Genomic DNA, 72,089 nt, shown 5'->3' with positions numbered 1-72,089 from the left:
TTCTCGGGTCAGTATTAATTTTTATTTTCTCATACTTTATTTCCTTAATACACGTATACTATATAAAGTAATTTATATTAATCACCTAAAAACCAGTAAAGTGAAGGTCAATTTCGTTGAATGAAATCACATGCATTTCTCTGAGGTCTTTTTTTTTTGAATCCTCAAAAAAAAAAAAAAAAAAAGAAAAAAAAAAAAAAAAAAGAAAGAAAAAAATATGATACCCCAAAATGTTCTTTATATATACTCTGAATCTTCGATTGTATATTTTTCTTAAAAACTTTAAATCTTCACACTTGTAAACTTATTAATGCAAATTCAGAAACACCTGAGCTATTTTCAATATATTAGTACCCATAACAAATTCTCTTCTCAAAGAACATAAGGACATGTTAAGGTGACCTATTGGAAGAAAGGGGGGGGGGGGTCCTTAGAGATGCATTAAATTACGATCAGGAGTCCTATTTCACTAATGAAACATTAGGTTTATTCATCATGCACACCTATTGTGCTTCAATTTAAAGCTGGTGATAGATTTTTAATATATTAAAAAAATACGATTTTAACCTTTTTTTTTGACAATTTCATTACAAAGAAACTACAGTAAATACACTTGTGTTTGGTCTATATTAGACATTATTTTGTAGATAGAGTTAACATAAAACACCCAATATACTCTCTCTTCTTGAATATAATTAGTTATTATCTCTCCAAATTATACAAATTTATACGTGTAGTTAAAAGACTCAACAAAATACATAAATATCTGTTTGATTATTAAAAGTGAGAGGAAACTGAAAAATATGGAGGCATACGTATGCCATTTTTTTTTTCCAGATTTTGCAGGTGAATGAGAGAGTAGAGGACCCTCCCTATTTATTAGATCTATAACAAGTCTCAACCAGTCATCAGAGGAACTTAATTAAATGTCATTATTTAACTTCTTAATGTATTCTGACCACCGAGGACTAATGTCTGTGTTAGATTAAAGTTTTGCAATTTAAGAAATTCAAAACTATCTATAGTTTGAATTTCTTAAACTGCAAAACTTTAATGTAACATTTGAACAATATTGCATATATACGCTTGTCTACTCGCTTTCTTACAAGAAATATTAATCCGAATCGTTTTACTTGGCAGAAAGAATTTTGGTATTTTCATACATGTACACATTAATAACATTTATTTAGTATTTACCATTAATTGAATTTTTATTTCCCCAGCATGTTTCCATCAGTGATTGATCAGCTGACTAATATCTTGAGAACTTATTGTTTGAAAACTTTTATAAACACTTTAATAGTATGCATTTATAAGTATGGTAAGCAAACCAGCCTACTGGTTTACAGGTTAAAAGGTCAGACGGGAGGGTGGGGTGTTTCTTTTTCCATATATATTTCAAATCTCTTAATCTGTTTCGGCACACGATACTGCCGATATTAAGATAAAAATAAAGGGGGGTGGGTGTTGCGTCTCCAATCTTTAGCTACATGCAGCTCACTTGTTCTACCGAAAAACTCTTTCTGTTCCTATTGTGGATGTTGCTTAAGGTTCTGAAGAAGCCCGAAAGGGGAAAAAAAACTGAGACAAGAATACATGTACTTCAGTCTATCATTTTTTTTTTTTTTTTTTTTTTTTTTTTTTTTTACAAATATTCCTGGATCAACCTATGCACGCCACTGCACCCCAAAAACCTCTCTACAGAATCCTTGGTGTTGAAAGATCTTTGTGAGGAGAAACTGAAAGGTTCTATATGGCATACGACAGTAATCAACCATCCAATCCCCCACCCCAACAGGGTTAATCCTTGATTCGACCAAGGTTAATAAGGTTAAAGAGTAAATGTACATTTTGAATTAGATACCTATCAGACCATTATAAATTTATTTTTAGATAACGTTGGAAATACCCATCCAACAAAATTGAAAATTCTCAACAGCAAAATTACAGATAATCGGAGTGAAACAGATTTTTCCCCTTTCAATGTATAAGCTCAACTAATTTACTTGACGAATTACGTTAGGCCTACCATCATGGGCTAATGGCATCCATAGAATCAATGCAACAACCTGAATCGTGCATGTTGAACTGAGCGAACTGACGGGTAATACGACGTTTTTGTTGTAACAGAAAAATAATCATTGAAGGTGAATAAAAAGATAACTGCGGATATTTGGAAAAATTAAGAAGTCGCGGTTACTCACCTTTCTGTGTCTGTTTCGTCGTGACGTCACTGAATTTCAAAGACGTCTCAAGTGATAGAGATTTTCAGCATCACTAATATGTTTTGAATATTTAGAGAGTATGAAGTCCCATTATAAATTTTAATTTCTAACAAGAAAAAGATAAAGACTATACTGTACCAAAGCAGTCACAGTGCTTCCTCTAGGTCTTCAACATTAGGGGAAAAGAAGATCTAGCCTTATTGATATCTTTTAAATTTTTGCACTTCCCTCAGCATGCGCGGATCCAGAATTTTTTTCCGGGGGGGGGGGGTCCTCACCAGAAAAGAAATCTCCGAAACTCTTTGACCCCAAAAAAGTGAACAAGTTGCCCAAACTTGAAAAACCTTGGGGGAGGGGGGGGGGTAAGATAAGTAATTATTTTAAGTCTATTTCATGGCCGTTCCCCCACGTTGCCGATATATAGAATACTTTAGAAAACATAGCTACTGTATGCTTGTGCCCCCTCAATAATAACGTCTGATGACCTTTTTTAATAATGTCTGATGACCTTCTTTTGGTAGTTGATAGTGCCCCCCCCCCAACTGAAAATGTATGGTTGTGCCCCCTCAGTGTGAAATTGCTTCCTATGGGCCTGTATTTTCTGCAGATACATATTCACTTTCCTTACCATTCACCAAGTACACACGGCTGCATACGTCCTGTGCACCAAGCATACCCCTCTCAATTATGGAGGGTAATTGTGTTCAAAAATCCAGACGTGTATATTCACCATTTGTTAGCTTGAAAATCGTACGTACACATTATGTGTAAATAGGTCGTTGGTCTTTGAGCTTCGCAAATTGAAAATTGCACATAGGAACAGAGCAGTTTTATACATGTACAAACAATGATCACATTGACTTTGCCAGCTATCTTAAGTAAATGTATTTTAAGAGAAATCACCAAATAAAGTTTTTTTTTTTTTTTTTAAATTTTAATCTAATAATGTATTTCATTCTTACAAATGGCACATGGAGTTATTCACCTTTAAACCTTCAATTACTTTATGCTATCTACTAGTTTATATTTTATAACATATTCTGGATAAAGCTGATTAAAATCAAAAACACAGTAAATCCGAGGTTTGGACGGATAATCCACAACACAGTCACAAGCATCAGGAGGCTTCCGTAATTCTGGGGAGCCATACCCCATTTTTCCTGCCAGGACCCGAGCCATCAGCATGTATTTCAGTCCGTTGTTTTCCTCCTCTGAACAATAATGGTCAGACAGGGAAGGTTCTGTAGCAAAGTATACCCCTTTCCCATACATGGGGCTGAGATTTTCACCAGCGATTCTGAAGTCAAAATTTTCCTCACATATTTTAAATGCAGTCTCGGACTTGGTCCCATGTAAGAGTCTGACTTCATTTTCGTTTCCTCTTCCATACTTTTTGGTAAACATTTTCTTTTTTCTACAGAAGTAACCAAAATCAATAAAACTGTTAATGGGCAGTATTATAAAACCAAATAGTGATGAAAACTACTGTATTTTAAGCATACAGATATTTTTTCTAACGCAGTAATATCAAACACATATTTTATACACGTACTGCAGCACTACTGCTATTTGCAATATACACACACACAATCGTGGACATCGCGTTTTTATTGAAAAGTAATGCACCCACTGAACTGAAATTTTCAGGAAATGTCCATTAACCATATTTAAGTGCATCTTGATACTTTTAATAAATTAAGGATTTTATTATACTTGAATGTGTACACGGTATGGTCCTACGACGCACGACCAAAAAGTCTGGATTTTTGGCAGGGAATATTCAAGTAATATTTCTAAAAGTATTAAATAGAAAAGGTTGGGGTAAAAATTATCATACTCGTATTTTAATTTCCTATGATATCTATTATGTTATCATTTGGAAAATTTCAAGGAATATGCCTAATTTCTATCGGTTTCCAAGACCTTAAAATGGGGAAACTGGTAAACGCAACAAACAAAAAATGGCGACTTTTGATGACGTTACAGCGCACCGGAAAGCAGTTCAGTTATATGCTGAGTAATGAAGCCTTAAGAGACTTTAAATGATAACAGAATATTAAAAAAAAATATAAAAATATCACTAATACATTAAAATACAAGAGGCCCAAGGGCCTTGAATCGCTCTTCTGATAAATTGTATAACCAGTATCGCTTCTATTTGAAGCCTCTAAGTATCCTGTATATTTAAATAAAGCCTTGAAATTCTAAACGTACATGTAGGTCATCACGATCTACATTTTAGATAAAACACTCTGAGAACCCAAGATGATTCTAAGCCAATTAGTGCCGGAGAGTAGGTCATGGTGACCTACTTATCACTTGTCATTCTCCGCGGACCAAAGATGAATCAATTAAGTTTGATGTTGACCTAGCGCTACTTTTCAGTTGACATACTTCTAGGACCCAAGATGCAACAATTTAATTATTACCATAAAATTTCAAAAGTAGGTCACAGTGACCTTCTTTTCAGTTGACATACTTTGAAGTCCCAAAATGCATTAACTGACAAAATTTGATGATTCTAAGCCAATTAGTACCTGAAAAATATTTGGTCAGGTCACAGTGATCTACTTTACAGTCGACATACTCCAAGCACCCAAGATGCATCAACCAACAAAATTTGATGACTCTAAGCAAATTAGTACCCAAAAATATTTGAATATAGCCAAGTAAGTCGACATTCTCCGAGAAGCAAAGATACATTAACTGACAAAGTTTGATGATTCTAAGCCAATTAGTACCTGATATATTTAAATAAAGCCATAAAATTTCAAAAGTAGGTCAGGGTGACCTACTTTTCAGTCAACTTTCTCTGAGGACCCAAGATGCATCAACTGACAAAGTTTGATGATTCTATGCCAATTAGTACCCGAAATATTTAATTATAGCCATATAAATTGAAAAGTAGGTCACGATGACTAACTTTTCAGTCACTTATTCCCAGGACCCATAGATGCATCAAATGACAAAGTTTGATGATTCTAATCCACATAGTACCCAAAATATTTAAATATAGCTATAAAATTTCAAAAGTAGGTCACAATGACCTAGTTTTCAGTTCACATTTTTCGAGGACCCAAGATGCATCAACTTACAAAGTTTTATGACCATAGGCCAAAGTTCAAAAAGTAGGTCACTGTGACCTACTTTTAAACAAATATGTTTTATGGCCCCAAAATGCATCATCTTACAAGATTTAATTCTAAACCTCTCAGTATTTGAATTAATGACCTTAAATGTTTTGAAAAAGATTAGCCATAAAATTCAAAAAGTAGGTCAAGGTGACCTACTTTTTAGTTGACATACTTTAAGGACCCAAGATGCATCAACTGACAAAGTTTGATGATCATAGGCCTTAAATTGTTCAAAATATGCCTCTAAATCATTTTGAAAAAGAATGACCGCAAAATTTAAAAAGTACGTCACTGTGACCTACTTTTGAGTCAACATGATATGAGGTCCTTAGATGCATCAACTGACAAAGTTCGGTGATCATAGTCCTTAAAGTAAGCAAAATATTAACATTTTAATAAAATGTAATTTTTGGTCAACTTTGAAGTGACATTGAGACTACGCCCTTTTCCCCAGGGTGATGCCTTGAACAATTTTTAATCTTTTACATATCCTCATCCTTTTGTGTAAGTTTGGTGATAATCTGCCCAGTGGTTCTTGAGATTTTTTAGCAACCAGTACTTTTGGTTTTATTTACCTAATTATATCCCCTTGTTTAAGGGTCACAACCCTAGTTTTAGTATAAATGGGAGCCCTTGGGCCAAGGTGACAAATTTGACAATAATTTGCCAAGGGGTTCTTGAGTTATGGCCCATATTCTAAAAAGTTTATGCACACCACACAAATGGCCATAGCATTAGCTCTTTGAGCCTTTGGCTCTGAAGAGCTAACAAGTGGAATGGGGATATTTTTAAATGGGGGCTTTTTGATCGAGTCCACCAGTAGATTAAAACATACAGACAATCAGCTATTGGCAATAATGAAAGACGCTTCGAAAAAAGACTGCCAATTTAGTTCAGTGAAGGTGAGAGTACCTTTCACAATTTACTAATACAAGTTTTCATAAGGTCTCATGTATGTGAGAGATTGATCACTCAACTGTTCATAGAGAAATAAAGGCAAACTCAACTGTGCTTCAGTAAAATTCCTGAAATATAAGTGGGGCTTATCCATTTTTTTTTTTAAGCAAGGATGAAATGTGACGTTGCGTTTGTCATTTTGACCATATCATCCGTGCGAAGTAGGGCAATATACCACACAAAACATTAAATCCCATATTTTGTTAATTTGAGCATATAACTCTTTGAAATTTGCTATGTATATTGATGAAAAATGTACAAAAAAGTAGGGAAAATTTTAGAAAGCAGTGTTGATTATTTTTCACTCTAGACTACATGTACTTGTCCACGATTTTACTGGAAAATTAACCCTCATATATACATGTTTCCACTCACTATTCCTTCTTCACAATCCATTTAAGCTTAAATTAATTTTTTTCTTCCCTGCTCATGTTTAGTCAATACTTTACATCATGCAAAGATAGAAAAAATCCTATTTTTAATTAATGCAGACTAATAAAAAAAAACCCACACAGAGTAAAGCATCCATAAATGTTCATTCTGCACTCTGATGACCTCCTTCACTTCAGCATTAGGAAGTCCATTTACTATGACAGAAGACACACTGGAAAACTCTGCTCTCTCTTCAGATTTTTTGCAATCTAAACTGACCAGATCAAAGCCTTTATTCTCCATACTTGACCAGTGCAGAGGGAGAGAGATCCCCCCTGCTGAGTTAGCTGACCTTTGATGTTTGGCTGCTTTTGATATCCTACAAGTAAAGGGAAATAACTCTTATTATTGAGATTGTTGGACTGAGGCTCCACTCCAAACAGGCATTATCTCAGTCATTTGTCTATACCTCTCAAGAAACAGCTTTGAATGTTGATTGGTGTAATCAAATGGCGTTTTTCCCTGCTTATTTTTTATGTCTAGTTCCGCACCATGTTCAACCAGTAGGCAGGATATTAATATATAGTTGTTTGTCTTGTTTACTTCTGATCCCTGCAGGACAAAGATAAGTATTTTTTTTGCATAAAAAATCAAAATTTTATTTCATGTCTGTCTACATTTACTTTCCAAAAGACCTAAAACACACACACACACACACACACACACACACAATTTCCATACAATCTTATATGATTTATCATAGATGTACATATTTGATACATCAAAAAATATCTGGTCTTCTAATCAGAATTTTTTTAAATACTTATTTACATCTACAAATGTAGCAAGTACATTAAGAAAATATAAGATCTTATGAAGTCGACTCAATCTCATTTAAATATGTTCTTATTTCTCACTATTTAAAAAATTCATGAAAAAACTTTTTATCTTACCTCTGCAGCCTCAAAATTACGATTTTTCATCTGAGCTAAGTGCAATGGACTATTTCCATTTTTGTCTTGAGCATTCACCTTCAAATCTACAATAAAAAATCAATTGATCAATATCAATAATGTATTAAATAGATTTCTGACTTTGTTGTAGTCAAGCAAGTATGCCAAACTTGAAATTTTTGTTCTGGGCCATATAAGCATTTCATCCTTCCTGTTAAAAGCTTTCTTATATTAAATGAAACAGTGAAACAATAATGTACATTATTGTCCAAATTTACTGGTTCAGTCATATTAAAATTAACAAATACATGTATTCCAATCCCTTAGCTTCCTCAAGCCCAAAATCTGGAATCACAAAATTTAAATAAAAACAAAATTAATAATTTATAAATAGGATGAAATGGTGAAAATTTCGAGTCACAAAGATTAAGATACTCCATAATAAAGAAAATGCTTACCAAATTCTACTAGAAATTCTACCATATTCAGATGCCCCTGGTCTGCTGCAAGATGGAGAGGAGTTTGTCCCTTACTATCTACCATGTCTATCTTCATTTCTCCCTGTTTATGAAAATCACTATTCCTTACTTTTACAATTAAAGAGTATCTATAATTTTAACCTTAAATAATTTCTTGTTTACAATATATTTTTTATATGTACATGTATATTATTTATTAATAGGGAAACATGGTATAGCAAAGCTCTGAAATACAATTTTTTTTCACATGGAAATAACATTTGGGTAATATACCTTAGTTATCAGAATATGGGCACAGTCTCTGAAGTTATGGAAGGCTGCTATATGAAGGGCAGTAAACCCATTATTAGACATTCTTCTGTTTACCAGCTCAGGCAGACAGTGGCTACATCTTGCCAGTATCAACTCTACAGCACTGCAACATTCATATGCTTTACAGATTTTTTATATTAAAAATTATAGTGGTACTCCCCTTGCAGGGTGACCACCTACATGCATATGTAGCTTGGTACTGTAAAACGGAAAATTTAAAACCTGTTTACACGAGAGTTTCCTTCAAGAAATATCCATAATCTTCTGTATTGTAGGAATATATCTCTATATACTATTCAGAGTCTGGTGCCAAAATGTTTACAAACATTTACTAAACCGACCAGTATCTGAGTATGACAAGTAACAATGGACATTTAATCCATATCTCAAAATTTTATTTCAATGCTAGATAGATAAAAAATGAAAAAAAGCAGATCCATCTCCATCTTTGCTAGCTATTCACACAATCTTCAGTGAAGAGAATTAAGAGTAAATATCATAACCCTCAGCCAGTGAAGATACTAGTAATCTAACTCACCTTTTAAAGTTATTATAAACAGCCCATTGAAGCATGTCATATCCTGATGTATTCTCTGTATGGAACTTCACCTGGTATGTTCTAAGGACTGCATTCAGAATCTTCTCCTGTCTCGTTCTGATAGCAGCATGAACTGACGTGTCTCCCTGGCTATCCTGTAATAAAAAGTAAACACTTTTCAGAACTAGAAATATGTCCATAGGACATGAATGCCCTGCTGTGGGTATATTAGTACATGTAATGCAACATGAAAATTTGTATTAGTGTATGAAATTTGATGAGAATATCTTGAATAGTTTCTTTAAAATTGAAATTGAAATCTAAAAAGTTGGATATAGATGATAAATTCTCGCCAAATTATGTATTAGTGCATAAATTTACATAAATATATCTTTAATGGTTTCTTTAAAATTAAGCAAAATGCAAATCTAAGAAAAGTGAGGTCAAGGACACAGGAAAGTTCAAGGTCAAATGTTTTTGATGCAGTTGAATACTTCTCACAAATACGTATCAGCATATTTAAGTTTGATAAAAATATTTTGAATGGTTTATTTAAAACTGAGCTAAACACTAATTTAAAATAAATGAAGTTAAGGTCAAAGGAAAGGTCAAAGTCAAAAAATGTTGATGCATTGAAAAGGTTACATCAGTATGTATTAGCATATGAAGTTTGATAAAAATATTATGAATGCTTTCTTTAAAACTGAGTTAAACACAAATTGAGTGAGGTCAAGGTCAAAGGAAAGGTCAAGGTAAAAAAATATTGATGCAGTTGAATAGCTTACATAAGTATGTAGCATATGAAGTTTGACACTAATTTAAGAAAAATTATGTCAAGGTCAAAGGAATGGTCAAGGTCAAAAAATGTTGATGCAGTTGAATACGCAGCTAGGTTAAGGATGCCCATGAAATATATGCCTTTATATATTCAGGGAAAATGAATACAATTTTAATATTTTTTTTAACAGCAGTAGTTTTGATAAATGTGAATTGTGGTGTTTGCATTTGTATATATCGGGTCTCTGCTGAGTTCGGCCAAAGTGACATCGCTTACATCAGCTGTTTGTCACGTGACAGGTTTAAAATTGGACCATATATGTACTACTACAAAGATCGTAAAAGTTCAATGATATACAGGCATCTTTCCGCAATAAAATTTATTTCGTTTTCTTTGAGACAAATTCCTTAACCCGAAAAGTGCTGGGAGCAACTTCTTCATGCTCGAGAATTGTTTAAAATTTAGCCGTCTTTCTATAAACTCCAGACAAAAATGTAATACGCATTGGAATAATGTTAGATTACGGAATAAATAAACAATGTACAACCAGCTCCCAGCGATTTTCAGAATAGTAGGAGTAATAGCTACACGTGTTTAAAAATTCAGAATCTATTGTGAATCGGATATCGTTGAACTTTCGATATTTTCGAGGGGCTGGACCTGTCATTCTAGCATGTTACTGTACAAATGTGCTCCCTACGGCTTTATTTAAAGTCTACAGATTATCAATTTAGTTTGACAATAAAATGTTGATTAATATATTTCAGAATATGTCTCTCTTTTGGTCCAACTACGATGTTTTGTATTTATTTTTATTTTTACAAGCTACAATGAAAGCTTGATCCACGCCTCAAATACAGAGAAACTGCGTGTCAAACTAAGAAATGACGTCATCTCAGTAAGTACAGCGAGATCAAGCTGGCTTTCATTCTGCATATGCTAAGTGCTATTATGGCAAGATAAGTTGCACGATCATTTATCTTTATAACATTTATGAGAAACAAAAGTATTTAGTGTGTTTTAAAAAGAACATACAGTAATTATTCATCGAGATTCATTTGTATTGTTTTAACGTGACGTCATAATAGCTTTCCTGAACCTCTGCATAGGCTGACGTATATATGGGAGTCCTTAACCTAGCTGCGTAGCTCTCATCACTATGTATTAACATATGAAGTTTGATAACACTGTATTGAATGGTATCTTTAAAACTGAGCTAAACACTAATTTAAGAAAAGTGAGGTCAAGGTCAAAGGAAAAGTCAAAGTCAAAAGATATTGATGCAGTTGAAAAGCTCTCATCAGTATGTATCAGCATATGAAGTTTGGTAAAAATATCTTGAATGATTTCATTAAAACTGAGCAAAACATTAATTTAAGAAAAGTGAGGTCAAAGTAATGGTCAAGGTCAAAAAATGTTGATGCATTTTAATAGCTTACATCAGTATGTATCAACATATGAAGTTTGATTACACGATCTTGAATGGTATCTTTAAAACTGAGCTAAACACTAATTTAAGAAAAGTGAGGTCAAAGTCAAATAAAAGGTCAAGGTCAAAAAGTTTGATGCAGTTGAATAGCTTACATCAGTATGTATCAACATATGAAGTTTGATTACACTACCTTGAATGGTATCTTTAAGACTGAGCTAAGCACTAATTTAAGAAAAGTGAGGTCAAGGTCAACTGAAAGGACAAGGTCAAAAAATGTTGATGCAGTTGCATAGCTCTCATCAATATCTACATGTTTCAGCATATGTAGTTTGATAAAAATATCTTGGATAGTTTCTTTGAAACTGAGCTTTGAACAGAGCTAAACGCAAAGTGTGATGGAAAGACAGACAGAAGGACGGAAGACGGAAATGACAAACACTATATGCCCCAGCCATATTCATGGCGGGGCATAAAAATGAATGCAAATTTGCAAATGACAAAAATTTATTTAAAAATATTTTACCATAGTCGCTTCTTAATACCTTAATTAATGTGAGTCAACATAAGGAAACAAAAAGAATATATGACCTTGACCCACTACTAACCTTGACATGTACATCACAGGGGCCAATGACAAGAGCTTTTATACTCTCTATCTGTTGTCTGTCTATAGCCAGATGTAATGCTGTCTGTCCAGCACTGTTCTGTATAGAGGAATCCGCTTTCTGCTCAAGTAACAGTTTTATTACAGCTGTCTTTTGTCTGCACAAAAAAAAAGATATTTATCATAAAGATGCCCAGTACCTACTAGAAATACCAGTACAAAGTACAGCTGAACTTCGGTATCTCAAACACCGATATATCTCATGGGTATGTTGAAGTGATTTGGAAGTCCTAAACACTTATTCTTTAAGTAATTTACCCTTGAAACCTTGAATCCTCAGATATCTCAAAGTTTTTATTGGTCCCATTGTGTTTGAGATAATGAGATTTGACTGTATATGTCAAAATCAATGAGATACATCATATAATTTTCCTATGAAGGAAAAAATAGATTTAATTGAAATATATATACAAACAAACCCATGCACAGCAAAATGGAGAGGTGTGTTTCCTTCTTTGTCCACTTTATTTATATCAGCACCTCTCTCCAGAAGAAATTTGACAACTTTCTCATGGCCATTGTTGCTGGCTACCTGCAAGCCAGTCACTCCATTCTCAATGTTGTCCACCTGTGAAAAGTAAAACAAAATTCAGCGATGATAAATAATACAAATTTATACTACCGGTAGTATATACTTGTAACAGACTCATCAGGCTGGATCAACTGAAATAGAACCCAACATCTCCATTAGTTCCATATCTATATATACACATGCAGTACATTACTATATGTGAATTGTCAAAAGTTAAAAATCGTTGTAGCTTTTCTGATATTTGTTCCTTTTTGTCTGAATAAAAAATTTATAGATTTTTATATAAAAATGTCTAATACCTAGTACAGGTAGTACCAAAACATGAATTGAAAAATCAATGAGATACATGAACATCATATACCCCATATTAGTTTATAAATGAAGCACATCGGCCCTCGGGCTGATATGGGGCCTCTCGGGCTGATGTGACATATGATATGGATTTTAGTACGTAGTATTCTATATATCATACATTTAAAATACTTAATATTTGAGTTCACAAAAAGTCATTGAAGAATGTTTTGTGCCTGTTTATGACCTTTTTCTTTAAAATTTATTTAAATCGAGCCAATTTTAGGTAACTGAAAAAAAATTAAGACTACGATTGTTATTAAAGAATTATTTTACATGAATTTTTAAATAAAATCAAGTAAATTAACTTTTTAACCGTATACAAAAGTTACTTCTGGTTTGATATGGATTTTTGCACGCTGGTCCAATACGTGATATGGATTTTCAGACGGGTCCTTCATATGGCGTATTGTGACATCACCCGTATCGCACAGTGCAGAATCGGTGTATTTACTACTAAGTAAATGATAAATCTACTTATCTTGATATAAACACTTTTCACCTCAATTTTGAAACTTCCAAAATTATGTGGGTGTATCTTGGACGTAGCTTACCTTCCTCTTGTCTGCTTTTAGGATCTGCTTTATAGAATCCAAATTTCCTCTGGCTGCAGCTTTTACAACAGATGTTAACTGTGGCATGGAATCAATTTTGCTAGGTCTTCCTAATTCAAAGTCAAATACTACAAACAAAAATTTGTATGAGAATACAACACAAAAATAGACAAAAAGCTTATCAGTTTTTAAGAGAATAATAACATGCAAATTATTCACATATTATCATGCTTTAATAATTTTGCTTATCTTACAAAACAGAATGAAGCTTGTCATGATCTTACATCTAATGGAGTGGAGATTACTCGGTATAGAGGGCACCTTCTCCCTGGCTGACAGAGAATTTGGATCCACCACATCTAGACACACTGGGCTGTACAGGTGTTGACTGTCCCCAACAGTCACAGACACATCGCCATCATCATCAATATTGACAATCCTACCCAGCCGTCCTAATGTCTGCAAAATTAAAGTTAATTAATTCTTCATATTTACAGTAGTCTCTCTTTCATATGAATACAGTCTTTGATTTATCCAATAAGTAATTGCTGCTAGCCAAGTCAGTGTTATATATTGACATTGCATTACTTAATTTAGCTTTGCAATACACTAGCTGATTGGTCAAACAATATAAATAAACTTCAACCTTAAAGTGACAGTACGGCGCATCTCATCAAAAAACTGACTAGATAAAATTTTCCGACAAGATTTGGAATTTTTTTACTACTCATAAATGTATAAACTTTCAGAAAATTACAACTTTTACAATTAAATAATTTGGATTATTTCATTAAAATTAATAGTTATTTATGGGACGTAAATATATACATCGCAACGTGTTCGGGGTTCCACATTCCATGCTATGCACTGATGCGTAGTTTTCATAAACAAAACAGCATGGTTAGAGAGGGAATCCCGGTAGGCCTGCTACATTGACCAAGTCGACCAAAAAGAAAAAGAAACTGAAAATAGAACTTGAAAAAGCAACTTTCATGACTAAAATTTAGTTTGGGGATTAATAAAATCGCTGGATAAGGAAGAAACGGGAACTCGGCGACACTCACGCAGGGCTCTCGAAGGTTCTATTCGACAGGTTTGTTGATACTTGTTATCATTTCTCATTTTTCCGTCGCTTTCAAAGAAAAAAATAGTGTAAACTCAACATTAAAAATACATCTTTGACTTATAAACATTGTTGTCATTTGAAATGCTAATTTTTTTTAACTGTGCAGAAAAATATTTTGTTTGACGTTTGCCGCGATAACGTATGATTAGTTGGTTTTCCCTTTCTCGGACCCCAATACACGAAACGTAAACATTTGTACTTTTAATTCTGTTAAATTCGCCTGAATGCAGACTAAAATCTTTACGATTATTATTTTAGATTATTTTTTCAGAAAGTTATGATAATTTGTGTTTTTGAAAATTGCTTTCACCTAATATTCATTATAACTGTAAATTCTACAGTGTAGGCACGTGCCGTTTTAGAGTTCACGTGGTACAAATAAACAGATCTAAGATTGCTCCAGTTCGTACGACCCTTGATTTTCCGGCAGATTCTAATTACGTTAATTTTGTTTGAGTAGAGAATATTTCTGTTTCTCAAACTGCTTACATCAACTTTATACCTTATTTCTTAATGACATATTTGGTAAATTTTTCGATGACATAGCACACATTTTGCAGCCTTACTGTCGCTTTTTTGGAAAAAAATTCAAAATTTTGATAGTATCCTGGGCAAAGTATTTGTGTCAGAATTGGATCAGATACATTTGGCTAGGGAAGAAGATGATAAATGAAATCCCCATTTTACAATTATCTCATCCCCTTAATGCTCTATGCATATTTAGCAATATGGTGTAAATTTAAGCAATTAAAATTATTTTTGAACAGCTCCATAAAATTAATAAGAGTCATACTTTTCATTATTTTTCTTTACCAATTTATTGAATTTATGACAAAAGGATGAAGTTTCAATGCATGCAAGCTGTAACGGAATATGAAATGCAGTGCACGTGGAATAATTGTTCTCATCAGTTGGTCCAAGTTATCTAATGAACTGACCAAGTCTTGATTCTTTGACCAGCCACCATGTCCTTGCTGAAGTCGAAATGCTATTGTTTTATCTTTCATTACTCTAACAAGATCTCCCATTTCAAGGCGGTGAACCTAAAGATGAATGAAAAGTATTTTAAGATGGTAAGAAAGATCGACAAGACAGAAAATGCTCACCTGAGTCAACTTGACCCTGCTGTTTGTGAGATTTTCTCCATTTATTCTTCATCAAATTTTGACCTCCTGTTGGAACCTCTGCTATCCCCTGGGATGGGCCATAATTTGAACAAACTAGAATCTTCACTACATGGAGGTTTTTTGTATTCAATTTTACTTACTGTACCATCTGTTCTTGAGAAGGAGATTTTTAATTAATCCAAATCAAATCTTTAAAGCCTCCTCATGTGGCTCCATCCTAGCCGCAGTGGTCATGACTTTAGCAAACTTGAATCTACACTCAGCAAAGGGGCATTTACTTAAGTTTTGTGAGCTGTAAGCTTTTATGATATACTGGTTCTTTAATTCCAGACACTCCTTGATCAGAAAAGCTCAACCGAGTATTTGGTTCAGGTGACCTAATACATGTACCAGTAAATCATTCAAAAGAATCAGTTTCCTTCAGTCCATGATAATCCACAAATAAGACAATACAAATGCTTTCAAAAATATTTCATAAATCAAAATATCTCCAGAAGATAGAACATCTACTAGTACTCACTCTATGAAGGACAAATTTCTGGAAGTTGAATAGCAGTCCATTTTGGTACTGAACCCTGGCTTGACATATAGAAGGAATGTGAATTATAGTCCCAGTGTTGTTTACACACTACAACAAAGATTTACATAAAAGTACATGAATTGTATGAACATATGATTCTTCCTTGTATGGGAAATGCATCAGTTGATTTGAACTCAATTGTGCAGGTAAAAGCTTTACCCATTAATACCTCTACTATTAAAGCTGTTCTACCTTGAAACCTTGGTTTTGGGTTTTAGAGTTAAGAAACATTATCTTTCACTCTCTAGTCATGAATAAACTTCAAGTAAAGGTCTTTCTGTTTCTCCTTGACATAAAGTGTGCTGAACAGATGGGAGCAAATAACCCCCTCCCCCTTTCTTTCAAAAACAAGAAGTCTGTGAGCCAATGCTCACTAGTAATATCCCCACTCTGATGTAAATATACGCTCTCATGTGAATATACGCAAGTTCAGTTAAAAAAATAAAGGAAGTTGACGTCAGATACATACAAAAATGAATCCCACCATATGGCATGCCTAAACAAAGAGTTTGCTAAAATTTCAAGCATCTGCCTTGAGTAGTTGCTGAGAAATCTGTGACAAAAATTTGTTATGGAAATTTGATATGGACAGATGCACAGATAAACAGGAAGTTGACATCGAATTCGTATAAAAATGAATCACACCATATGACATGCCTTAACAAAAAGTGTGTTAAAATTTCAAGCATCTGAGATGAGTAGTTGCTGAGAAAACTGCGAAAAAAATTGTTACGGACAGACAAACACACACAGACAAACAAAGGTAAAACAGTATACCTCCCTCTCCTTCGGAGTGGGAGTATAAAAAATACTGCAAAATAGGTTGTGAGGGTAAACAAATTTATTTATTCAAACATTCAAATGTTCCAAACCTACATAGGTCATCTCCTCTTGCCAGCCAATGTCACTGGATGATTGCAGGACTCTGAGTTCTGAAGCACTGAGATTTATTTGCACTTTGTCTCCAATCTTATGGTCTCCAGCATCCAAGATTTCAAGACCTGTGGTAGAAAATAACAGACATCAACTAGAGGTACTGTGACCACTTGGCTCACAAAATGATACCCCCACTTCCATATGAATATAATGGCAAAGTCTATATTTTAATTGTTATGGGAAACTCCAAATACATGTATCTGTCTGATTAGAATATAGAAGGTCACAATGGCACTATGTTACAGAGATTTTGTGAGTCTCATTTATTCAGGAGGAGTTGTGGATAAGAGAGAGGTTCCACTTATATTATAGAAAGAATGGCAGTGTCCATGTTTTGCTATAGGAAATCCCAAATATGTGTTTGATCAAAACATTAAATATGAGATGCACAATGCCAAAGATTTGGTGAAAGTTTCATTAAATTGCATTCGGTAGTGTATGAGGAGATGTGGATAAAGGATAGCTACCCAAAAGTGATGTATGGACAGGCAGACATCTCCTTCACTATATTCCCCCCACTTTTCAAGCAAGGGGAATAATAACAAAAAGATTCTAAAAGAACTATTGTAAAATTATGCATAAAAAATGACATTTATTTGGATTCAGTCAAAGCACATCTTGAGCTAAAATAACTTGACCTGGCTCCAAGCACATAAAAAAAAAGTAAAAAAAAGAATTGTTTAAAACTTGAGTCAAAGTTTAGAGGAGTGAACAAAAAAATGCTGAGACTGACATACAATGATACATGTACCAACTAAGGAGATGCACTGAACACTAAGACATTAGGTAAATGCCCTTGATACTACAACTGACATATCAATGTTAGGCAGGTGCTCTGAATACTAAGACTGACATACCAAGATAATATGAATATGCTCTAGATACCAAGAATGTCATACCAATGTTAGGCAGATGCAATGGCTTCTAATACTGATATACCATTATTAGAGAGATGCTATGGATACTACAACTGATATACCAACATTACCAAGATGCTACCAATTCTAAAACTGACATACCAACATTGGGAAGATGCTATGGATACTACATCTGAAATACCAACATTAGCAAGATGCTAACGTTTCTAAAACTGACATACCAACATTAAGAAGATGCTAAGGATACAACAACTGACATACCAACATTAAGTAGATGCTATGGATACTACATCTGATATACCAACATTAGCAAGATTCTAAGGTTTCTAAAACTGATTTACCAACATTGATCAAACTGTTACTATAAACAATAACTGATACTGAAAATGATATATTAACATTAGGTATATACCCTGGATTATAAGACTGAGATATCAACAATAAAAAGATACTCTGGATTCCATAACTGACATACCAACAGTAGAAAGATGCTCTTGATACTAGGACTGACATGTACCAGTAATCAGCAAAAGTTGACTTTAAAATTTTAATTTGCTGTAATTTTGTCTCTTGTTACATCATTTTTATGGTCAATATGCAAAACACATGGAATTCTGATGTCGTTTTCGAAGTTATTACGTCATAAAAATTACAAAGTGATGTCACCATATGTGTGTATTTTTCTGATCTTTTCAATGATATCAAACTCAATAATTTCCACTAAATGGTTAATAATTTATCAAATAGTTCTCAGAACTTTTCAAATGTCCCTTGTACTAAGACTGACATACCAACAATAGGTAGATGCTCAATATACTACGACTGACATACCAACAATAGGTAGATGCTCAATATACTACGACTGACATACCAACAATAGGTAGATGCTCTACATACTATGACTGACATACCAACATTAAGCAGAGGCTCTACATACTCAGACTGACATACCAACATTAGGTAAATGCTCTATATTATGACTGATATACCAACATTAGGTAGACGCTCTATATACTAAGACTGACATACCAACATTAGGTAGATGCTCTACATACTCAGACTGACATACCAACAATAGGTAGATGCTCAATATACTATGATTGACATACCAACATTAGGTAGATACTCAATATACTACAACTGACATACCAATAATAGGTAGATGCTCAATATACTATGACTGACATACTAACAATAGGTAGATGCTCAATATATTTTGACTGACATACCAATATTACTTAGACTCTATATACTATGACTGACATACCAACATTAGGTAGAAACTCAATATACCACATCTGACATAACAACAATAGGTTATTGGATAGATGCTCAATATACTATGACTGACATACCAACAATAGGTAGATGCTCTACATACTATGACTGACATACCAACATTAGGCAGATGCTCTACATACTATGACTGACATACAACATTAAGCAGATGCTCTACATACTCAGACTGACATACCAACATTAGGTAAACGCTCTATATACTATGACTGACATGCCAACATTATGTAGACACTCTATATACTAAGACTGACATACCAACATTAGGTAGATGCTCTACATACTCAGACTGACATACCAACAATAGGTAGATGCTCTATATACTAGACTGACATACCAACATTAGGTAAATACTCAATATACTACAACTGACATACCAACAATAGGTAGATGCTCAATATACTATGACAGACATACCAACAATAGGTAGATGCTCAATATACTTCAACTGACATACCAACATTAGGTAGACACTCTATATACTTCGACTGACATACCAACAATAGGTAGATGCTCAATATACTACGACTGACATACCAACAATAGGTAGATGCTCAATATACTTCGACTGACATACCAACATTAGGTAGACGCTCTATATACTATGACTGACATACCAACATTAGGTAGATGTTCAATATACTATGACTGACAAACCAACAATAGGTAGATGCTCAATATATTATGACTGACATACCAACAATAGGTAGATGCTCTACAAACTATGACTGACATACCAACATTAGGTAGATGCTCTGTATACTATGACTGACATACCAACATTAGGTAGACGCTCTATATACTATGACTGACATACCAACATCAGGTAGATGCTCTATATACTACGACTGACATACCAACAATAGGTAAATGCTCTATATACTATGACTGACATACCAACATTAGGCAGATGTTCTGGATAGTAAGCATTTCCCTCAGCAGACTGTACAGCCATGAGATCCACTTCACCATCCCCTCCCACCCTGTAGCGCTCCACCGTGTGGTTCCTGTTCTCCCAGCAAACTCTAACAGCACCACTGTGACCACTGGGGCCCCAGTCACAGATGTTCTGTATCAATCCATGAACCTCCTTTCCACCTAAGAGGTACAATTTGTGACCAACGGTATTCAGAATGTTTATATTAAAGTTTATATTTAGATACTTTATTTTGATACTTTATAGGGGGAAAAGAAGTTAAAAATCCATGGAACAGTGAATAAATTAAATATTTTTAACCTCCTATATAGTAGTGGAAATCCAATTTCTCAACATCACTCCTTGCTTTATTTTTTTCCCATTACCCTCAATAGGCAAATTTATAAATTATTACACCAACAGATAATATCAACTTAGTGAATTTTCTTTTGAAATGAAGATTTATCAGCATACAGTATTTAAAAGCATGCCCTACTTCAATTGTTCTAATGATACAATCAGGAACCACAATCAAATGAATAAAGATAAACAATGATTCTCTGTGCAGAATAAAAATAATTAATTATATATCATAAGTATACCCACATATACAGTATACATGTACCATTGATTTTGAAAACGTAAGTAAGTTCTTGAAAATAAGCTCTTAAAGAATTTACTTTTATAATAGTTGAGAGTAAGCCAATTTGAAATATATCATATAATTATACCTGCAGCAAGTCATATTTGAAAAAAACCCCACTAATTTTCTGTATCCCTGTAGTCTATTTTAGATAGCTTTGAGAATACTTAACCCTCACCATTAGAGTCTCCCCATTTCCAGTGAATTCCCCTCTGTACCTTTGCCTTTGGGAAGAGTCCCCAAGACTTTTTCTTTGTGCTCTTTTTTCTAATACCAACTTTAATTCTGTAATACATGCATATTTAATTTTTAACTTTTCCAAATGACATTTATCATAAAATTAAGCAAAATTTAACATTAGTGTGAATTTACTTGCATTGAAGAATTTGGCATATCAATCCTTCCAAATTCATGGTCAGTTTCATGCTTTCCTGCCATGTAACATGTAGAACACAGGTTAACTTTTTTACACTTGAGGCACACCCATCTCATCCCTGGGATTTCTTTTCTTTTGCACGTAGTACAACTTACATCTTTGTGAATGATTCCTGTAATTAAGACCTGAATATTAAATACATATGGAGAGATATTTTATGTATTCATATGCAATTAATACTGAGGAATCATAATTGTTCATGGAGGTAACCAAAATTTTACTGGTTCATGGACGTAATTTCATGGGTATAAACATGTATAATTTATTTGGATACATAATTCTGCTGTGCTCAATGTATTTGTGCATCAATGTTGGTGGGTATGTAAATTCATGGGTAAGCATTACCCAGGAAATCTACGAACATTGATCCTCCCACGAACGATGAAGGTTCCACAGTAATGCAATGTAAAGACCAGTGCCTGTGGTCATTAATTATTGTATGATGTCAATTTTCTAATTTTGCTGATGTTCAATTTCTCTGACAATTTACTATTGTTTGCAATGTTCTCATTCAAATTTATCAATTCAGCATATTGAATTTAATTAACTTGCCTGCTGGGGAATTATCCAACACCAGTAGATAATATTTTCCCTCTGTATAAGGAAATGTTACTTCTCTACCAATGTCCCATACAACTGTCACTCTCTCCTCATTGTAATCCACCTAATTAACAAATGATTAACAAATTACATCATACTGTAAATCACCAGATTTTCACGCCACCTTATTTTCCCGAGACAGGTATTTGGTAATTTTCTGGTTAATGATGTATATAATCTATAGTAATAAAAATATTCATGAAAATGAAATTTTCGCGAGCAGACAGTCTTGCATAATTACACAAAAAACAAAGTTCTCATGAATAAAAAGTGATTTACAGAAAACTTAACTTGTAGCTACATGTATATTACAAAAATTACTTCAACACAATCATTTCACCTCAAAAAACCATTACAGGTATACCTGAGTTATTGTGCCTACATAGCCTTCACCTCCATCAACATCAGAGGAGCTCCAGTCAGGTCCACGGACAACACGAACCCCTTTCAAGCTCCACATCATTAACAACTGAAGAAAATTCAATTATTTCTAACATTAATATTTCTATATACCATCCTAATAGAGCACAATAAAAATGAACAAAATTATAGTACAAAGCACTAATTACTGGTAATAGACAACTTTCACATTCACAAGAGTTATTTCCCATTGCAGGGTCAATCTAGAGTCAACCAGTGAAAGGTACTGTTTTCCATCTATTAACATTCAAATTTCCCTCTATAATGTTACCAACTTAACGGGGCAGTATCTGATAAATAAAATCTATATGTGTATGTTTATTAATAAATTTACATTAATAAATTTACATTATCTTTGTTTCCCCCCACCCCACTTTGCTATTGGGTGCATGTGGAATAAAATTGTCAAAAGAGGTTAAGATTTAAAATTTCAACAGGAAAGATACAATTTAGCATTATACTGAGAAAAATGGGTGTTATGCCCACATTCATGGTACAGGTATGGTACTTTGGTCTTGGTTTATAAATACATGTATGTATACCTACAGTAACTGAATATTACAAAAAAAGTACTTTTTTTATTCATATTCAATATGTACCACAGGTACTTGGGTCTTGGTTTATAAATATGTATGTACCTTATTGATATGTAAAAAAAGTACTTTTTTTACATATCAATAAGGTACATACATATTTATAAACCAAGATCCAAGTACCTGTGATATGTACATATATATAAACCAAGACCAAAGTACCTGTGGTACCTACCACTACAACAGTAGACATTAAGAAAATCTTTAATTGTATATCTACTCCAGTAAATATGATAGACAATGGGCAATTAATACTGAATACATTGAAAAGTGGTCAGCTGTGGAAGAAGACTAACGGTTTACAAAACGAAAGTAGACAATATCATTACCTGAAATGGCTGAATCATTTTAAAGATAAACAAATTACGCGAAAAAGGAAAAAATGAAACACTTCAAAAAAAAATAAATATGTCACTGGGTAATTGCATGCTACTTCACACCCTTTACAATCTTAGACAATGCAGACTCAGAGTTGTTAACTTACTTTGTTGTTTACATGTTGCGCTGGAATCTCGAGTCCGATCTAATAAGTTATGGAACCTGAAAGGTGGAACAGACTTGAAAGGCTTTTCTAGGTGACGCTTTCCTCCTTTGGTGCAATCATAAATTATGTAAATATTTTTTTCTGCAACATCCCCCCCAAAGGTGGGTGTCGAGTTTTGTAACATTTATCTTCGAAGAGGGGTCAAATCTATTTTTATCATATCCTGATATGATAATTTTGTATTTTAATATGATAATATTGTATTTTCGATCTATTTAGATGTTTAGAAAGGAATCTTCCTAATAGAGCACAATAAAAATGAACAAAATTCGTGAGATGCAAAGTTTTAAACTGCGGCATTATACTTGTGTCAGTTGAGAAAGATCACCAGAGATTTGAAGTCTTCATTCTACAACAAATAATTTTTATTTGTGCATATAAAGCGGTTTAATTCTTGTGGTACAAGGCAAAGTTTTGAGAATACCCGAAGTCAGAAAAAGACAGAGCATTCAATACATCTCAATGTTTCGCAATAGTCTGAGTAAAGTTATGTGTAGATACATGATTTGTATATTGCTCTTTTTGTGAGCATTTTTTTTTATTTTCATAAATAATTTCAGGGAGTTCTACTGTTATCTATTTGTCATGGTGTTCTGCAGGTTTCATGCATTTCGCTCGACCAAGTTAATCAAAATTAAGTCATTTTGTGTCTAAATATATTATTTCAAAAGAAAGTGATGCATGGGCAATGAAATTAAAAAAAAAAAACACTGAAATACGCAATAAGAAGGGGGGGGGGGGGTCTTTTAGCGGATAAACATTTTCATATTATTTTTGACTTATTTGAAGATCTTCTTTATTAATGAATATTTCTGAAGTAATGTATCATTTAGAGTGTTTAAAAATGTTAGACACAAAATGACTTAATTTTGATTAACTGGGTCGAGCGAAATGCATGAAACCTGCAGAACACCATGACAAATAGATAACAGTAGCACACTCTAAAATTATTTATGCACATATAATTTTAAAATGAAGAAATAAAAAAATGCTCCTAAAAAGCGCAATATGCAAATCATGACAAGCCAATGATCTTAAACATGTATCTACACATATCTTTACTCAGGCTATTGCAAATCATTGAGATGTATTGAATGCTCTGTCTTTTTCTGACTTCGGGTATTCTCAAAACTTTGCCTTGTACAACAAGAATTAAACCGCTTTATATGCACAAATTAAAATTATTTGTTGTAGAATTAACACTTCAAATCTCTGGCGATCTTTCTTCGACTGACATAAGTATAATGCCGAAGTTTTAACTTGGCATCTCACGAATTTTACTTGACTTTGCTTTATGCCTATTATAGTCAAACAGCTTTATTTTATTTTACATGTACTTTTTTTTTTTTGCACGTAAAAAATATTAGGAAGTGAAATTTGAAGTTGTTTGTTTAAATGCTGTCCAATTTTCAAAAATTTCACCTCTCAATCCCATATATGGAAAATAAATTTTAAAAATTAATTCAGAACAAAAGTGGAGTCAAAGACAAGATTCCTTTTCCATCTTGTAGCGGCAATGCGCTGCAAGGTATCTAACATTCATGCAAAAGTGTAATGACAGTTACCATTGAAAAATCATTTATCTACATAAGTCTAAGGCGTCGGTAATTATAAGAGCTTTCACGTTTTCTATTGATAGCGGTGAACGGTTACTGGTCACGTGATGACTAGAGCTCAGTCGACAAAACAGTTACTTTTCAAAGACTTCAACAATGACCTTGTATTTAATTCTTCACAGCAGAAAGAAATCGGGAACTTGTTGTCTGTATTTAGTTTTGAACTGCACTAAGCACTGCAATTACTCTCTCACACCTTTGCAATTGTTATATCTTCCTACAAAAATTGCATTCTCAAATATTGTAAAGAAAAAGTTTTATTTTAAAACCCATTTTTATGCAACTAACTCTCTCCCAATTCTGATTTACACAGATAACTCATTTGTATAAATAAAGGAAAGTATCTTAAGATTAAAATATCCGAGGTTTTAGAAAAAATGAATCAATTTGTGAAAGTTGAAATAAGTGCGAGTATGTTGTTGTTGATGCACTTTGGGTACACAGGCTGCATTTGCAGCACTATGCATGCATGTGCACTTGCCGATACATTTGCGTGAATGTGCTTCTTTACCTGGAAGAAGCAGCGAATTTTTGTTAATAACCTTTTATAGATTATCCCACCACCACCCTCCAGAAATCTGGCATTTATACTAATCTTTCAAATGCTTAACTGTTATTTTGTGAAATTTGCATAAGGTAACTCTGGCTGTATTCAAATGATCTCCCTTTGAACGACGTAAGAACAACGATCAAAGAAATGAAGCTAATATTAATGCACAAGCTCACTGATGAAATGACGAGTTTATCTTGCAAAAGAAATACTGTAAACAGATGCAAAAACTACGTTATATTAAACCCTTCATAACAGGTACAGATGAGGTACTTTAATTTTTTCTAAAAAGGAAAATAAAGGAAATCCGCAGATATTTACTGTTAATGCATGTCAGTTTTTACCGATACATTTAGTAGTACATTGTCAGTAAAGAAAAACAATTTTTTTTAAACACTCTTAATGATACATTACTTCAGAAATATTCATTAATGAAGAGGATTCTTGAAATAAGTCAAAAATAATATGAAAATGTTTATCCGCTAAGAGATCCCTCTCCCCCCTTCTTATTGCGTATTTCAGTGATTTTGAATTTCATTGCCCATGCATCACTTTCTTTTGAAATAATATATTTAGACACAAAAGACTTAATTTTGATTAACTGGTCGAGCGAAATGCATGAAACCTGCAGAACACCATGACAAATAGATAACAGTAGCACACTCTAAAATTATTAATGCACATATAATTTTAAAATGAAGAAATACAAAAAATGCTCCTAAAAAGCGCAATATGCAAATCATGACAAGCCAATGATCTTATACATGTATCTACACATAACTTTAATCAGGCTATTGCGAATCATTGAGATGTATTGAATGCTCTGTCTTTTTCTGACTTCGGGTATTCTCAAAACTTTGCCTTGTACAACAAGAATTAAACCGCTTTATATGCACAAATTAAAATTATTTGTTGTAGAATGAACACTTCAAATCTCTGGCGATCTTTCTTCGACTGACATAAGTATAATGCCGAAGTTTTAACTTGGCATCTCACGAATTTTACATGATTTTGCTTTATGCCTATTATAGTCAAACATCTTTATTTTTTTTTTTTTTTTTGCACGTAAAAAATATTAGGAAGTGAAATTTGAAGTGGTTTGTTAAAATGCTGTCCAATTTTCAAAAATTTCACCTCTCAATCCCATATATGGAAAATAAATTTTTAAAAATTAATTCAGAACAAAAGTGGAGTCAAAGACAAGATTCCTTTTCCATCTTGTAGCGGCAATGCGCTGCAAGGTATCTAACATTCATGCAAAAGTGTAATGACAGTTACCATTGAAAAATCATTTATCTACATAAGTCTAAGGCGTCGGTAATTATAAGAGCTTTCACGTTTTCTATTGATAGCGGTGAACGGTTACTGGTCACGTGATGACTAGAGCTCAGTCGACAAAACAGTTACTTTTCAAAGACTTCAACAATGACCTTGTATTTAATTCTTCACAGCAGAAAGAAATCGGGAACTTGTTGTCTGTATTTAGTTTTGAACTGCACTAAGCACTGCAATTACTCTCTCACACCTTTGCAATTGTTATATCTTCCTACAAAAATTGCATTCTCAAATATTGTAAAGAAAAAGTTTTATTTTAAAACCCATTTTTATGCAACTAACTCTCTCCCAATTCTGATTTACACAGATAACTCATTTGTATAAATAAAGGAAAGTATCTTAAGATTAAAATATCCGAGGTTTTAGAAAAAATGAATCAATTTGTGAAAGTTGAAATAAGTGCGAGTATGTTGTTGTTGATGCACTTTGGGTACACAGGCTGCATTTGCAGCACTATGCATGCATGTGCACTTGCCGATACATTTGCGTGAATGTGCTTCTTTACCTGGAAGAAGCAGCGAATTTTTGTTAATAACCTTTTATAGATTATCCCACCACCACCCTCCAGAAATCTGGCATTTATACTAATCTTTCAAATGCTTAACTGTTATTTTGTGAAATTTGCATAAGGTAACTCTGGCTGTATTCAAATGATCTCCCTTTGAACGACGTAAGAACAACGATCAAAGAAATGAAGCTAATATTAATGCACAAGCTCACTGATGAAATGACGAGTTTATCTTGCAAAAGAAATACTGTAAACAGATGCAAAAACTACGTTATATTAAACCCTTCATAACAGGTACAGATGAGGTACTTTAATTTTTTCTAAAAAGGAAAATAAAGGAAATCCGCAGATATTTACTGTTAATGCATGTCAGTTTTTACCGATACATTTAGTAGTACATTGTCAGTAAAGAAAAACAATTTTTTTAAACACTCTTAATGATACATTACTTCAGAAATATTCATTAATGAAGAGGATTCTTGAAATAAGTCAAAAATAATATGAAAATGTTTATCCGCTAAGAGATCCCTCTCCCCCCTTCTTATTGCGTATTTCAGTGATTTTGAATTTCATTGCCCATGCATCACTTTCTTTTGAAATAATATATTTAGACACAAAATGACTTAATTTTGATTAACTGGTCGAGCGAAATGCATGAAACCTGCAGAACACCATGACAAATAGATAACAGTAGCACACTCTAAAATTATTTATGCACATATAATTTTAAAATGAAGAAATACAAAAAATGCTCCTAAAAAGCGCAATATGCAAATCATGACAAGCCAATGATCTTATACATGTATCTACACATAACTTTAATCAGGCTATTGCGAATCATTGAGATGTATTGAATGCTCTGTCTTTTTCGGACTTCGGGTATTCTCAAAACTTTGCCTTGTACAACAAGAATTAAACCGCTTTATATGCACAAATTAAAATTATTTGTTGTAGAATGAACACTTCAAATCTCTGGCGATCTTTCTTCGACTGACATAAGTATAATGCCGAAGTTTTAACTTGGCATCTCACGAATTTTACATGATTTTGCTTTATGCCTATTATAGTCAAACATCTTTATTTTATTTTGTTTTATTTTTTTTTTTTTTTTTTTTTGCACGTAAAAAATATTAGGAAGTGAAATTTGAAGTGGTTTGTTAAAATGCTGTCCAATTTTCAAAAATTTCACCTCTCAATCCCATATATGGAAAATAAATTTTTAAAAATTAATTCAGAACAAAAGTGGAGTCAAAGACAAGATTCCTTTTCCATCTTGTAGCGGCAATGCGCTGCAAGGTATCTAGCATTCATGCAAAAGTGTAATGACAGTTACCATTGAAAAATCATTTATCTACATAAGTCTAAGGCGTCGGTAATTATAAGAGCTTTCACGTTTTCTATTGATAGCGGTGAACGGTTACTGGTCACGTGATGACTAGAGCTCAGTCGACAAAACAGTTACTTTTCAAAGACTTCAACAATGACCTTGTATTTAATTCTTCACAGCAGAAAGAAATCAGGAACTTGTTGTCTGTATTTAGTTTTGAACTGCACTAAGCACTGCAATTACTCTCTCACACCTTTGCAATTGTTATATCTTCCTACAAAAATTGCATTCTCAAATATTGTAAAGAAAAAGTTTTATTTTAAAACCCATTTTTATGCAACTAACTCTCTCCCAATTCTGATTTACACAGATAACTCATTTGTATAAATAAAGGAAAGTATCTTAAGATTAAAATATCCGAGGTTTTAGAAAAAATGAATCAATTTGTGAAAGTTGAAATAAGTGCGAGTATGTTGTTGTTGATGCACTTTGGGTACACAGGCTGCATTTGCAGCACTATGCATGCATGTGCACTTGCCGATACATTTGCGTGAATGTGCTTCTTTACCTGGAAGAAGCAGCGAATTTTTGTTAATAACCTTTTATAGATTATCCCACCACCACCCTCCAGAAATCTGGCATTTATACTAATCTTTCAAATGCTTAACTGTTATTTTGTGAAATTTGCATAAGGTAACTCTGGCTGTATTCAAATGATCTCCCTTTGAACGACGTAAGAACAACGATCAAAGAAATGAAGCTAATATTAATGCACAAGCTCACTGATGAAATGACGAGTTTATCTTGCAAAAGAAATACTGTAAACAGATGCAAAAACTACGTTATATTAAACCCTTCATAACAGGTACAGATGAGGTACTTTAATTTTTTCTAAAAAGGAAAATAAAGGAAATCCGCAGATATTTACTGTTAATGCATGTCAGTTTTTACCGATACATTTAGTAGTACATTGTCAGTAAAGAAAAACAATTTTTTTAAACACTCTTAATGATACATTACTTCAGAAATATTCATTAATGAAGAGGATTCTTGAAATAAGTCAAAAATAATATGAAAATGTTTATCCGCTAAGAGATCCCTCTCCCCCCTTCTTATTGCGTATTTCAGTGATTTTGAATTTCATTGCCCATGCATCACTTTCTTTTGAAATAATATATTTAGACACAAAATGACTTAATTTTGATTAACTGGTCGAGCGAAATGCATGAAACCTGCAGAACACCATGACAAATAGATAACAGTAGCACACTCTAAAATTATTTATGCACATATAATTTTAAAATGAAGAAATACAAAAAATGCTCCTAAAAAGCGCAATATGCAAATCATGACAAGCCAATGATCTTATACATGTATCTACACATAACTTTAATCAGGCTATTGCGAATCATTGAGATGTATTGAATGCTCTGTCTTTTTCGGACTTCGGGTATTCTCAAAACTTTGCCTTGTACAACAAGAATTAAACCGCTTTATATGCACAAATTAAAATTATTTGTTGTAGAATGAACACTTCAAATCTCTGGCGATCTTTCTTCGACTGACATAAGTATAATGCCGAAGTTTTAACTTGGCATCTCACGAATTTTACATGACTTTGCTTTATGCCTATTATAGTCAAACATCTTTATTTTATTTATTTATTTTTTTTTGCACGTAAAAAATATTAGGAAGTGAAATTTGAAGTGGTTTGTTTAAATGCTGTCCAATTTTCAAAACTTTCACCTCTCAATCCCATATATGGAAAATAAATTTTTAAAAATTAATTCAGAACAAAAGTGGAGTCAAAGACAAGATTCCTTTTCCATCTTGTAGCGGCAATGCGCTGCAAGGTATCTAACATTCATGCAAAAGTGTAATGACAGTTACCATTGAAAAATCATTTATCTACATAAGTCTAAGGCGTCGGTAATTATAAGAGCTTTCACGTTTTCTATTGATAGCGGTGAACGGTTACTGGTCACGTGATGACTAGAGCTCAGTCGACAAAACAGTTACTTTTCAAAGACTTCAACAATGACCTTGTATTTAATTCTTCACAGCAGAAAGAAATCGGGAACTTGTTGTCTGTATTTAGTTTTGAACTGCACTAAGCACTGCAATTACTCTCTCACACCTTTGCAATTGTTATATCTTCCTACAAAAATTGCATTCTCAAATATTGTAAAGAAAAAGTTTTATTTTAAAACCCATTTTTATGCAGCTAACTCTCTCCCAATTCTGATTTACACAGATAACTCATTTGTATAAATAAAGGAAAGTATCTTAAGATTAAAATATCCGAGGTTTTAGAAAAAATGAATCAATTTGTGAAAGTTGAAATAAGTGCGAGTATGTTGTTGTTGATGCACTTTGGGTACACAGGCTGCATTTGCAGCACTATGCATGCATGTGCACTTGCCGATACATTTGCGTGAATGTGCTTCTTTACCTGGAAGAAGCAGAGAATTTTTGTTAATAACCTTTTATAAATTATCCCACCACCATCCTCCAGAAATCTGGCATTTATACTAATCTTTCAAATGCTTAACTGTTATTTTGTGAAATTTGCATAAGGTAACTCTGGCTGTATTCAAATGATCTCCCTTTGAACGACGTAAGAACATCGATCAAAGAAATGAAGCTAATATTAATGCACAAGCTCACTGATGAAATGACGAGTTTATCTTGCTAAAGAAATACTGTAAACAGATGCAAAAACTACTTTATATTAAACCCTTCATAACAGGTACAGATGAGGTACTTTAATTTTTTCTAAAAAGGAAAATAAAGGAAATCCGCAGATATTTACTGTTAATGCATGTCAGTTTTTACCGATACATTTAGTAGTACATTGTCAGTAAAGAAAAACAATTTTTTTAAACACTCTTAATGATACATTACTTCAGAAATATTCATTAATGAAGAGGATTCTTGAAATAAGTCAAAAATAATATGAAAATGTTTATCCGCTAAGAGATCCCTCTCCCCCCTTCTTATTGCGTATTTCAGTGATTTTGAATTTCATTGCCCATGCATCACTTTCTTTTGAAATAATATATTTAGACACAAAATGACTTAATTTTGATTAACTGGTCGAGCGAAATGCATGAAACCTGCAGAACACCATGACAAATAGATAACAGTAGCACACTCTAAAATTATTTATGCACATATAATTTTAAAATGAAGAAATACAAAAAATGCTCCTAAAAAGCGCAATATGCAAATCATGACAAGCCAATGATCTTATACATGTATCTACACATAACTTTAATCAGGCTATTGCGAATCATTGAGATGTATTGAATGCTCTGTCTTTTTCGGACTTCGGGTATTCTCAAAACTTTGCCTTGTACAACAAGAATTAAACCGCTTTATATGCACAAATTAAAATTATTTGTTGTAGAATGAACACTTCAAATCTCTGGCGATCTTTCTTCGACTGACATAAGTATAATACCGCAGTTTTAACTTGGCATCTCACGAATTTTACATGACTTTGCTTTATGCCTATTATAGTCAAACATCTTTATTTTATTTATTTATTTTTTTTTTTTTTGCACGTAAAAAATATTAGGAAGTGAAATTTGAAGTGGTTTGTTTAAATGCTGTCCAATTTTCAAAACTTTCACCTCTCAATCCCATATATGGAAAATAAATTTTTAAAAATTAATTCAGAACAAAAGTGGAGTCAAAGACAAGATTCCTTTTCCATCTTGTAGCGGCAATGCGCTGCAAGGTATCTAACATTCATGCAAAAGTGTAATGACAGTTACCATTGAAAAATCATTTATCTACATAAGTCTAAGGCGTCGGTAATTATAAGAGCTTTCACGTTTTCTATTGATAGCGGTGAACGGTTACTGGTCACGTGATGACTAGAGCTCAGTCGACAAAACAGTTACTTTTCAAAGACTTCAACAATGACCTTGTATTTAATTCTTCACAGCAGAAAGAAATCGGGAACTTGTTGTCTGTATTTAGTTTTGAACTGCACTAAGCACTGCAATTACTCTCTCACACCTTTGCAATTGTTATATCTTCCTACAAAAATTGCATTCTCAAATATTGTAAAGAAAAAGTTTTATTTTAAAACCCATTTTTATGCAACTAACTCTCTCCCAATTCTGATTTACACAGATAACTCATTTGTATAAATAAAGGAAAGTATCTTAAGATTAAAATATCCGAGGTTTTAGAAAAAATGAATCAATTTGTGAAAGTTGAAATAAGTGCGAGTATGTTGTTGTTGATGCACTTTGGGTACACAGGCTGCATTTGCAGCACTATGCATGCATGTGCACTTGCCGATACATTTGCATGAATGTGCTTCTTTACCTGGAAGAAGCAGAGAATTTTTGTTAATAACCTTTTATAGATTATCCCACCACCACCCTCCAGAAATCTGGCATTTATACTAATCTTTCAAATGCTTAACTGTTATTTTGTGAAATTTGCATAAGGTAACTCTGGCTGTATTCAAATGATCTCCCTTTGAACGACGTAAGAACAACGATCAAAGAAATGAAGCTAATATTAATGCACAAGCTCACTGATGAAATGACGAGTTTATCTTGCTAAAGAAATACTGTAAACAGATGCAAAAACTACGTTATATTAAACCCTTCATAACAGGTACAGATGAGGTACTTTAATTTTTTCTAAAAAGGAAAATAAAGGAAATCCGCAGATATTTACTGTTAATGCATGTCAGTTTTTACCGATACATTTAGTAGTACATTGTCAGTAAAGAAAAACAATTTTTTTAAACACTCTTAATGATACATTACTTCAGAAATATTCATTAATGAAGAGGATTCTTGAAATAAGTCAAAAATAATATGAAAATGTTTATCCGCTAAGAGATCCCTCTCCCCCCTTCTTATTGCGTATTTCAGTGATTTTGAATTTCATTGCCCATGCATCACTTTCTTTTGAAATAATATATTTAGACACAAAATGACTTAATTTTGATTAACTGGTCGAGCGAAATGCATGAAACCTGCATAACACCATGACAAATAGATAACAGTAGCACACTCTAAAATTATTTATGCACATATAATTTTAAAATGAAGAAATACAAAAAATGCTCCTATAAAGCGCAATATGCAAATCATGACAAGCCAATGATCTTATACATGTATCTACACATAACTTTAATCAGGCTATTGCGAATCATTGAGATGTATTGAATGCTCTGTCTTTTTCGGACTTCGGGTATTCTCAAAACTTTGCCTTGTACAACAAGAATTAAACCGCTTTATATGCACAAATTAAAATTATTTGTTGTAGAATGAACACTTCAAATCTCTGGCGATCTTTCTTCGACTGACATAAGTATAATACCGCAGTTTTAACTTGGCATCTCACGAATTTTACATGATTTTGCTTTATGCCTATTAAAAAATATTAGGAAGTGAAATTTGAAGTAGTTTGTTTAAATGCTGTCCAATTTTCAAAACTTTCACCTCTCAATCCCATATATGGAAAATAAATTTTTAAAAATTAATTCAGAACAAAAGTGGAGTCAAAGACAAGATTCCTTTTCCATCTTGTAGCGGCAATGCGCTGCAAGGTATCTAACATTCATGCAAAAGTGTAATGACAGTTACCATTGAAAAATCATTTATCTACATAAGTCTAAGGCGTCGGTAATTATAAGAGCTTTCACGTTTTCTATTGATAGCGGTGAACGGTTACTGGTCACGTGATGACTAGAGCTCAGTCGACAAAACAGTTACTTTTCAAAGACTGCAACAGTGACCTTGTATTTGATTCTTCACAGCAGAAAGAAATCGGGAACTGCAATTACTCTCTCACACCTTTGCAATTGTTATATCTTCCTACAAAAATTGCATTCTCAAATATTGTAAAGAAAAAGTTTTATTTTAAAACCCATTTTTATGCAACTAACTCTCTCCCAATTCTGATTTACACAGATAACTCATTTGTATAAATAAAGGAAAGTATCTTAAGATTAAAATATCCGAGGTTTTAGAAAAAAAATGAATCAATTTGTGAAACTTGAAATAAGTGCGAGTATGTTGTTGTTGATGCACTTTGGGTACACAGGCTGCATTTGCAGCACTATGCATGCATGTGCACTTGCCGATACATTTGCGTGAATGTGCTTCTTTACCTGGAAGAAGCAGAGAATTTTTGTTAATAACCTTTTATAAATTATCCCACCACCACCCTCCAGAAATCTGGCATTTATACTAATCTTTCAAATGCTTAACTGTTATTTTGTGAAATTTGCATAAGGTAACTCTGGCTGTATTCAAATGATCTCCCTTTGAACGACGTAAGAACAACGATCAAAGAAATGAAGCTAATATTAATGCACAAGCTCACTGATGAAATGACGAGTTTATCTTGCTAAAGAAATACTGTAAACAGATGCAAAAACTACGTTATATTAAACCCTTCATAACAGGTACAGATGAGGTACTTTAATTTTTTCTAAAAAGGAAAATAAAGGAAATCCGCAGATATTTACTGTTAATGCATGTCAGTTTTTACCGATACATTTAGTAGTACATTGTCAGTAAAGAAAAACAATTTTTTTTAAACACTCTTAATGATACATTACTTCAGAAATATTCATTAATGAAGAGGATTCTTGAAATAAGTCAAAAATAATATGAAAATGTTTATCCGCTAAGAGATTCCTCTCCCCCCTTCTTATTGCGTATTTCAGTGATTTTGAATTTCATTGCCCATGCATCACTTTCTTTTGAAATAATATATTTAGACACAAAATGACTTAATTTTGATTAACTGGTCGAGCGAAATGCATGAAACCTGCATAACACCATGACAAATAGATAACAGTAGCACACTCTAAAATTATTTATGCACATATAATTTTAAAATGAAGAAATACAAAAAATGCTCCTAAAAAGCGCAATATGCAAATCATGACAAGCCAATGATCTTATACATGTATCTACACATAACTTTAATCAGGCTATTGCGAATCATTGAGATGTATTGAATGCTCTGTCTTTTTCGGACTTCGGGTATTCTCAAAACTTTGCCTTGTACAACAAGAATTAAACCGCTTTATATGCACAAATTAAAATTATTTGTTGTAGAATGAACACTTCAAATCTCTGGCGATCTTTCTTCGACTGACATAAGTATAATACCGCAGTTTTAACTTGGCATCTCACGAATTTTACATGATTTTGCTTTATGCCTATTATAGTCAAACATCTTTTATTTTATTTTATTTTTTCTTTTGCACGTAAAAAATATTAGGAAGTGAAATTTGAAGTTGTTTGTTTAAATGCTGTCCAATTTTCAAAACTTTCACCTCTCAATCCCATATATGGAAAATAAATTTTTAAAAATTAATTCAGAACAAAAGTGGAGTCAAAGACAAGATTCCTTTTCCATCTTGTAGCGGCAATGCGCTGCAAGGTATCTAACATTCATGCAAAAGTGTAATGACAGTTACCATTGAAAAATCATTTATCTACATAAGTCTAAGGCGTCGGTAATTATAAGAGCTTTCACGTTTTCTATTGATAGCGGTGAACGGTTACTGGTCACGTGATGACTAGAGCTCAGTCGACAAAACATTTACTTTTCAAAGACTGCAACAGTGACCTTGTATTTAATTCTTCACAGCAGAAAGAAATCGGGAACTGCAATTACTCTCTCACACCTTTGCAATTGTTATATCTTCCTACAAAAATTGCATTCTCAAATATTGTAAAGAAAAAGTTTTATTTTAAAACCCATTTTTATGCAACTAACTCTCTCCCAATTCTGATTTACACAGATAACTCATTTGTATAAATAAAGGAAAGTATCTTAAGATTAAAATATCCGAGGTTTTAGAAAAAAAATGAATCAATTTGTGAAACTTGAAATAAGTGCGAGTATGTTGTTGTTGATGCACTTTGGGTACACAGGCTGCATTTGCAGCACTATGCATGCATGTGCACTTGCCGATACATTTGCGTGAATGTGCTTCTTTACCTGGAAGAAGCAGAGAATTTTTGTTAATAACCTTTTATAAATTATCCCACCACCACCCTCCAGAAATCTGGCATTTATACTAATCTTTCAAATGCTTAACTGTTATTTTGTGAAATTTGCATAAGGTAACTCTGGCTGTATTCAAATGATCTCCCTTTGAACGACGTAAGAACAACGATCAAAGAAATGAAGCTAATATTAATGCACAAGCTCACTGATGAAATGACGAGTTTATCTTGCTAAAGAAATACTGTAAACAGATGCAAAAACTACGTTATATTAAACCCTTCATAACAGGTACAGATGAGGTACTTTAATTTTTTCTAAAAAGGAAAATAAAGGAAATCCGCAGATATTTACTGTTAATGCATGTCAGTTTTTACCGATACATTTAGTAGTACATTGTCAGTAAAGAAAAACAATTTTTTTTAAACACTCTTAATGATACATTACTTCAGAAATATTCATTAATGAAGAGGATTCTTGAAATAAGTCAAAAATAATATGAAAATGTTTATCCGCTAAGAGATTCCTCTCCCCCCTTCTTATTGCGTATTTCAGTGATTTTGAATTTCATTGCCCATGCATCACTTTCTTTTGAAATAATATATTTAGACACAAAATGACTTAATTTTGATTAACTGGTCGAGCGAAATGCATGAAACCTGCATAACACCATGACAAATAGATAACAGTAGCACACTCTAAAATTATTTATGCACATATAATTTTAAAATGAAGAAATACAAAAAATGCTCCTAAAAAGCGCAATATGCAAATCATGACAAGCCAATGATCTTATACATGTATCTACACATAACTTTAATCAGGCTATTGCGAATCATTGAGATGTATTGAATGCTCTGTCTTTTTCTGACTTCGGGTATTCTCAAAACTTTGCCTTGTACAACAAGAATTAAACCGCTTTATATGCACAAATTAAAATTATTTGTTGTAGAATGAACACTTCAAATCTCTGGCGATCTTTCTTCGACTGACATAAGTATAATACCGCAGTTTTAACTTGGCATCTCACGAATTTTACATGATTTTGCTTTATGCCTATTATAGTCAAACATCTTTTATTTTATTTTATTTTTTCTTTTGCACGTAAAAAATATTAGGAAGTGAAATTTGAAGTGGTTTGTTTAAATGCTGTCCAATTTTCAAAACTTTCACCTCTCAATCCCATATATGGAAAATAAATTTTTAAAAATTAATTCAGAACAAAAGTGGAGTCAAAGACAAGATTCCTTTTCCATCTTGTAGCGGCAATGCGCTGCAAGGTATCTAACATTCATGCAAAAGTGTAATGACAGTTACCATTGAAAAATCATTTATCTACATAAGTCTAAGGCGTCGGTAATTATAAGAGCTTTCACGTTTTCTATTGATAGCGGTGAACGGTTACTGGTCACGTGATGACTAGAGCTCAGTCGACAAAACAGTTACTTTTCAAAGACTGCAACAGTGACCTTGTATTTAATTCTTCACAGCAGAAAGAAATCGGGAACTGCAATTACTCTCTCACACCTTTGCAATTGTTATATCTTCCTACAAAAATTGCATTCTCAAATATTGTAAAGAAAAAGTTTTATTTTAAAACCCATTTTTATGCAGCTAACTCTCTCCCAATTCTGATTTACACAGATAACTCATTTGTATAAATAAAGGAAAGTATCTTAAGATTAAAATATCCGAGGTTTTAGAAAAAATGAATCAATTTGTGAAACTTGAAATAAGTGCGAGTATGTTGTTGTTGATGCACTTTGGGTACACAGGCTGCATTTGCAGCACTATGCATGCATGTGCACTTGCCGATACATTTGCGTGAATGTGCTTCTTTACCTGGAAGAAGCAGAGAATTTTTGTTAATAACCTTTTATAAATTATCCCACCACCACCCTCCAGAAATCTGGCATTTATACTAATCTTTCAAATGCTTAACTGTTATTTTGTGAAATTTGCATAAGGTAACTCTGGCTGTATTCAAATGATCTCCCTTTGAACGACGTAAGAACAACGATCAAAGAAATGAAGCTAATATTAATGCACAAGCTCACTGATGAAATGACGAGTTTATCTTGCTAAAGAAATACTGTAAACAGATGCAAAAACTACGTTATATTAAACCCTTCATAACAGGTACAGATGAGGTACTTTAATTTTTTCTAAAAAGGAAAATAAAGGAAATCCGCAGATATTTACTGTTAATGCATGTCAGTTTTTACCGATACATTTAGTAGTACATTGTCAGTAAAGAAAAACAATTTTTTTTAAACACTCTTAATGATACATTACTTCAGAAATATTCATTAATGAAGAGGATTCTTGAAATAAGTCAAAAATAATATGAAAATGTTTATCCGCTAAGAGATTCCTCTCCCCCCTTCTTATTGCGTATTTCAGTGATTTTGAATTTCATTGCCCATGCATCACTTTCTTTTGAAATAATATATTTAGACACAAAATGACTTAATTTTGATTAACTGGTCGAGCGAAATGCATGAAACCTGCAGAACACCATGACAAATAGATAACAGTAGCACACTCTAAAATTATTTATGCACATATAATTTTAAAATGAAGAAATACAAAAAATGCTCCTAAAAAGCGCAATATGCAAATCATGACAAGCCAATGATCTTATACATGTATCTACACATAACTTTAATCAGGCTATTGCGAATCATTGAGATGTATTGAATGCTCTGTCTTTTTCTGACTTCGGGTATTCTCAAAACTTTGCCTTGTACAACAAGAATTAAACCGCTTTATATGCACAAATTAAAATTATTTGTTGTAGAATGAACACTTCAAATCTCTGGCGATCTTTCTTCGACTGACATAAGTATAATACCGCAGTTTTAACTTGGCATCTCACGAATTTTACATGATTTTGCTTTATGCCTATTATAGTCAAACATCTTTTTTTTTATTTTATTTTTTCTTTTGCACGTAAAATATATTAGGAAGTGAAATTTGAAGTTGTTTGTTTAAATGCTGTCCAATTTTCAAAACTTTCACCTCTCAATCCCATATATGGAAAATAAATTTTTAAAAATTAATTCAGAACAAAAGTGGAGTCAAAGACAAGATTCCTTTTCCATCTTGTAGCGGCAATGCGCTGCAAGGTATCTAACATTCATGCAAAAGTGTAATGACAGTTACCATTGAAAAATCATTTATCTACATAAGTCTAAGGCGTCGGTAATTATAAGAGCTTTCACGTTTTCTATTGATAGCGGTGAACGGTTACTGGTCACGTGATGACTAGAGCTCAGTCGACAAAACAGTTACTTTTCAAAGACTGCAACAGTGACCTTGTATTTAATTCTTCACAGCAGAAAGAAATCGGGAACTGCAATTACTCTCTCACACCTTTGCAATTGTTATATCTTCCTACAAAAATTGCATTCTCAAATATTGTAAAGAAAAAGTTTTATTTTAAAACCCATTTTTATGCAACTAACTCTCTCCCAATTCTGATTTACACAGATAACTCATTTGTATAAATAAAGGAAAGTATCTTAAGATTAAAATATCCGAGGTTTTAGAAAAAAAATGAATCAATTTGTGAAACTTGAAATAAGTGCGAGTATGTTGTTGTTGATGCACTTTGGGTACACAGGCTGCATTTGCAGCACTATGCATGCATGTGCACTTGCCGATACATTTGCGTGAATGTGCTTCTTTACCTGGAAGAAGCAGAGAATTTTTGTTAATAACCTTTTATAAATTATCCCACCACCACCCTCCAGAAATCTGGCATTTATACTAATCTTTCAAATGCTTAACTGTTATTTTGTGAAATTTGCATAAGGTAACTCTGGCTGTATTCAAATGATCTCCCTTTGAACGACGTAAGAACAACGATCAAAGAAATGAAGCTAATATTAATGCACAAGCTCACTGATGAAATGACGAGTTTATCTTGCTAAAGAAATACTGTAAACAGATGCAAAAACTACGTTATATTAAACCCTTCATAACAGGTACAGATGAGGTACTTTAATTTTTTCTAAAAAGGAAAATAAAGGAAATCCGCAGATATTTACTGTTAATGCATGTCAGTTTTTACCGATACATTTAGTAGTACATTGTCAGTAAAGAAAAACAATTTTTTTTAAACACTCTTAATGATACATTACTTCAGAAATATTCATTAATGAAGAGGATTCTTGAAATAAGACAAAAATAATATGAAAATGTTTATCCGCTAAGAGATTCCTCTCCCCCCTTCTTATTGCGTATTTCAGTGATTTTGAATTTCATTGCCCATGCATCACTTTCTTTTGAAATAATATATTTAGACACAAAATGACTTAATTTTGATTAACTGGTCGAGCGAAATGCATGAAACCTGCATAACACCATGACAAATAGATAACAGTAGCACACTCTAAAATTATTTATGCACATATAATTTTAAAATGAAGAAATACAAAAAATGCTCCTAAAAAGCGCAATATGCAAATCATGACAAGCCAATGATCTTATACATGTATCTACACATAACTTTAATCAGGCTATTGCGAATCATTGAGATGTATTGAATGCTCTGTCTTTTTCGGACTTCGGGTATTCTCAAAACTTTGCCTTGTACAACAAGAATTAAACCGCTTTATATGCACAAATTAAAATTATTTGTTGTAGAATGAACACTTCAAATCTCTGGCGATCTTTCTTCGACTGACATAAGTATAATACCGCAGTTTTAACTTGGCATCTCACGAATTTTACATGATTTTGCTTTATGCCTATTATAGTCAAACATCTTTTATTTTATTTTATTTTTTCTTTTGCACGTAAAAAATATTAGGAAGTGAAATTTGAAGTGGTTTGTTTAAATGCTGTCCAATTTTCAAAACTTTCACCTCTCAATCCCATATATGGAAAATAAATTTTTAAAAATTAATTCAGAACAAAAGTGGAGTCAAAGACAAGATTCCTTTTCCATCTTGTAGCGGCAATGCGCTGCAAGGTATCTAACATTCATGCAAAAGTGTAATGACAGTTACCATTGAAAAATCATTTATCTACATAAGTCTAAGGCGTCGGTAATTATAAGAGCTTTCACGTTTTCTATTGATAGCGGTGAACGGTTACTGGTCACGTGATGACTAGAGCTCAGTCGACAAAACAGTTACTTTTCAAAGACTGCAACAGTGACCTTGTATTTGATTCTTCACAGCAGAAAGAAATCGGGAACTTGTTGTCTGTATTTTAGTTTTAAATTGCACTAAGCACTGCAATTACTCTCTCACACCTTTGCAATTGTTATATCTTCCTACAAAAATTGCATTCTCAAATATTGTAAAGAAAAAGTTTTATTTTAAAACCCATTTTTATGCAACTAACTCTCTCCCAATTCTGATTTACACAGATAACTCATTTGTATAAATAAAGGAAAGTATCTTAAGATTAAAATATCCGAGGTTTTAGAAAAAAAATGAATCAATTTGTGAAACTTGAGATAAGTGCGAGTATGTTGTTGTTGATGCACTTTGGGTACACAGGCTGCATTTGCAGCACTATGCATGCATGTGCACTTGCCGATACATTTGCGTGAATGTGCTTCTTTACCTGGAAGAAGCAGCGAATTTTTGTTAATAACCTTTTATAGATTATCCCACCACCACCCTCCAGAAATCTGGCATTTAAACTAATCTTTCAAATGCTTAACTGTTATTTTGTGAAATTTGCATAAGGTAACTCTGGCTGTATTTAAATGATCTCCCTTTGAACGACGTAAGAACAACGATCAAAGAAATAAAGTTTATATTAATGCACAAGCTCAGTGACGAGTTTATCTTGCTAAAGAAATACTCTTAAAAGATGCGAAAACTACGTTATATTAAACCCTTCATAACAGGTACAGATGAGGTACTTTAACTTTTTTCTATTAAAAAAAAAAGAAAAGAAAAACCAAATCCGCAGATATTTACTGTTAATACATGTCAGTTTTTACCGATACATTTAGTAGTACATTGTCAGTAAAGAAAAACAATTTTTTTTAAACACTCTTAATGATACATTACTTCAGAAATATTCATTAATAAAGAAGATCTTCAAATAAGTCAAAAATAATATGAAAATGTTTATCCGCTAAATGATCCCCCTCCCCCCTTCTTATTGCGTATTTCAGTGTTTTTGAATTTCATTGCCCATAGTTATCTCTTGTTTGTGTATATTCTGAAAAAAAGACCCCGAACATTCGAATCATAAATTTACATTCGAATATCAATTTATCCCTAGATAACTATAGAGTTGTGCCCCCCCCCCCCTTCCAAAAAATATTGATCTTTATTATGATGACAGTGATGCACTTCCGACATATTAGTTATCCTTTGCAAACCCCACATTTAACAGCATCAATATTTTTATGCCCCCATAATCGAAAATTCGGGGGCATATTGTCTTTGCTTTGTCCATCCGTCTGTCCGCAAAAACATTAACCTTGCCCATAACTTTTCATTGACTGGAGCTATGGCTTTCATATTTCACATGTGTATATCTTTCTTTGAGTGCCAACATATTCTATCTCTTGACCCTGCAGTTTTTTGTTTTGTTTTTTTTTAATTTTGCAAATTATTACCACATAACTTTTTAATGGTGGTGCTAGGGCTTTCATACTTCATATGTGTATTCTTCCCTTGGATACAAATATTTTTTTTACCTTGACCTTGGAGTTTGACCTACTTTTAAAAAACTCTAACCTTGGCCATAAGCTTTGAATGGCTGGAGCTACAGCTTTCATATTATACTTGTGTAGTTCTTGTGACAAGACCATCCCAAAGGTACGAACAATTTTGACCCTTTGAGTTTGACCTACTTTTGAAAACCTTCAACATTGGTCATAACTTTTGAATGGTTGGTGTTAGGGCTTTCATATTTCACAGGTGTATTCCTTCCAAGGAATTTCCTTGTGATATACTTTCTTTGGGTACCAACATTTTTCATCTCTTGAATGACCTTGGAGTTTGACTTCCATTTGAGAAACTTGAGCCTTCGCCATGAGCTGCTATATAGGGGCATCCAGGCGCGGATCCAGGAATTGAAATTAGGGGGCGCAATAAGTAGGCAGGGGGTCTGGGGGCCGCCTTGAGGCCCCCCATGGGTCCAGGGCGAAGCCCTGGTGGGGGCTCAGCCCCCGGAAGCTCCTGGATTCTAGAGATTTTGTAGGTTAAAAATGAGGTCTACCGAGTGGACCTTTTTACATTTTCTTTACGAAACTATGATTTACGCTTTGACAATTTCGGGGGGGGGGGGGGGGGGGGGCGCCAGGGGCGCCACCCCCCCCAACTTAAATCCGCCACTGGCATCACATCCTTATACACTATGTTGAGAAACATGAAGATATACAATTGCATAAGCCAGATGAACCAAGTATTGACAAAAGAATAAAAACTAAGAACAACAGATGTATCAGACATATAGTTTATTTTTGATTTAGTGACAGTAAATGCTATATGGATAGAATTAAAATACACCTGTACAAGCAGCTTGAGAACACCTACCTAGTCCAAACCTTTGTCAAATGTTCACAATCTTTTATCACAGAAAATTCGATGTGTTCACAAGTACAAAATCCTGCAGTTCATGGACTTCAAATTAAAAACAAAAACAGGCCACCATTTTAAGTAAAAGTATAGGCACCCTCAAATCTATCTTATTGAAAAATACACCTTTCAAAAACAAAATATTGGTACGAGACTACTTATGAATTATACGTTTTTACTACCAAAATTTTTCCAAAAAAAAAAAAAAAAAAAAAAATGAGACAATCATAATACATATTCTTTGCAGCAGCAGTTTACAAAAAACTTGAATTTATTTATTTTTTTAAAATAATGCCCTTAATTACATTGGAGTAAAAATAACTTCTTGTCTCATTAAGCAGTTCCATATCTATGCATAAAAAGAATATCTTTTTATTACAGACGTGATGAAAAATCCTGAATCTGTACAATATACCAGTACATGTACATATTGAGTAAATTTTCCAAATGAAACATTGTTATCTGAAATTTTGAATGGTATTTCCTGATTGTAATTGTTGAGTAAAGTACAGTGAATAATTTTTCAGACCTAATAATGTAAAGATCTAAAATTTTAAATTGGTTAAGTTTAAGTGAATCAGCACAAGGCTCTGGTCTGGCCCACGACATACAATGAAATTACATCGCAAAACCAAGGGCAGATAACCATACAGTTTATATAAAACCAATCTGAAGTTAAGACTAGTAGCACTATATAAAATTGATATCATATAGCTTGAAAAAAATCAAATGTACATCCTAGCTGATGTGGCCACAAAACTCAACAGAAACAAGGTTACAAAAGCTGCAAGAATGGCACATGTAAACATTCATACTTAATATTCTTCAACAATTAACAAATTAATTTGTATGCAGCAATAATTAAAAAAAATTGGGATAAAAATGAGTGATGATATTTGGATTAAATTTTTAATACATTTTAATACATCATGTTCTAGTATGTATATAATTTGCATTCTTCATGCATAAAGAAGTTTAGTGGAGACAAAAATCCTACACAAAATCATTCTGTATAATTTTCTAGACAGTGGCCTGCATACAAGTGTTAAAGTCAGCAAGCTTTTAATATTGGAATCCTTAAATGAACAAACCATTAAAAATCATAATTTTAAAAATCTCTAGGGCAATTTATTTTTTTTAAACTAGAATTCAAATCATTTTAAAAAAAAATCCAAAATCATTATTTACCTAATCTGACTTGCAAGATTCACATCAAAGACACCAAGTAATAATTCCTTAGGTGTCTGAATATACATGTATTTATAAAGTTTATTTCTTTCAATCTTTCTGAAACAATAAGTCATAATTGAAAAAATTATAACAACAATTCTTTATTAAATTGTAGCTATACTTAAAAATACATGACTGCATGTCTTAAAATGAAACGAAAAAAGCTTGCCCTTTTTTTCAATTCCTGCACAAAATTTAAAATATTGATACCCGTACAAAAATAAATTGCCAAGGCAATGAATACTTTGAAACTTTTATCTCTGTGCAGAGTTTGGAAATAATCAAAATGGATGTAAAACTAACAAACATTAACAATACAATAAATGCTACATGTAAAAAAAAATGTGCAATACAAAAATGCAAGTCGATCACTGAATTAATTTCAAACAGAATATTTTTGTAGATCCAGTGCTACAATACATTCATGAATTGACAAAAAAATTCAGTATTTTTACATGATGATATATGGTTGGTATCTTAAAAGTTTATGGAAATTAAAACATTGAAACAATGATAAATTTATGGAACCCCTGAGAAACTGAATGATTTATATAAGTTAGTTTGACAAAATGGCAGATAATTTATTACAGTGTTGATAAAAGAGATGATAAAATCTGTTATTGATTACCATGATTACTACTTCCCAATAAACATGCTGATCAGGAAAGATAACTCTTAAATGCTTGTCAACCATTTAGGAACAAATTCTTCACACCAGTGTTGACAACTTTGTGCCTGAAGGAGCAACATGTTTCACAGTTCTAAATGGTTTATCATAGGCACTGCCATTAGGTAGGGCTTCGAAGCCTCTCTTCTCTGCATACCGTCTCAATGGTCCATCTGGCAAGGTTGAAACATTTGTTCCAGACTTGATAATGGGTTTCTGAGGTGGAATTGTTTCCGTACTTGACTTCTTCTTACCTGCCACATCCTGATTTGAACCACTTGATTTGTTCTTCTTTTTACTGAACATTCCTCCAAAAGGATTCCATGAAGATTTAGATTTGGAAGAGACACTAGCAGAGGCTGCTCTTGGTCTTAGTTCATTCGTACTGGCCTCATTTTGAGCATCCACTATCCACTGTTGAGTGCAAGGCATTGCATGGAAACTGTGCCTACAAGATGCTGGTCTCTGTAACTGATCACTGATATTGTCCCGAGTTTGAAACAATTTTTGGATGTCTGCAGAACTTGCAAATAGGGGCCTTCTTCCATTTTGAGTTAAATTATCAGAAGATGAAAAGTGCCCTTTTCCTGGCATTCCAGGTAAAGTCAAGTTTTTCGGAACTCGAATATTGTCCATACTCATATTTGTGAGTTGATAGAAACGTCCATCAACAGAACCAACCCCAGAACTTGAGTTTGATCTATATGAGGAACTCTCTTGTGAACTATAGTCTCGAGAAAGTGACACATTTCGTGGCAGGGATCCAACTGAAGACATGGGTGGTGGACCCAGTCTTTCACAGCTCTGTTCTCCATACTCCTTCCCATAATATCCTCTGGGGTTATAATAATTATCACTTCCATAATTTTGCTTTAACACTTTGTCTTGGAAGTAAAGCACTTTGGAATCCTCTGTTTTGACATCAAAATCCTTGTCAAATCCATAGTAATTCCTGTAATTGCGATCCATATCGATCATTTTGTCATATAAATCACCTTCAAATTTTTCAAGGTCAGAGGTCACAGATTCCAGCGTGTCATCTGCACTTGTAACATTTTGAGGAGAATGCCTCATTTTAACACTAGAACTCCTTGATCTTGACACTCTGTCACCACTATTTTCACTAACATCATTTGCTTGAGTATTATCCTCTTCTTCAATAATGGCAAGTTGTCGAAGCTGTTCCTGCAAGGAGCTAGATTCTTCTTTGGCTTCAGCCATTTTGGTCCTGCGTCGGACTGCCCAGGTAGTTTTGGAGGAGTTTTGAATTGCACTGTTATCCTGCTGCGTAGTTGAGGTAGCTGTGGCTAACTTGGGAGCTCCATGAACAATAGAAATGTCTGTGTCTGAAATCACATTCAGAGAAGTTAAACTTGAGGATAAAGGAGAGGATACTGTTGTTCCTTGACTTGAATTTGTTCCATATCCATCATCTGTATCTTCTGATTTCGGAGACAGCTGGCTGATGCTTTTGGTGGATTTTTTATCAGCCTCCTGTGGTTCAGTATTAACAGGACTTTGAAACTGAATTTGCATATTGTTATTGAAAATTGTTTGCTCATCCTTTTGAGTTTTATATTTTTGCATGCTCTGTGTGATTTTTGTCTGGTTCTTTTCTTCCTCCGCTGTTGTCATCATGATCATGGTATCCGCTGAGGAATCACTATGATCACTAGCAGAATCCAAGACATCCAGCATGTCAAATTTCTTCCACAGTTCCTCTGTTGACTCTGGTGTGATGTGATTCAGTGGAGGACTTAACACTCCATTGACAGGCTTCTCCTTTTCTTCTTTAGTCCAAATTTGATCATGTTTCGTCACATTAGTCTTAGTAAGTGGCTGAGGATGTGTCCTAACACCATTATGCCTATCAACAGTTTCCTTTTTAATAATTCCATTTGGAGGTGATACTGGCCTTTTGCGAATGCGAGGAGGCAATTCAGGGGGAGGGGTTTCCCTCCCTTTTTCAGTTCCTTGAAATGATGAAGTCTCCGTCTTTTTAAGAATTCCCCTCAGCTGTTTCACTCCCCCATTCACAGTTTTAGTTTCTTGTGCGTAAGAATTTTGTTCAAAATATTTTGTTAAAAAGTTTCTATTTCCAGCATGAAGACTCAGTCGCTCTTGTGCAGAAGTAATTTTGCTACCACATTTGGTCCCCCTTGGGGGTAGAGGTGGAGTTCTGTCCCCATCACTTCCCATCTTCCCCTGCTGTGATGAAATGTTTAATTGGTGTCGATGATGGATATCTTTACTAACCAGGTCCGAATGTCCCTCCTGGGGCTGTGAATATACTGTCCTGCTATGTCCTTGTACCTGTGTGGAATTTTGACCTGGGGTCACACCAATCACTTGAACCATCCTAGCATGGTAAATATCATTTTGCCCTGCAGTGCTGGTCATTTTTACTATCTCTTTGATATAACAAGATTTCTGTTTATCACTTCAAGTCTGCCTTATTACTTAACAGTATGTCACACGACCGGACAGACTTCATAATATCAATGAATTTGTTCCAATTTTAACCACTGTTGTATTTATCCAAGCAATCCAGTAGAAAACACATAGAAATCGCCTTTGTCATGCCAGCCTTCTCATGCATGATTTATTAATATTCTTGAGGCTTCCTTTATATTTTGAAAAAGTAATTGATCATCATGATATCTTGGTAATAACACACTTGTATTTCTTTTGTTATGTATTTTTGGGGGGATGAATATTTTGTGGAAAAACTTCCTTCACTAAGTAAATCACATTAAAAAATTATACACTGATATGAAAATGAAATCCTTGGCAAATTTTCTGAATGTTTTTTGCTGGTCATAAAATCCTGCTTTGAATATGAAATCACTTCTTCACATCAGATAAGACATTAAATAATGCACATTACTCCCTTTATCTCTCCTATAAATACAGTAATCTTGTCTAAGTTTCACTTGGAAGATAATTTTTTTCCCCTCCTAGAAGATACCTGGTGAATGTTCTATAAACAAAACTAATCGATTTTTGCAGCAGAAATTGCAGCAGGATGATTCACACAGGTTATAAAATCCGGAATAAAACAGATGTTGAAATATAAACTGCAACACCACTCCAACTCTCGGAAAGAAAACACAAGAAAAAACTTTTCCAAATTATCAGTTGATGAACTGTTTGCATTGAACCTTGACACCGTTTCCAATTTTTGCAGCTGGTCTCGGAATTATAAATGGCTCCTGTTCCTTGGTTATTTACCTGAAAGAAAATAATCACAAGAGAAAATTAGAGGTCTCTCTCATTAATATTCTTTATGACAAATAATTTTCGTAGGCATAAATTATATCCAAATGACATTTAGCTATTTATACATAATATATTGCTATAAGAAATTTTCACACCTACACATGCAAGAACATTTTTTTTCTCACAATGTGTGGAGGTTATCTTAGTTCAAACCATTTTTTCTTATTTACAAAATCTAAAGATTGCTAATATGTACTCCTAGGTTTATCTATCAAGATAACAATAAAAAAAAAAACATATTTCTATGAAGCTCTCAATAATAAATATTGGGGGAAAAAAAAGAAAAATATTTGAACAATGTTGGAATGTTGACAAATCACAGATGATTGGTACATCACTGATCAATAACCATTATAGATTGATAGATTCAGAGATCAAAGAGAGACCTCACACATCAAACTGTCCAATTCCACCCCTTATGTTTAACTCAAATAACATGTCAGCACAAATGTCAGAGGGAAAAAAAAACTCACAATCTCAATTAAATTATTAACTCAGCATCAAAGATGTTAAAGTAATTTTTAAACCACTGGTAAAATAACAAAAACTAAATACCAATTTTCTAAGAAAGTATATCCACCAAAAATATTATAGTAAAAAATTCCCTCCTTTTCAATTTTGAATAAATAATCCAGAGATGTATCATCAACAACTTGTGTATGAATGATAAAGCAGGAAAAAACTTACTGTACTTGAATAAAACTCTATTCATCGCCTCCAAGAAGAGTAAAAAAATTATTATACAAAAAATCCACTTGATGAATGTTATAAGATATGTGTCTGCTTTACACAAGTGAAATAATCTGGCTCAAGAAGTTTTTGATACAAGCTTGGAAGAATCCCTCTTGTTCACAGAGAAGATCAAACAAACGATTCCAGACAGACAACTCAACATGTTGCATATGGCCACTTAAACCACAGCAAAATGTTCCTTACTTCATGTACTGCCTTTAGTGCAAAGCCTTCTGATTTATTCAATTATACTAAAATAGAAACAGATGAGTCATGAGTGCCCTCCCCTTAAATGCACTGTGATTAATTTATGAAGGCAAAAAAAGAGAGAGAATCGCCAGAGAGAACATGCTTGGTTTCTATGTTGTGACCATCAGAGGTAACAAGAAAAATCATGTATCTTACAAAGTAAACACTTGTTCAGAGGGTAATCATTACAAATTTTACACAAAGGTGTACTGCAAACCTCCTTAAAACTAAAGACACACAGTCCGAAGGTCAAACAACTGTCAGACAGGCAGAATGACACATCCCAAATCTGAAATGGCAGGAATTATGCAATATGTAATGACAAGACGTGCTAATTTTAAGTGTCAGAAAAAACATTTACATTTTGTCACTTGAACGCAAAACCGTGATGTACATATGCAGATTTGTAAATCATTAAACATATTTTGTCATGGCGGATTCACTGAGAAAGGACACATCTTCTCTTTCTCAGGTCTTTTTTGAAATGCATGTAAGAAGATATGACTGATAAACAGACATAATTATGTTGAACACTGAATTATTGTGAACATAAAGGAACATCATGTAAAGTAATTGGTCATTCACAGTTGAGTAATTCCAATTTTCAAAATTAGTATGAATTGGGTAGGACAAATAAGTACACCCCATATTCATAGGATAAAGTTTTATAATGAAGCCTATAGAGGCTAGAGCTGTTCATCTTGAAGTTGTAATTCATTATCTAGTGTTCGGAAGGAAAATAAGTATATAATAGATATGTTATAAACAAAGAAAATATTGATCAGTATCTGGTCTTCAAAAATCAGAGTATTACTCTGCACTACTTGCAAAACTCCTAATTATGATCCTAAATAAGTCTACAGTTACTGAAAAATCTAGCAGTACATTTTTCTTGGCAATGGCCATAAAGAAACAAAAATAACTTAATCAATAAGGAGCTGTTCAGATCATTTACAGGTACTAAAATGAACAGTCTTTAGTTTCACATAGAATTGCCATATCTCACTCCGCAAGCCTATTACGTCCATGTAAAATGACCCAACTGAAAGAGGTAAACAATCCAAAAATGTATTATTTCTTATAAAATATCTTTGTAATATTTCCCATAATGACACAGCGCAAAAATTGCATTGAATGTAAAAAAAAGCTCAATTTCAGTGTATGAAAGAGAGTATTTTAAACACTGGCCCTCAACTTGGAGTCTTCCTATATTTTTAACACCTTTATATAAGCAGGAGTCCTACATTAGCACACAATTCACACCCCGCTGGCAGACAGCATTTTGTTCGAGCAATTTTTTAAATGTATTTTTTTTTCTGAGGGAGAGTGAGTCATACCCTCCTTCTCTCCTGCAGATTAACCTCCTGTCAGGCAATTTCAGGTAGCATATTACAAAATACCAGACCTCAAGGAAAGAAAACTTCATATCTTCTCAACACTGTATACCTGCTTAAAAAATGTCTTTTTAATTTTATCATGAAAGCAAACAATATAACAATTATATCGAGCCAGAAAACAAAACTACAGAATAGGAGAATTTTCCATTAACACTCATTTAAATGTAAGTTGAACAGGTGGGGCAATTTTATCTAAGCCCAGATCGAATCGAGATGTTGGGTATTGAATTCAATCAATAAATGATGCAACATCTTTAAGTATATCCAACCATATATATAATGAAGACAAAAATTCTGTGAATGAATTCAAATGATAATGGCTTGCACTGCATCAACTACAAACAAAAAAATATAGCTCTTCACCTAGTTGACTTTTCTACCTTTTTGGCACAGTCGTCATGATACGGATTGCAATAATTGCATCTAAGCTTGACACTTACAATCAACAGAATAATAATAGGCAAACACGCCAATGCACATAGGATTTAAACAACTAAGGAAGTAAAAGTCAATAAACTTTCCAGAGCCAAATTCAATCAAGTTTCACAGTTCTGTACATATAATATCAATCGTTCATATTTTTATTTTGCCTTTTGGAGAGATCTTCGACTTTTAATCAATTTGGCAATGTGCACGGCTGATACAAAGGCATCCAAAAATTAACATTCCTTGATATAATCCTTTAAAGAACTCCCTGGGTAATACCTCGAGCAATTTAACTTCCATGAGATTTGTAACAATGATCTTTTACAAATGTCCTACAATTATGACTTGCTTGGGTTGTCCATTCCTCAGTGCTAATTTACTGCACCCTATTTAAAAAATACCATTCTACAAGTTAATCCTAAAACCATCTTTGTTGCCAAATTCTGTTAATAGTTCAAAGTCTAAATGTGTTATGATGTTTTCCATTTGCATGTCAGGTAAACTTTTATGTTTGACAAGACAGGAATGCAACAATCAATGCACTGTATATATATTTTGTTCAATTCCAATGTACTTATCACTGCAATGACAGCTGACAACAATTTGTCGCCCTCTCTCCTACATATCCCCCCTCCTTTTAGCCACTGACACAATAATTACCTATCCCCCAAATCCACAGTTGGACCCACTGAACTAAACCTATTTTACAGTCTAATTCAATGTGATATTGATGATTTTAATTAAAACATTTCTTTAAGTTGGACACTCCTTCTTAGTGGCTATTTATAAAACACACGGATCTTTTCAGACTTGTACCAGATGCCCCCACCTTGAGTTTTCCTAGTCTTCTCCTATATGTTAACACACCTTTCCCCTTCATTCAGTTTCGATTTCAGAATAATCAATAAATTTATTGCCAAACATATTCATTGTGGGCGGTTTCTTAGTTTTGGTATTGTGGGAATTAGTACCCGAGATTCTGTAACAATTAATACCTAGCACTCATTTTCCATTTACCCATTTCTACTGTTGAGATTAATAGACAGAAAAAGAAATTGCTCAAGAAATAGAATTAAATTGATTGATGGAAAAAGATCACACTATGGTTTAAAATGACCCAGCTGTTCAGAAGTTCAAACCACAATTAAGCTACCATATATACTCATCTATAAGTTGGTATTTTGGGAGTTAAATTTCGGTCCAAAACTCTCAGAGTTAAATTTTGGTCCAAAACTATGCGACCTCTAGGCAGATCATAGAAAGATTGGTATTTTTCTGGACAATGAAAGGTAGTATTTTATAAACAATCCTGCCGATTATCGTTGAACAGTCTTTATATATCATTTATGTATTCTAAGATTATGCACATTAAAGTATACAAGTATTTATAAATTTTGACAATTTTATTTTTACCTTAAGTGTGCGTTACTTATTTTTTAATGATTTAAAATTAAATATCAAAGTTATTTCTTAAAAATATTGATTGAAACCCGGTTAAAACATCAGAGAATTGATTTGAAATTGTCAACCACATTCTGGAAAGAAAGTTGTACCTACTTATGAGCAGGTCAATGGCGAATCCCTCCAAAATAACCACAAAAAATACAACCGACTTATAGGCAGACCGACTTATACGAGAGTATATACGGTACCTTAATTTCAACTGATGATATTTGGAAGGGAAATGTCTAGAACTAATGCAGATTCAATATCCATTCTTTAAAATATTTCAATATGTGCAAATCGTCAGAATACACTGATATATTAACATGTCCACATTATATTTGATTTAAAAAAAAATATCTGTATAACAAAAATTTTCTAGAATATAGAGCAAATCAATTTCTGTCCTGTGAGTTTCAATTAGATGTTATATTGTATTTGATTCTTGTCAAAAACATTACAGACAATATGTCCATGAATCTCTCTGAAATGATCATGGTCAAGCATGCATGCTATTACCATATATGTGTCCAGTCAGCAGAAATTCCTTTAACATTCATGATCTTTAGAAAAATCTCTGAGGAATGTGCTCCAAGTCAAAGAATCAGACAGCCAGACTAAATGTTGACTCAATGGAATCTAGGCATGTGTTAAAAGTCACAGATGTCCTAAAGGCGCAATGTAGTCCTGGTACTCAAACCAAGGCATACCAAATTAAATTAGTCCAGAATTATTCAGAATCTCATTAGTCAAAATTAGAAATAAGACTGGAACAATCAAGCTATTCAATATGAAAAGTCCGAAACCATTAGCGGTCTGCCAGCAGCAAAAGTGTTTTTAAATCTCACTTGATATGAGTCTCCCAGATGCATCAGAATACAATATCAAGAGCAATCTTTACAAAATTTTCCTTTGATGGAAATATTCTACACACTCTAAACTAGGAAACTACTGTATAGAAATTGTAGCTTGACTTAAATATATTCTGTTGTTTAATCAGACTTCCAGAAAATGAAAATAACATATTGACAACTTCCTTAAAATGGAGGATTAATTATCTAAAACTCATTATAATATAATTAATCATTCAAATAACATGTAAAAAATAATTTCTTCACTATCATTACCTACAAAGTAAAACATAAAATTATCTAAAATGTACAAATACCACACCTGATGTCCGCTGTTAAACTACAAGATTTCCCTGAAGATTATAATTCCTTTTTGCTTTTTAAACATTAATCATATACAGTAGTTAAAAAAAAACATATTAGAACAGAACTAGGTCACTGTTTATGCCTGATACACTGTCCATCATTTGAATGTTTACCTGTGAAATTCCACAAATAATTGTTGTGGAGTCAATCCTACAAAATAATGATCTCTATCCAATCCACTCTGCTCCTAGGGCTCTCCCACTGATTTAAATCAACATCCGTTTAATAAAAAAATGAAACCTCCACTTGATAACAAGTTATTTTCAAAAACACAATCACAAGGTATTAAAGTAGATTCCTCAAGAAACATGTGTAATTATAAACAAGTAAAACAGCCTTCATCGGGGCCTAAATGTTGTGATCCCATCCCACAACTTGGAATGGCCATAATGCCTCTAGTCAATATTGACATTATTTGTACTTACAGGTAGGCCCTATTGACAGGCAGGTAAATTTATTACCAGCTACAATCTATGAAAGCTTCAGATAAATATTGTTCAAGTTTAAGTATCCTGTGTCAATAAAACAGGTAGAAATTATACCACGAGAAGCATATATACACTTCACTCCATGAACATACATGTATCTATGCCAGAAGCCAAGTAAACTAACATCTAGTATGCAATACTGCACAGTCTTTCTGTGTCAAGAATTTACATGCTTGTAGTAGCTGGCAAAGTTGATGTACTCTTGATCACAGGGATGTAGTTAATTAATGAATGTGCTGTTTAACTATCTGGAAACTTGTTTTTTACACAACAGAATGTGTAATAAAGTAAACAGAAGTTATGCCACCAATCCCTAATGTACACTATGAAACACTATCAAAACAAATATATGACAAACATCCAACAAATGTTATTTACAGATAAAAAAAAAAAAGAGAAAGAAATTGAAAACATACCTATCTCAGATATCCATTTTCTATATATATATGTGTCCATCAATTGCCCTGTGTACACAATATTCTTATTTCAACGAAATTAATTTTTTCCTCCAATAGACAGCAAAAAAGACTAGAAACCCTGCAGTTTTGTGTGGGTGCCCTCTTGGGCAATAAATAACACTACTGTAAGTATTTGTAAGGTAACTCCCATAAAATAGCCACGACCATCCTTCATAGCCCAGACATACAATGTGTGACAACACGACATAACCTTTATTATTTCCCTATGTAAACTTAGTTCAAGAACTAAAAAAGTTTTCAATTTAAAAAATGAACCTTTGCCTTGTGAGAGGTTACAGAATATATGGAGGAGTATTTAATGTACTTTTTCAGTATTTATTCATGTCAACTTTACAAATGATTCACAGAGAACTGTTAAGTGTTGCTCTCTATTAAACCAGGCAACACCAAGATAATTTTTTAACATATTGTCTCGGGGGAGTGTCCTGGGATATGGGAGTACCTTTACAGGTAAATTGGATGATTTTATGACGTTAAAATCCATTGGCAAATGAATTTTGGCAGAATAAAATTAAGAAACACTTATGAGCACTTTTATGACATGCAACCTTGGTAACAAAGAACATATTCATGCAGAATAAATAAGCTCTTGTTTTAAGGTTTCAGTAAAAACAGAATCCTAAAATATATGCCAAAAACTCCTACATTTTCCCCTAATAATTATAACAATTATGTCTCCTCCTCCTGCCCCCCCCCCCTCCCCTCCAAAAAAAATCCATTAGATACATAATATTAATTCTTTATCAAAAAGAACATCTTGGTTGAATGAATTCACTCATATATGAAGTATGAACAAAACACGACACAATATTTCTGCAGACATTTTATAGAATTTTCTGCAGACCTTTCGATTTACAGATTTGTATTTCTTTTTCTTAAAGATTCAAATCCCAAACACAATGAAGTCCAACTTTGACAATGTATTAAGATCAAAAGTTACCAGTATCAATAACTTAGAAAACCTACTATTGTTTTGTATTGTGTTAGAAGACAATGGCTTTTCTCTTCTTCAATCTGCTGCCTTCTTTTCCTAAAAGTCAGATAAGAGTTTTATCTACTCACCATCCAAAATTTCCAAGGCATTGAACCCAGTTCAACAGCTTACGAATATTTACTTCTGACATTAATTCCCCTGAAAGAAATTAAAAATCCATTTTTAACTCCTTGACATGACATTCTAGCATTCTCAAGAACTTTAATATCATACAAATATATCTTATGGCTCCTTTAAGAACAGATTAACATTTTTTGAAAAACCCCTCAACTGTGTTGAATGGGTAGAAAATAGGATTATTGCAGCTTTCTATAGCAGCGGTCAAGTAGCTTTGTTCCTGCTAACCCAAAGTGTAAAAAATGACTGTGAATTAGCAACTATGATGTAAAATGTACCAGTTGGAATGACCATAACTCAAAACATCAGTCAGACAACAGCTTAGGTAGGTTTCCCATGGCTTTAAGAGGATCGAGGTTGTTACAAATCCATTATAAATTACTCTATTTAATGGCCCATACTTTAGGAACAACAAACATACACAGAAACAGACCTTTTTGATCAAATACTTTGCAATCTTTTACAAATATCTTTGTATGTAATATTTTGGGGTTAATCTAAAGTTAATGAAATTGCAGTTTTGTGTCAATTTTGTTATAGTTTCATGATAAATATCTGCTCCACAGACTCATTTACCCCAGGTAACAGTTTTAACCTGCTACCATGAAAACAGCAAAAAATAGAACAATTAAGTGAAAATATCCCATTAGCTTTATATTTTGTGCAACAGCATGTCATACAAATGACAAACACCTTACTTTTTTGAATAATGGCATAATGACTTTAATTAATAATACTTTCACTATTTATTTTTTCTTTTAGTTTCATCTGACCATGCATTGGTATAAATGTTATGAATTATAATGAATATAAACAAGTATAGGGAAGGTAAATTGCCTTGACTACCTCTATACATGTAACAGAACTTGTATGATCTAGGCTCTAGCTATCATAAATATGACTCCATGTCTTAAGAGGCTATCAATATGAATGTTAAGAACAAACTTTCTAAAATATAAAGTATTAGCAGTGTACTTTGGTTTAAAATATATCTAGCCTTTAAAACAAGTTTTTGAAAAAAAAAATAATGTGAAATTTGGAAAATTAATTACACTAAATGACAGGCACCTTTAAAAAAAATCTCTTCAAAAGCTAGAACACAATTCAGACCACTGAAAGTCAAATTATCTTTGTGGGTTTAATTTATTTCACAAAAAGAGGAAATATCTTAGAATTAGTGTTTTCTATAAAATGATCGAAACATGAAAACCTATATAAATTTAACAAAAAATATAAGTACTATGGCTTAATACCTATAAAGATCAAGAATGATAAATTTCTTTTTTCCTTTACAATATTTTTTGTTAATGAACCTTTTTACCAGTCATAACTAATCATAACTAGAATTTTCAAATTCCAGGTTACTGACATTTACATAAAAATGTTAACCACACCATTTGAAACTTTTAAATCAACAATATTACTTGAAATATAGCTCAAATGTTGAGTAAAACAGGACTTAAAATTCATTGTTATAACTATATTAATTTAAATGTAAATTCACTTCTACTGGTACAAAATAATTAGCAGTGAATTTATTCTAAGACAACCTGAAATAGATTTGGATCTTACACAAAAATAGATACAAGAAATTTACATTGTTTTTTTTTTTTTTTTGTATAACTTTCTCACTCTGTATTTTTTAATAACTTTAACTTTCATAGTGTGAAACAGAAATGTAATAAATTTTAAAATATTCAATCCAGAATTTCAAAGCAACATTGAATAAACTCTAGCCCTCTACATATAATAGGTCAAGCCCACCTTTTTCTCCCATTTATTTCCCTAAAAAGATGTTTGTTTGACAGGGAGTATAGTGGTTCTTCTCTTAACAGTTCCACTTCATGGTCATGACTTTGATTGGTATCATCCTTTTCTTACTCTAGCTCTATCCATTAACATGTATAAATATAATAAGTACAAGCCAGCAAAAATTTCGTCAGCTATTTATAACTTATTGTTAACTGCATGTGTTGATAATGGAGTCCCATTAAAAAAAAAGCACCTTAAATTTATATGATTTGTAAAAACATGGAATAACAGTCATGAAATCTTAAAGGAACATTTCCAGGCTAAGCAGTATTTTTTTTTTTTTTTGGTTTATTTTTTTATTTTCTTAATCCATTGTGGGTCTCTATTTGACACATTGTTTTCATTTCCTTGGGGTAAAACAGATAATGCCTCCTGTGAGTGAAGATGGCACAATATGGTGTACATACCCTACAGTCAAAATCCTAAAATACTTTCTATTTTAAGATGTCTAACACTGAAACCATGCCTTGAAGTACTAAATGGAAAACAAACACATGAAAAGGGGACTGAAAAAAACCTATGGATTACATAAAAGTACACAAAATGAAAATTTGAACTTATTCATTAAATATTAAAGATGAAATTAAATATGGTTTGAGAATGAATCATAGTTGACATTTCTGCTAAAGTAACAAACAACAGCAGCATTAATTACAAGATAATCATGTAAGACCATCTCAGTTCATGAAAACTGACACTTCATTGAAAGAAACCCCCAGAGTATATTATTGAAACTTGGTACAAATCACGTTCTTCAGTTAAACAATGTTAATGTTCAACTATATACTTGGAAATTTCAAAACAACATACAGTCAAACCTTGTTATCTCAAACTCCAAGGGACCAAGAAAATACTTCGAGATATCCGAAGATTTGAGATATCCAGGGTAAAATACTTAAAGAATAAGCAGTTGGGACTTCAAAATGAGTTTGACATATCCATGGTATTCGAGATATCCGTGTTCGAAATACCATTAAAGTTCAACTGTACCTGAAAATATCAGGGAGTCTGTTTTGACATGTAGTGTATAACAAAAAACAAAGCATCAAACATGACATGGAAAAGACAAAACGTTTGCCAGAATACCTTCAATGCATTTGTTAGAGCATTAAAATACACCAAGTTACCCAGTATAAATGTGCTCCATTACATTCATCATCTATCCTACAGTAATGGCAATGTACCATTGTATGTCACTGGAATCTTCCTTTTTGTTGACAAATAATGAGATGTCGTAATTAAGCTTTAATATACATGTATTATCTCTTGATCCTGGAAAAATGCTGTATGCACCAATAACTCTGTGATATGGTCAAACCCCAAGTTATCTCAAACTCAAAAGTGCTGATAAAAAACTGCAAGATATCTGAGGATTCAAGATACTGAGGTTAATATAAAATACATAATTAAAAGCACCAACTCACTTTTTCAAGATATCCATGTTTGAAGTATAGAAATTTGACCGTATTTACCTCACTATGCTATCACTTGCTCTGTTGCGAAATACTGTGAAATCACTAATTTTCATGGGGTTTAATTTTCATTGTTTTCAAGGTTTAAAGAGACCCACAAATTCATGTTCATCACAAAATGTAAAATATGTCATATACATAACTACTCAACAATTCTTCATCCAAGAAATGAAATCTCCATGAACTAATAGTTTTTCCTCAAACCAAATTGACCCCAGGAAAATATGATTTTACAGTATAAAGTATGTCACACACTGTTTTACAGGCATTTATGACAAGAGGATAAGTATTTCACCACCTAAAGCAAGTCCAGACTATATCCATTAAAATTGCCTTGCCAAAAAAAAAAAAAAAAAAATCAGCCAAACCACAAGTTCATAAGATAGTGGTTATACTTGTGCAAGAAAAACAGAACCTTACACAGTATAATTCAATGTAAAACAGCCATGTGTAAATGAATCTTAGAATCATAATTGCAAACTTGACCCCTGGGAAAGTTAAATACCCATTTAGTCAATACATGTAAATGTAAAAGTGACAATATTTGGAATTCGCTCATCAGCTAGATGAGCAAATTCCAACATTGAACTAAACAATAAATAATAAAAAGGCAAAACATCTAAGATAAACACCATAAGCGGCATTAAAAAAAAATAGTCCAAAATATTACAATCTGGAGGAATCGTCCAAGAGTGACACATCCTAGAAATTATCTGAAATTCACAGCCTTATATACATGTACATATACCAGGTCTATCTCCAAATGGTCAATGCTGGTCAAGACCATAGGAAAGCAACATTACACATGTAGAGTATCTCAATTAGTTGTTCAGAGGGAAACATTTCAAATAGGAAATTCCAGCTGGGATCCAAGAAAGTCCTTATTATACTATATTATATTCATAAAAATAATTTCTGGTCATATTTGAAACCATCTCACTGCATTAGTTTTCCCAGTTAAGATGAGAAGTACATGAAAACTTTAAATTGTGATTCATGTTACATGCGCACCATTTTCTTTTTTCAAGTCCTTTAACATACACATACTCCAAAAGTTCACTAACTGAGTTAATACTTAAATTTAAATTAAATTTTATTACAAATTTCGGTTAGTTATACATGTAGTTACTTTCCTATTTTTTTTACTTACTTATCACACAGTCCAGAATGCAGTATAAAAACATACAGTATTGTGTTTTTCCTTAATTTCTCAACTAAAATTGCAGCTCTTTTCAACATGTGAAATAATCTGATCAAACATCTATTTTGAAACTTATTCATACAAGTTAACATTTTTTTTCGAGGCCTAGCCGGGTGCCACATAAAATGTACATGCATTACCCGCAATTTACTGATTTCTCCATTTGTGTCATCCTACTGAATGGAACTGACTTTCTGTGGAAAAAGTTTTCATTAACAATGAAAATGATACTTCAGATTAAGAATATTAAACAGTTAATTCACAAAGGCTTGCAAGATTGATTTTTAAAGCTTTCAAAATATTGAAACTCACCATTCATCAATCAATGCCTATGAATTCCTTCAATCTATTTATTCTTGAAAATACTAGATGGAAATGACCACAACACTGCATAATTTTTTGTCCTATGTTCACCCAACATCTATAACAGTCAGTTAGAAGATTAACAATTCTTGGTCCCTTGCTGTGCTCTTTGAAAGAAAAACGTTCAGGGGCATTTAAAGATTTTCTTTAGACTTAATTTAGATGCTTTTGTCCAGCACAATACTCCCGAGCACTTTGGAATAATGCCACTCAAACATTAAAAACTGATAAATACTGAAAATATTTCGTTTCTTCCGTATCACTTCTATTGTATTCAGTAAATACGCAAGTTGACCTAGATTTGAGGTCTTCTCTTGCTGCACACCATAGGTCATCAATTTTTTTCCTGCACAGGTTTACACCTGCGGTAAAATTACGTGCTTAGAATTGAATTGAAAAGAGCTACCTTTGTTTGAGAGATCTGTCTACAGAAGACGTTCTCGCGTGCTTAGATTTACTTATTTTATGGAAAACAAAAATGATTTTTCATCAAAATATGACAATTTAATAATGCATACAGATGTTCCATAACCACAATGACCTGTTTTGAATGGATAAATAATTTTCAATATTAATAACATCCATATGCTGGGACAACATTTTTCAATAGGCAGCAATGCAATTATAGCTGTATATTCTGATACAACGATTAGATCCTTAAGTAATTATGTAATTCTTCTACCAAGGATCAATATTAATAGTCAATATCAGTAATATTCAATACAAATTATTCAATCTGTACAATTTTAAAACAAAGCAAACATACAGGTATTACTGTTTTAATCAAACAGTGCATTAAAAAAATCCACATCCAATCAAGGGATTATCAAAGCACGATTTGTCTGCACCAGGCTATTAATAGCTTATTCAAAAAAAAATTGTCCCAATTGTAGCTTGAAGTTTTCAAAGTCCCTGCAGTCTATAATAGATAACAATAGCCTCTTCTGCAGATTAAGCTATCTGGGTAGATAATAATTCATTGTTAAAACCTAACCGCAAGAATACAAAGGTGTATTTACACGAATCTGACGCACCTGATAAAAGGCTATAGCCTTATCTATGTGAATACACAACTCATCTTTTTGCTGAACTTCTTTAACCCAAAGTTTAGCAGAATTAATCCCCTCCTTATGCAGAACTTCAGATAATGCTTTACAGGGTACACACAGAACTGTGCTGAAGAGGTCAATAGTGGCTCCACTCTGATTACAAAGAAGTTCTATCATTTAACATTTGTTTTGAAGATCTGCACCAAAAATTAAAGCATGCAGGTCACAAACAGTACAAAATAACTTATGGAGGGTTTGTAACATGCAGAATTGTCAGCTTATCCTCTTCAAAATGTTAAAATTCTTTATTGATACAGTGATACAACCAAGTAATGATTACTTGTTTCACACAACAATCAAGATTACCTTAATAGAAAATATAGTGACGTGTGGCAAGGGTACTATGGAAGTTGGAGGGGGGGGGGGGGGGGTACTCTTGCAATAAAGCTTTAGATGAAAGTCCTGCACCAACCAGTAAAGAGTGCATGTTTTACACAAAAATCAAGATCAATGGAAAACAATGACAGTTACATGGCAAGCTTCATTGCTATGGAATGACCATTGAGGAGATCGATGGGGATATGGGAACCCAATCTGTGATGAAAATTCCTGCACAAATGAAGCAATAATGTACTGGTACCTGTTACACTATATCATAAAAACAGTCTCACAGCTGAGGGTTGATTATCATGACATATGATCTAAACTTAGAGGGTACAACTGACTGAAATTCCATCTTCGATATCATATTCATACATCATACCAAAGGATCAGATAGCTGTTAAAAAAAAATCAATGGAAACTTGGATCCTCTATCAAATACTTTAAAGCTGTTTATAGAGACATCAGGTAAAAAAAATATGTGGCAGGCATAAAAAACAATAATTACACATAATATACAAGATATACATGACATATATATCTTATGCCCTGACTTATTTCTTAATTATGCAAATTACAAACTCCAAGGGGGTCTCAGAAGAAGAGACGAATTATAACTTTTTTTTAAACCAATCATGTGTCCTTGAGAATAGTAAGAATGCTCATTATTTAAGTATAATGATACAAAGGGCCTTTCTTTGAAGTTGGTTTTTTGTACAATTATGGAATTCTTTCAACACTTGGTGTAAAATCAGAAATATTTATCTCCAATGTAAAAAAAGATCGAGGTCTGTTGTTTTCATTTTTTTTTTAAATTTCAAGACTATGATGGATATACAGAGTTGATGGCTATAACAGAGAATTGAGCTTACTGTAACTTCTTGAGGAATGTACATACTTAATGATGAATAAATTAAGAAGTCTTCTCTATATAACAGAACTTCAAAAATTACAGAAGATTCCTTTTTGTGCTGGTACCTAGTATATGTAATGTACTGGACAAATCACATTTTAATGCTACAAGTGTAGACAGGTTTCCATTTACACTTTCCACCAAGTCAACTTTTTCCTCAACCTTAAAGGCTATTCAGAAAAGGAATTTGACATGCCCAAAATGACTTTTATGGACCTTTTAAGAGTACAAAAAAGGCATGTCATAATGTGTATGAAAGCCAGATATAGAGGCAGGGCTAATAATTGACCGCATTTATTGATCACCTGCTGGTCAGTTGAATGGGGGACAATACGAATCACATGACCTTAGCATGCCACACATTCCTGGCGCCTTACTCTCGGTCCTCCCATTTCTGTTCAGAGGGTCTTTCAAATGCAAGACTCTTTTCTTTTATACTTTACTATACGACTGGCATAGCATGCAAAAATTTCAAGTTGGAATTTTTTACCAACTAGCATGCATGAACCTGAGCTACATATCTATATATGGTAGTGATTTTGTCAATTTGGTTATATGATGCCAAAATAGGTTGGGAAAAAAAGTTGTAATTATTCAAAATCAAATGTAAAGTTTGAACAGGCAATGTTCTAAATGGAGATGAAAATTATTAATAAACTCTTGGACATATGTAAAATTGATTGTTCATTCAGTATAATTACCAACGTGAAGATGCAACGATTAACAGGAAAAATAAATGATGGAGCATGCAATCACTACTTAAATGAATTTAAAGTTTACGATCTTGTCGATGGAAATCGATTAAAACTACAAACTTGCATTTGCTGAAAATTAGCACATAGCTAGGCCATATTATTTTGCACTACAATTAACACCCCTACATAGCGAAAAATCAATAAAGCAATCAAATTGTCAATACACTAGTAATGACGCTGCAGATTTGGTATATATGCCTGGAATAGAGACAATTAAGAGGGCTATGTATCAATCATGTAGGTCTAAAACAACTCCTTTTCCCTTAAAGAAATTTTCATAGAACTTTTATTTTCCGACAAATAGTTCTAATAGTTCCTTTTTACATAATACAGCTGGCAAGCTTTTTTGCTTAATTAATTGCAACTCCTAGAATTTAAACTTTTCTCAAAAAAGGAAATGGCTTACTTTTGATTCGGTAGTGAATAAAATTCTTGGGTACATGAAGAAAAATTTATTGAACTCATCAAAAACTGTATGAAATTATCTCCAAGTATAGGTGCATGACTGGCATGTTACTGTGTAAACAACTTACATGAAACACAATTGCTTTTCATCATTTTCATCAAATACTCATTGCAAAGGGGTAAATAAATTTATGCTTAACCTTGCTTTCCCAATGATTTGTGCCCTTACAGAAGCAATACAAAACATTCTCTGAGATTTGAATTGCAAATAAGTCATAATCTAGTAATCTTTACCTTAAAGTCAAGTGTTCCCAAAATGATCATGAATCCCCTTCCCTTCGCCCAGAGCAAACACAGGTGTTTAAGAATGCAGCACAATGTACAGAGCCCTCAAGAGATTTTTTTCATGATTTATCCCTTGGAAAAAGAATCTTTAAAGGAATTTCGCATTATGTAAATCATATCACTTTAGGAATTCAGGAGAAACTTGAACATGTGCAAGTGAAAAAAATACAAATTGTTGGACAAATCCGAGATGGGATTAAAACCTGCATTACTGGGGCATCAACCCCGAGTGAAATACCCAGCACACCGTACCCCCTACTTGGGCCCGAATAGGATTTAGACTTATTACAGAGATCAGTTTCACTATCTCTGTGATCTAGCCATGAACTGGGGATAATCCTCAGTATACTCCTTGCTTCTCCCTATACCTACACCCTGATCCCCTGCAAAGTTGGGGGTATTGGTCTACTGCTAAGGGTAGGATATTCTATCAGCTTTAAGCAAATCCTTCCTCTGTGTATACTGAGTTACTCATACACATATAAGCTTTTCATTATGGACAGAAAATATTTTCAGCAAAATAATATATAGAGAGTGTAAAAACTGAACTTAATCATTTTAAAAATAGTCTTTAAGATGTCGATAAAGTCAATAAACCCTCAAATCAGTAGCATGAAACATTTTAGGATCTATTGATCTATTTTTTGTTTTTTATGATTCTTTTTGCACTCTCAAATCTCATCAGCACATTATAAATTGGTAAAAAAAAAAAAAGAATCACAATCAGTCAAAAAAGATATAATTGAGAATTTCAAACCAGTTTAGATATGTTACAGGTTCTACAACACTAGGTGTATTCTGTGAGAGGCACTTGATCTTTACTTGTAGTGTTAAAAAAAACCTGCCAAAACTCTCCAGTCATTAGACACAGAAATTACTTTTTGCTTCATTGCCTCAACTCTTAAGTCAATTAAGAAAATTGCTGTTATTTTGAAGATGGCAAAATCATTACTTGAAATAATTACATTCATTTAAAATTCCAGCGGCTGTTGAAATGTGTTTAATTGTGACAATGCACTACATGACGTATCATTACATTTTGCTTTTGTGGGAAAAAAGTAAGAGATGTGTAAGTTGTCCTTGTCTGAAAAATCATTAAATCACATAAAATCTAGCCTCTATGAAATTCTAAATTGGTTTGAAAGCTAAAAAGTTTAAAACCTTTTAAAAATATGGAGTACCCTGTTATTTAGTTATGTCACAAAGATCTGAAACATTGCGATGTAGAGTAAAAGTACTATATGTAATTCCTGGTAAAACAGGATATCTGAATGGGCATTCAAACATCATATAAACCATATGTACATGATCTAATTACAATGTATCACAATGAGTAGAAAACTGAACAACACACTATGCTAGTCAGAGTTAACAGCTGCAAAATAATAAAACAAGTTTTTCAATTTTAAGAAATAGAACTGCAAGATAAACAAAATATACAGAAGTACAAAAAATACAAACCGCAAATCTATGCATTCTTAGGTTGAGCCAATGCCGCATTAATCAGAACAATATAGTGTGGATACGCACGCCAAGGACTCACCTAATCAAATCACTCTAACAGTGGTTTGTTTGAATAAAGAAAGTTCTCTTTGTTATCCTAAGATTTGCACAAACATGGCATACGCAATGCCAGGTAATTTTACCTGCATTTCGACCAATGTCTACAGAGTAAATTATACAGGTGTATCTCGGTAATCTACGTGTTGTACCAACATAAGACTCAAATACCTGGCATGCCGGCCCCTTTAACTCACAGCTCATGTGTCCCTATCATTCTTGCAAAGCATGATTTTGACAAAACTGCTTAATCCGGGAGATGCAATATTGCTGCACGTTATATTTAGGCAGGTGCTCTCTAGTGCGATAATTATATGTTCAGCTGTAAAACTTATTTTCATTTGATTACACAGTTTGCATAGAAAATGAAGGAGGTTAAATTCTAAGTAATCATCACCTCCATTGAATAAAATTCAAGCAATAATGTGTTATCCAGAAATGGAAAGATGGTGGTAATTGCATTCAAGATGGAGTCTTTGAAACACCAGGGACATCATGCAACTTTGCACCATACAGAAAAAATAAATATGAAAAACAAGTCCCCTAGCAAAACAAATTATAGCAGCACATTTTTGCTCAACACAGGAGCCATGAAAAAACACTGTCACAAACTCACCTCTGACGAAAACTGCATGTTAAGAAAACTTGGTCCATACACAATTATTGGATGAAGAAAAACTTCTCCAAACACGTTTATCAAACTTCCCAATAATAAAGCGATGGCACAGGTACGGCCCTGATGGCACAGGTACGGCCCGGTAGAAAACTTCCAGGTATCTCAGCACCACTATGATTAAGCCGTCAATCAAGCGTACATTTCACTGTCAGTCGTAAAACACATCTCCTGGTGATGTATAGGCTTGTAATTTGTTTGGATACCTAGAAAGAAAATGGATGACTATTACTGAATTTTCGAGACCCCTGATGAAAGGGCACATTATTCGTTAAAGTGTCCCCCCAGAAAAACAAATTGACATCTAAGATAAGACATGTTCTGTTCCAAGTTCTAGAACTCATAATAACTAGGGTTATATTCTTACATTCTGTTCAGTAAACTAGAGAGCATTATCAATATTATTACTTTTACAATATGGCACATGAACTCATTTAATAGAAAAAATATGTTTTTTGCTGTCTTATTCTAGATTTTTTTTCTTTTAATTAAGAAAGGCATAAAAGATCAAAGATCTATCAAAGAAACTTAAAAAGTACATTTCTTTCTGTCAACAAAGGCATAATTCATATATTGCTGAGTTAACATAATTTTGATCACAACATACAGCTAATGAACTTTAACACGTACGTTAATGTCTCTGAAATGAAAAAAAATTACACTTCCCTTTTTGAAAATATTATTATAGTTTTGAGGAAGGTTATAAATAAGTTCATTAAAATGTATCCAAAATTGCTTATATAATTACCTGGCCCAAAAATTATGAAATTATGTACAATTCGAGAGCTTCTTGTTGACAGTAAGAAAACATCACACTTGGACTAAAAACAAAGGTGGTGATGGGAGAAAACTTTCCCACCTTTCATACTACTCTCACGGAATTTTAGTTTCTGACATACCTGGGTTCAAACAAATGGACCGGGCTCCTTCCTCAAAGGAAACCAGAGCGCCACATTGCTTTAATGGGCACCTAGTGGGATCCAATTCGATTCTTTTTTGAAGTACTAATGCTTTACCTCCAAACAAAGGCCTAGTGAACCTGAATGAAAAATTAAAACATCAACAGAAATAGAAAAACAAAAGCCTAAGCACGTCTCTGTCAAAATGACAGATGAACATAAAGGAATTGTTACAGATAAGAAAGGAATACACACTGATAACACAGAACTCCAGATTCTGATATCCTGGCAACACCCATCCACAAGAGATATCCTGTTTACTTTAATTTACCTAAAGAAAAATGTTCAAAAAATGGGCATAACCTAAGGTACAGTTTAACACTTCTTTGGAAACTGACACCATAATTTTTTTGTTATGTTGGACCATGTGCATGCATGAACAAAACTTTCCAGAAATTTAGGTTAGGAGTAATTTTAGATGGCAGACCAAAACAGTTCCCTTAGCACAGATTAAAATTTATACAAAAAAACTTTTTTACCTCTCAAATAGCAACATATCACATCATAAATAGAAAGATAACTTCCTATCAGTACTGCACATGCAGCTATGGTTGGTGGATAAACATGCTGGGATACAAGATGGACTCATCAATGGAATTTACTCTGGCCTGTGAGGAGTAATTATACTCAGAATTAATCAATGAAGGAGACTGACCAAGGGGCAGGCTGCATGTGGTGATGATTTTCTTTAAAATAATGACTCACTTAAAAGGAAAAAAATGGACCTATAGAATAAATTAATTCATTCATATTGGAATAATTTTACACTAATTAAAATATATAATATGGATTTATAATTCCTTGTTTTCAAATCTGTCACTATGATATTTCTTCAATTTATCAACAGATTTTCAGAACACCATAATGAACAAAAATTGAAGAGAAGACATAACAAATGTATGCACCCAATCATACTTGACCACATACCATTTCAGAAAACATGCAACCATGAAAATGATATTACCTTAGGATGTCAAACAGAAAGGAGAAAGGTCACAATTGTCCATAACAACAAACAATCACTCTGTCACCTGCAAACAAAGATGTAACAATGTTAAAAATGCTCATTTAAGGATCAAAAGCAGACAAAACTAAAAAGTTACCTGTGTGAGCTGTAAATGTCACTTAAAGGTGCGAAACACATTGGTGTTTGAAACATGGACCCTTGCTGTGATAGCCATCTGGGATCTAAATCTGTTCCTCTCCTGAAAAATTTTAAGTCTAATTAATCATGGAGTGTTAATTGATTTAATGGTTTACTGATGACTTTCTTCCTATAGATTTGGCTTGAGTCCATAAATGTCACCATCACCCAGAAAGTCTGCATACCAAAATAATAATGACACTGTTATCTTTGGCTAATTTGACTGACATAAAAGATCTCCCGAGTTAGAATGAAAACAAACAACTTTCCTTTCCGTTGAAGAGTTTTATTGTAACAAGTGGTGCTAAGTTGAGTGTTCCATATATTGTTATCATACAAGGACCCAGTAATCTGTACAACACCCAAATTCCAGGCATCCAAACATGATAAGCAGATGTGAATTAATAACTATTGTTTCTGTGGAACCAATTAATTGTACCTCAGTGCATGCCAATTCTGTTCCCTCTAATTTCATACAAATTTTTTCATACAAATTTTTATTTACCATTTGTTTCAGCTTTAATTTATTACTTCAAGGGTTTTTCCCTCTTTCCCCTCTATACAACATATGAATTAATTGAATCAATGAACGAAGGGGTCCTGAAAAAAAAAAATCACTATCAAAATTAATTACTACTAATATACCAACACCACAAAAGAAGTCATTCCGATATTTCAGTGCTTCTCTGTTCAAATTTCATTAGACACTAAAAAAAAAGTCCACCTAATCTCATTTTGCTTCAAAAGCTTTTCTTTTGAGATAAAAACATAGTAGATCAAATATTCCCATTAATCAAATTGTTTTGCTCAAATATGCTCGAAACCGGTGACGCCACAAAATTTATAGCAAAGCCTAATATAAAACACCAAGTGCCATCTATCCCCTCTCATGTTCTGCGACTCAATTTATGGCGACAGTTTACCAATAAATATATATTCATGATTTCTAGGTAACCTCGTCAAATTTCTCTCAAGGAGATAATAGATTTTAGCTAAGCTTATATGCCGGCATAAAAAGGCATATAATAAAAGTTATAATAAAATTTCTGTAAATCGCCATAGACTTTACTGCACAAAGGCATTAATAAAGATTCTACATTTTGATAAATGCAGTCAAGGCCGAATAAGAGAGATTATAAACATATTAGCCATTGATTCAAATGGTTCTTTTATTATATTTTACACCCTTGTGGATAGTGTGTCTCTACTTGAAGAAATAAAATGGACAATATATAAAAAATAAAGATGAGATTTTTTATTAATGAATTAATCAACAATTCAGATAAAAAGCCATTACATTTCAAATGGATAGAAATGAAATTTTAACATACGTTTGATATATATAAATTTCATAATACAATTGCAATTTGAGCTTTCAAAAATGCTTTAGAAAAGATGTTCTAAATGGATAAACTCATAAAGCAAGGCCAAATAAATATTTGAATGAACAAGATTTTTTCCCTTTTAAGTGAAAAAGAAATTAATAACACTATATATGTACTGTCTCAGCATAATATATAAAAATTTGAATCAACAAATCAAATTTATAAAGATAATAGAGGATATTTGATCACTGATCTCAAGAATAATGACCAGTTGCGTACCTCGGATTTAAACCTTCGATCAATGATTCCGGGTTTAAATCCGAGTTTACTCGTTGCACACAAGTAAGGCTTGGCTGAGTACAGCTCAGAATTACGGTAAATTCTGAACCTGGTGTAGGGGTGGTTTAAACCAAGCTTGATATCGTTTCCTTGGATTTTTGGTAGAATATTTTGATATTTTGAACTGTTTTGATGTTGCAGAAATGTTTTATGGTGATGAGGATTGTATTGATAGATTTCGCCGTATTAAAAAGGCTATTCTGCAAGAATTTTTTTATGGTCATATTGTTTTTTCCCCTTTTTTTTTGCACAACTCTTCAATGTGTCGTTTTAACACTGATGCAGCTAAATTATAAAGTTACTAGAAATTTTCAAAAGGGAATTTATTGGGGTACACAAATGTACATTAAAAAGAGTTTTATAGAAACATTCTCATAATTATATAAAATTTAAATCAAATTACAAT

General features: G+C 33.0%; 2 protein-coding genes across 5 annotated transcripts; both read right to left on the bottom strand.

Moving 5' to 3' along the window:
* Positions 1-3,181: 3,181 nt before the first annotated feature.
* On the bottom strand, positions 3,182-22,282 carry LOC133206283 (E3 ubiquitin-protein ligase MIB2-like). The gene is made up of 19 exons (XM_061342234.1): positions 22,184-22,282; positions 21,772-21,883; positions 21,160-21,331; positions 20,962-21,068; positions 20,122-20,322; positions 16,991-17,115; positions 16,055-16,162; positions 15,346-15,450; positions 13,566-13,740; positions 13,282-13,409; positions 12,264-12,412; positions 11,786-11,942; positions 8,971-9,125; positions 8,394-8,535; positions 8,100-8,202; positions 7,642-7,727; positions 7,158-7,300; positions 6,828-7,067; positions 3,182-3,639 (listed from the first exon to the last, which is right to left on the bottom strand). The coding sequence occupies exons 1-19, from the start codon at positions 22,280-22,282 to the stop codon at positions 3,225-3,227; spliced, it is 2,922 nt and encodes a 973-aa protein (XP_061198218.1). The 3' UTR covers positions 3,182-3,224.
* A 21,851-nt stretch (positions 22,283-44,133) lies between these two features.
* Positions 44,134-67,966, bottom strand: LOC133172184 (uncharacterized). Of its 4 annotated transcripts, none has more exons than XM_061307025.1 (3): positions 67,860-67,966; positions 56,939-57,008; positions 44,134-49,397 (listed from the first exon to the last, which is right to left on the bottom strand). In XM_061307025.1, the coding sequence occupies exon 3, from the start codon at positions 48,564-48,566 to the stop codon at positions 46,209-46,211; it is 2,358 nt and encodes a 785-aa protein (XP_061163009.1). In that variant the 5' UTR covers positions 48,567-49,397; positions 56,939-57,008; positions 67,860-67,966; the 3' UTR covers positions 44,134-46,208. The 4 variants fall into 4 exon arrangements, with proteins under 4 accessions (XP_061163009.1, XP_061163007.1, XP_061163008.1 ...); XM_061307023.1 differs by lacking the exon at positions 67,860-67,966 and adding an exon at positions 67,145-67,491; XM_061307024.1 differs by lacking the exon at positions 67,860-67,966 and adding an exon at positions 67,227-67,491.
* Positions 67,967-72,089: the final 4,123 nt, after the last annotated feature.

Source organism: Saccostrea echinata, unplaced genomic scaffold (genome assembly GCF_033153115.1).
Source record: "Saccostrea echinata isolate AGI-Se365-2 ecotype Australia unplaced genomic scaffold, CSIRO_AGI_Sech_v1 ptg000054l, whole genome shotgun sequence".
In the NCBI taxonomy this organism is placed as follows: Eukaryota; Metazoa; Mollusca; class Bivalvia; order Ostreida; family Ostreidae; genus Saccostrea; species Saccostrea echinata.
Note: the sequence above shows the minus strand (reverse complement) of the source record. Positions and strands in the feature narration are given on the sequence as shown.

Excerpts from the sequence above, each read along its gene's own strand:
- LOC133206283 (XM_061342234.1), bottom strand. The coding sequence starts at position 22,282 with ATGATGTGGAGCTTGAAAGGGGTTCGTGTTGTCCGTGGACCTGACTGG. Across the intron at positions 8,203-8,393 it reads CCCATATTCTGATAACTAAG|GGAGAAATGAAGATAGACAT; the intron begins GTATATTACCCA and ends TTTCATAAACAG. Across the intron at positions 3,640-6,827 it reads TTATGGATGCTTTACTCTGT|AAAAAAGAAAATGTTTACCA; the intron begins GTGGGTTTTTTT and ends TTACTTCTGTAG.
- LOC133172184 (XM_061307025.1), bottom strand. The coding sequence starts at position 48,566 with ATGACCAGCACTGCAGGGCAAAATGATATTTACCATGCTAGGATGGTT.